Source organism: Lathamus discolor, chromosome Z (assembly GCF_037157495.1).
Source record: "Lathamus discolor isolate bLatDis1 chromosome Z, bLatDis1.hap1, whole genome shotgun sequence".
Taxonomy (NCBI): domain Eukaryota; kingdom Metazoa; phylum Chordata; class Aves; order Psittaciformes; family Psittacidae; genus Lathamus; species Lathamus discolor.
This window is the reverse complement of record NC_088909.1, coordinates 101104724-101174621: the sequence shown is the minus strand read 5'-3', so window position 1 is coordinate 101174621 and position 69898 is coordinate 101104724. Positions and strand designations below refer to the sequence as shown.

Genomic DNA, 69898 nt, shown 5'->3' with positions numbered 1-69898 from the left:
TGACTGAGCCACTGTCAAGATCAATCACGTCAATTCCTCTCCTGTAAGCACAACCCAGATACCCCTGCTGTCCATCAGTATGCCCAGTCTCAGCAGTTCATCAGCCAAAATAACCTGTACTTACAAACACCAGGGAATCACAAACAGGGTAATGGAGGTGATGTGCCCTTGTGCACACGTACATCAGCATACCACTGCTGACACCATCCGGGTCTGGTGTCAGCCCTTCAGGAAAGTAAATCATGGATTAAGCTTTGAAAAAGGACGAGGAGGGATATGGCTCATATCCAAGCCAGAACCTCCCTTCCTGACACTGGGGAGGTTTAAACAGATGTCTGGGGGCAGAGACTGTTGTGCAGCCTCCACAGGCACCCAAACGTGTGGCCTCACACCAGATCTGCCCCACAACAGTGCTCACTGAGCACATTCAATGTCTCATAGTCACAGAGCCAGACCAGAGAGCAGTAAGCAGTTCTCCATCACTCTGTCTGGCCATTGCCAATATTTTGTTCCCCACAGTAACTGCGATGGTGAGCTCTCATGGCTACAACACTGTTTCCATGAGGAAAGCTCCTCAAAACAACAGTCATCAGATACACCCCCCCCACCTAATATATCACTGTAGGGAATCCTACAATGAGCAAGAGGGACCCACAGCCTACCAGGGATGGAGAACTGGTGGCACTCGCGGCAATCAGAGGGCATTTCCAAAGTCCCAGACAATCCTTGTCTGCACTGGAGATGCCATTGGGTCAGAGCTCAGGATAAGCCTGATCCAAATGCCCGTGATCCCCTCCACTTCCAAATCCTGAGCTGCTTCTCACTCCACCAGATGAAGATGCCCTGGAAAAGGATCTTGGCTGGAAAACAGTGAGGAAGCTGGCACCTCTCCTGGAGATGACCTGGAGAGTTGAGCAAGCAATCTGCCTTGGCCCATCTGGTTCTTCCCATAGCACAACCCCAATGGGCTGGTGTGTCCCGTCTCCATCCCTGCGATGTGTCTCCAGGGCTTTGGCAGGCAGATGCTGCCGGGAGGTCTCCAGATTCTGGCCCTGCAACTCTTCCCTTGCTGTAAACAGCCTGATCCCCATCCCCAAAGGGAATTTCCAGTCCCTCGCACTGCTCCAAGCCCCTCACACGCTCCTGCAGCCACCCTCTGAACCAAGGGGCTCAGATGCTTGCCAGCCAGCTGCAGCATCTCAAGCCTGGATCCAAACACTGTTTTCCCCATACTCTGGTGGGTGCCTCTTCTCTTCTGCCTCTCCTTAGGGACCATGTTAACATGACCCATGAGGTCCTTTCCCCTTTGCAGAGGCTGATGGAGACAGCAAGATGGTCTTAACACAGCCAGGGCTGTTGCGACAGGTAGACCCTGGATGGAAGGACATCCCTGTGCGCTCAAACCAGATCTGCCTCCGGAGGCTCCGCACACACCCATGGGACCCCACACTGTGTGTGCTCAGAAGGTCCAACACCCCACCTGAGGACTATCCCTGCCTCCCCTTGTGGGTCCTGTCCCAACACCTCATCAGCAGGGCAGACCCTTCATGCTTTAGAGGTCTGGAGGAGCTCAAGGCTGCCAAGATGAGGCTCAGACCAGATCATGCCCCATGCATCCCAACAGTGATTGACTGTAGTTGCAATCAGGAAGGGGATTTTGCACCCCCAGGAAGACCACAAGGGCCATGGCCCGAATTCCCATCTGCGCAGGGCTCTGCTCCAGTACCGAAGGTCTCAGTGAGAGTTGCCAGCATTGCAAAACAACAGCCTCACTGGAGGGAGAGGGACAGTATGTGCAGACCAGCAGAGAACTGTGTGCCGTTTCAGTGCTGAAAGCTCTGGGAATGTTCCTGTTCTCTTTGTATTCGCCTTGTGCTCCCACCTCTGGGAGCAGGACCACTGAGCCCAGCTCCACCATGAGCTATGTGCCAGCTTCCCAGTGAAAGCACCTTTGCTCTAAGCCCAGAAAACCAAAGGCTAAAACATCTCTCCTCCTCGCCGTGCATCCCTTCATGATCCAGCAGCCAAAGCTGTATGGACAGAGATGGAAACTCAGTGTTGGAGCTAAAATCCAGAGCAGGAAAGGCAGGGAGCAGAGTTCAGAGCATCTCCTGCTGTCTCTCTGGTGGAGATGCACAGAGGGCATGGTTACCCATGACGCTGTCAGTGCTGCACATGAGGTGCTTCAGACCCTACACAGACACCCCGTCTATTTGCCTGATGCCTCTGGTATCATGCAAAGGGGCACCATGTGCTTTTTTGACAAAGCAGGATCATCTCTGAAGCACCATCTCTATTTTCTGATCCAAACAGTAAGACCCCCCACAGCCACTCAGCTCCTGCTGCCAGAGGTGTGACAGCGCCCAGGGGCAGGGAACGAGGGCACAAGCCTCAGCACAGCCCCACCACAGTCTATCAGGATGCCCTGAACACTGGTGGGGTGCAGGACCCCCTGTATTTCTGTGCTCCCATCTGCAATGGCCCTGCCACTCCGCAGAGGTTGTGTCCCTGTCTGACTGGCTTCCCCTGTGCCACAGCGGCACTAAGCCCACACAAAGGTTGGTGTGAGCAGGGTTGGGGAAAGGGTCTGAGCATAAACACCAAGGCCAGGTATCACGTTTACAACCGAAAGCACACAAAACACCCCAAGCTACAAAAGAAGAGGCTGGAACAGCCAGGGTCGATGGCCAGCCATGTACCTACGCACGCCTCCAGCTCCTCATGGAAATAGCCCATAACTCCGGGGACCCCAACATCCTACCACCAGGCCCATCACATTAATCACATCTCCCTGTCTCTCCTTGAATGCCTGTCTAACATCATCTCCTGTCCTTATGATATTAGTCTCTTTGTCCTGGAACCTGTTAAAATCTGCAATTGCTTATGTACCCCAGGGAATTAAAAGATCAAGCGCATCTCCAGATGCCGAGCCTGAGCTGAGCATCCAGCTGAGCTCGCACACAGCCGCTTTGGCTGGAGCACTGCAAAGATAAGGGTAATGCTCCAAACATCCAAGCAGCCCTTGGAGGTCAAGCCGCTCTCCCTTCCCACTTGACATTATCTGCCTTGGGATCTCCTGGTTGACATACAGATTTCAGGGAAGGAGTACATCTTATTATTAAAAGCTTTTGATTGCCAGATGCATGCTCCAGATTGGGCATGTGTTATGCGTCTCTCCAGACACATGCGCCATCTTTCAGGTCACCTCTGTGCCCCTGTCAAATACTGGCATAAGATCTTCTTCTAAATCTTCTGGAAATCCCCACTGTCCCAACACTTGGCCGCTGCCTGTGCTCGGCACGCTTTGTTGGAATAGGCATTTGATATATGCTGACGTGAGTGACGCATGACATTAGAAGAACTATTCTGGGATGGGCGCAGCCCATCTGGCATTGTACTCCCAAAATTCCCTTTGAGAACCTCCCTGAAACAACATGTGCTGCATCCATCCACCTCCACCTCAGTCCCTTCACCATGAGATACCATCTTCCTGACCCCAGGCTGGCCCCAAGAAAAGCTGGGAGCAGAAAGTTACAGAGGGGGGAACCTGCAGCCAGGGACCCCATCAAACCCACTGGGGGATCAGCAGCATCCCTATGGGCTCCATGCAGGCAAAAATGCCTCCCTGACCCACAGCAGTCTCTAGGTTGTCTGTGGTTTGCACTAAGGCTGGGCAACCTGGTGGTGCCATAGAATCACAGAATGGTTTGGATTGGAAAGGACCTTAAGATCATCCAGTTCCAACCCCCCTGCCATGGGCAGGGACACCTCACACTAAACCATGTCACCCAAGGCTCTGCCCAGCCTGGCCTTGAACACCGACAGGAATGGAGCATTCACAACTTCCCTGGGCAACCCATTCCAGTGCCTCACCACCCTCACAGTAAAGAACTTCTTCCTCATATCTAACCTGAACTTCCCCTGTTTAAGTTTTAACCCGTTACCCCTTGTCCTGTCCTACAGTCCATGATGAAGAGTCCCTCCCCAGCATCCCTATAGGCCCCCTTCAGATACTGGAAGGCTGCTATGGGGTCTCCACGCAGCCTTCTCTTCTCCAGGCTGAACAGCCCTCACTTCCTCAGCCTGTCTTCATACGGGAGGTGCTCCAGTCCCCTGATCATCCTCGTGGCCTCCTCTGGACTTGTTCCAGCAGCTCCATGTCCTTTTTATGTTGAGGACACCAGAATGACCAAACCATGTAAGCAAAAGCCCAGAGGAACAAGAAACAAGGGGAGCTGTGGCACCCACATCTTCCTTTGTCCTCAGCACACAAAGCTCCCCTGGGTACCAGGCCAAAGCCACTAGCACACTACAACTGCCCCTTGTGCCTACGGGGTTGAAGGATGCCCCCCTACAAATTGCTGTCCTCTGTTGCCTCACCACTAAACTCAACACAGAGCAATTTCTGGGAAGCTTTGGATCTCACTGTGTCTGTCCCACTTCCCAGGCTCCCCAGCTGCCCAGCTGTTCCTTTCCATTTGAGCTAATCACAGAGATTAAGGCAAAGACCCAGCCTGGAAGGTTTGCAAACAGCTCTGGCCTGTTTCTGCAAACAGCTTTTACAATCATGCTCCTGAATAGAAGCGCACAGGGTAATAAACACCATGGCATCTGCGCAGGGAATTCCCAACAAGGGCTCAGTATTAGCCCAGCCCATGCAGGAACCAGCCACCATGTCAGGGACATTGTAAACCATGGGGTCACCAGGCACAAGTCCTTCAAAGAAGCAAAGGGAGGCAGCAAGAGATGCCCAGAGAGCTCATGTCAGAAAGGACTCATGTCTATATCGTATCTCACCGTATCATATAACACATCTCACCACACAACGTGGGTCCCAGTGTCCCCTGTGACCCCAAGATGTCTGTCACCTCTATCCTCCCAAGCACACTGGCACACTCACCCCCTTACAAAGCAGGATCCCATCATCCCAGCAGGGCACAGTGGAGCTGAGCATCCATCCCAATGCAAAAAAGGAGCCTCCATCGCAGCCCTTCACCTCCATAGTCCCCTGTCCTCATGCTGCCCCAGGCCTGCAGGCAGTAGCTGCTGGCTGGAGCTGTTCATCACTAGATTGACTCCAGATTTTGCAGCCTTCGAACACTTGCAGCCATGAGACTCCAAGCCAACATGACAAGAGGAGCCACCCCACATCTGTCCAGCTGTGTGCTGAGGCTCCTGCAGCCACACACCGAGCAGGCTGCTGTCCCTGTCAAAGTAAACAGGTTGTCCTCCCTCTACTAACAAGCAAGAGGCATCGCTTTGAACTCCACAGCCCATATGTAGCTCCATGTTTGCCACTGTATGAAGCAAGCAGCATGCAGCTGGCCTAGGAAAGAAGGTGGTGTGGCCATCTGGGGGTCCTGGTGGACTGCAGTGTATGATGGACGGTTGACAAACATGCCCCTTCCCAGCCATTCAGCACTGAGTCCGGAAGGATGGACGTGAGGGTGAGCTGGGGACGAGAGAGAAGCTAGATGCTCCCATAAGAGGGGCTTATGGTTGGAATGTGCTCTTTCCACCCAGCATGGTGGAGAAGGTCCCTTAGTATTGCTGCTTTTGAGGTGAGGAATATATGCCGTAGAATCATAGAATCATACAATCACAGAATGGTTTGGGCTGGAAGGGACCTTAAAGCTCACCCAGTTCCAATCCCCTGCTACGGGCAGGGACACCTTCCACTAGAGCAGGTTGATCCAAGCCCTGTCCAACCCGGCCTGGGGCTAACACGCACTGCCCTGGTGCCCATGTGCTTTGGGGACACGGGGAGGGTGATGTGCCAGCTGCAGGGCAGGAGCAGAGCAGACAGCCCACTTGTCTAACAATACAGGGTCCCGAGCCAGCCTGTCCAGCTTGATGCATGTCAAACTGAGAGGTCTGTCCTCTCCTTCCCCCTCTACCAGCCCCCTCATCCTCCCCCAGGCCAGCACAACACAGGGCAGGGGGATGTACAGCAGGCTCAAACGGCTGCACAGATTTGGCCTCTCTTGCTGCCATGCCACGATCTTCTCTACCCGGCAGCGAGTGGCTTACAGGCAGGCAACAGGCAATGCTCCAATGCAGAGCACAAAGCTTGGGCTAAGCATGGCTCTGTCTCAGCAGGGCACAAAGTGAGCAGGGATAGGGGTGATCCAGGTGCATGGGCCCCACCGAGTGTCCCATCTGTGGCATCTCAGTTGAAGATCCCCTCCCTCTCTCTGCATGGCCTGCCATTCCCTGTGTGATGTCTTCCAGGCATGACAGCCCAAAGTTTTCGCCGATAACACAAACAGGATAACTTGGACCCGAAACCTGGTCACTTCAACCAGAAACATTGCTCTGATTTACAGAGGGGAGGTTTCGAGACAAACAGTGTAATTAATTTAACTGAGGAGGACAATTGGAGGAAGAAACAGGAAAAAGCATTCTCAATTCTCCTCTGGTTTGTTTCTTGTTTTAATAAACATGTTCCTGAAAGGCACGTGGGTGAAAGGCAAGGGTTTTCCAGCCAAGGGAGCTGCCAGAGGAGCACTGGGGACCCCACACTGACCAGGGGACCCTGGGAGCCCACAGCACTGACGAATGTCCTTGCCGTGAACCGTGGTGAGAGGCACAACTGTTTCCCATTAGTCAGGAGGACAAAAGCGTCCCAGCAAATCACAGGGACATGACAGATAGAGAAGCTTTTCGGGTGACTAACTGCCCGTGGATGAGGGGCGAGGGAGGATGCAGGGAGTGAGAGAAGATCACATAGACTCGATTTCTCAACTTCGTGACATAGCAGCTCTTGGGCAGAGATAAATGGGGTGGCCATAGAGTTTCTGCCTTTTCCTTCTGGTATATCCATAGCTGCAGCCCCACACCTCAACCATGGAACCAGAGGTTGCCTGTAGCTTCAGAAAAGCCTCTTCCATTGGTATTGCTTTACTGATTTATTGCTGCAGCAGCCCTGAAGCAATGTTGTCCTCCTCAAGCAATGCTCAGGCTGTGCTGGCACCAGTGGAGCATCCCTGCGTGTGCTGGTAAATTGCGTGCACGCTCCCTCGCATGCTCTCGAGTCAACCAAGTGAAGTGTACGGGAGTGAGCGGGGCCAGGGACCATCCTCGAAGGACAGGGGATGCGGCTGCTCGGTTTGGAGATGCGGGATCTTGGTCCTGGTCTGCTCGCTGCCAGCTGGCTGCAGCGAGTGGTGGCCTTCCCGCGCACCCTTTGTCAGCTCATCCGGACCCAGCAGCTCTCTCATCAATCACTGACGGACAAGGGTCCCACCAGGGGCTGGGACGGGCCAGCTTCTACCCACTGTGCACCCCGCACATTCCCTGAGTCACACTCTCCCACCGCTGGAACACAGACGTAACCTCATGCCCTGCGCTATTCCCGACGCAGACATCAGTATCTCTTTGCTTGGCAGCTCTGTTTCTCTGTCACCCCAGCAGCTCAGCCCCCAGCCCCAGGACATGGCCTGCATGGGACCCCCTTGCCCCACACCGCCCTCAGCCCCTTGCCCTGCAGCCCTCTGCATGAGGCCAAAGTATTTACAAACATGTTCCAAGCAGCTCCATTAGATCCCCTCTCCCATCTCCTTTGGAGCTGGCAGAAGAGCACGTTGGGACGAGTCCGAATCCAGAAGGAAATGCTAGAAATCGGCTTTGTTTCTTGTCCAGACTCATCCGACTCCTCAGGCTGCTTGGTCCCGCTCCTCTCCACAACCTCCAAAGAGCCTTGTGCTCCAAGCAGGTCCTGGCCAAAACCAACCCGCTTCCAGGCTCAGACCGAGCACAGGAGACTCTGGGTAGAGCAAGCATCAAGGCCGCCATTTCTCCAGCATTCCCCCATCCCTCCTTCAGGATACCTCTGCCCAAGACCATTTTCAGCTGTTTATCTCCTCCCACCACCTTCATGGACTCACAAATCCATCCCATGGACTCGCAAACCGAACCAGGTCTCAAGTCCAACTTCCCATCCACAGCAGGGGCAGCAGTGGGATAACAGAATCATTTAGGTTGAGTTGGGTTGCACAGGACTTTGCCTGTCTGCATTGTAGAAGCCTCCAAGGCTGGAGATCCAGCAATCCAGGCCCCTCTTCAAACACCTTACTGTCCCCATGGGGATACACAGGGATCTCTCTCTCATGTCCCCATTATGCACATGCAATAAAAGCCTGGCTCCATCTTCTCAGTAATCTCCCCATAGGTGTTGGAAGGCTGCTTTTAGGACTTCCCAAAGCCATCCATTCTCAGGGCTGGACAAACCGAGCTCCTCCAGCCCCTTCTCACAGGCAGAAGCTCCAGCCCCTATTATTTTAGTGGCCCCCTCTGAACTCACTCTTACTTATCAATGTCTCTCTTGTACTGGGGCAGCCAAAACCTGAACACAGTGCCCAGGTGTGGTGTAATGAGTGCTCAGCAGAGGAGGACAGTCACTTCCCAAGTCAGCAGGAAAGACCCAAGCCATTTCAAATGCATTTGCCAAAACAAATGCATTGCCAAAACTATTGGTTTGGCTGCCTTGAAATGACAATCAGCTCCCGTGTGCTCAAAGAACCTGTGGGCCATGCCCAGCACCGCACCAGCCATGTTTCTGCATTGCCCAAAACCTCACAGAAGGTCTCTTGCAGACAACAGGTCCAGAAAAGGAACAGGTTCCCAGCTCTTTGGGTGTCTTTGGGAATGGAGCAGCGCAGGATGCGTTTCCCACAGACTCACAGAGCCTGAGGCCAAAGGGAGCCACCAGATCAACTTCACAGCCCTGAGCCTCATTGGTGGTGTGTATTGTGTCCAGTCCTTGCAATGTTTTATCCCCTTACTTGTCTCCTTGAGCCTGCAGATTTAATCTACAACCATTTAATATTCATTTCCCATCATGCTGAATGTCATCAGCTCCAGAACTGGTCCTGGAGGAATGAATAGGTTGGCAGGTTCCACTGCCCTGCAGATGGTCAAAAGTGCCCTGGGTCACACAGGCTGCTCTGAATCATCTCCTGCTCCTCCTCATCTCAGGGCAACCTGGAGCCCCCAGACAGTCACAGGGACATCCACCTCCTCTGCACTTCCTGGGGTATCCACAATATCCGTCACAGCACAGGGGATGACAAGGAAAGGCAGCGCAGCTTGCAACCAAGGTTATACAATACCTCCGAGTTCAAACCGTGCAGATGTCACAGGCTCTGCAGAAAGATGCAGATGGACAAAGCAAGCTGGAAGCTATTCTGGAGGGTTTGCTTTGTGAGGTAGGTTGGCAAGAAACGGTGACTAAGCTGTGTGAGGATGTTTTATTTGTGGAGGGCAGATTGGTGATCAAACCTCTGCAGGGCCACAGACAAAAGGAGAGCTGTTGACATTGATTCCATGCACACACCACAAAGAGATGATCTCTTCAGCAGCAAGCTCGCAGGGTGCCCCCATGTCCAGGGAGAAGTAACCTTTCCCCACAAACTGCTTATCTTTATTCACCATCCTGGGGTGGAGGAGGCAGAGGTGGAGAGCTGGGCAAAAGGGTCCCTTCCCATGGGGTGTGCTCCCATTCCCCTTTAAAACCTTATGTGGGAGTTGCACTGGCTTTGCTTTAGGCTGCTTGGGCTTTTCCCAGTAAAACAGCCTTTCTTCTTTCAATATACTTGTAATAACAGCCGTGCCATCCCTGTGCGCCTGACTCACATGAAGGATGCTCTGTGCCAGGGAACATGGATGGCTGAGCAGGGAGATACCCGGCAGATGCCTGCCTGTCCTGGGAGCACCAGGGAAATTCCAGCTGTAGAAGAACCAAAAACCATTGCAGCGAAGATCCCTCAGCTCATTCTTCCAGGGCTCTTGGGTGCAATTTGTCTGGACAGCTACTTTTGAGATATTTGCCCCCAGTGTATGTCTTCCAGCATCCCCTCTAGTGCCCAATAAACTGGAAAGCATTTCACACCCTTCCTTGCTCCCTCCCAGACACTGAATGCAGATAGTGCCTTCATTGCTCCGTCTTGTGTAATAGCATTTTTATTCTTTCTGGAAGCAGATTTAAGAGTCGAGGACGTGTTTTGGTAGTAAAGCTGTCCTCCTCCTCCTCATCGCTGTGGTCAGCCATGCGTATCTCCCAGGAGCATTGACAGCTTTATACACTTCCTGACTTCCCGTTTGCATCTGCTCACGCTGACCCTGCTCGTTTCGGATAGCGGCTCCCACTTCTCTGCTGAGACCACCAGTGAAATCCCCTCTCTCCCTGCACAGCTCGGGCTGCAGCCTCAGATAACGCCTTTCTAAAGCACATGCCTTTCACTTTTGTGTTTTCAGCCTGCACTGTTTTGCCTGCTGCAAAACGTACTCAGGGAACACTCAATCCCACTGATGTAGAGATATTAAACAGTACTGGTGCCAGTACATACCCTTGAGGAACACCACTCATTACTGGTTTCCACTTGGACACTGAGCCACTGACTGCAACTCTTGGGACGCAGCCATCCAGCCAATTCCTTATCCATCGCTTTTCCCAGGCGGAGCAGAGACGGCGGCTGGTCAGCACCGCAGCACCTCGAGTGCTGTCAATTTGGCACAGGGAGCACAAGCACATGTGCCTGGTGGCAGGGGCCCTGCAGTTTGCTCCTGCAGTTTGCTTGCATTGCTCCTGCCAAGGTGAGCTGTAGTGCCTGGGGTCTGTTCTGGGCTGGAGGACCACAGAATCACAGAATGGTTTGGGTTGGAAGGGCCCTTAAAGATCATCCTGTTCCAGCACCCCTGCCATGGGGGGCTGCTTCTCTGGGCACCCTGCCCTGCCTGGGCACCCTGGGCACCCAAGCCTTGTCCTGTCCCTACATCTCTTGCCCAAAGCCCCTCTCCAGGTTTCCTGTCGCCCCTTTAGGCACTGGAGCTGCTCTCAGGTCTCCCCTTCAGGAGCCTTCTCTTCTCCAGGCTGACCCAGCCCAGCTCTCTCAGCCTGGCTCCAGGGCAGAGCTGCTCCAGCCCTCGCAGCATCTCCATAGCCTCCTCCGGACTCCCTCAAGCAGGTCCACATCCTTCTTGCACTGGGGGCCTCAGAGCTGAGTGCACGACTGCAGGTGGGGTCTCACAAGAGTGGAGCAGAGGGGTCAGGATGGCATAGCCACCAAGGGTGCCCTTGCCTGTGGGAGGCCCCCTTCTGCCCTTCTCCCTTGCAAGTCCCTGTTCCTAAGGGTGCCCCTGGGGTAGGTCCTCCAAAGCATCCATGGTGCACCCGCCACAATGTGCTCCTTGCCATGGCTCCAGCCTCCAATTCATAGCAAGGCAAGGGCCAAGGAGAGACACAACGAGGGGCACAGACTGTGCCATGGCTAGGGCTGGGTCTTGCCTGTCTGTATGAGCTTTGGCAGCACGGGGCAGCCTTGTCACAGCGCTGCTCACTGCTGGACCTTGCACCAGCACAGGTACGGCCCCCAGACACAGCTCTGGGTTTCACAGCCATGCAGAGGTCCAAGGGAGCAGGGAGACCCAGCTCTGCAGTCTTCTCTCGGGGTCAGGGCCATATTTCCCAGGGGAACCGAGGTTTGGTTCTGCCCCACAGGGTTGGCTAGGCTGCGGGGAGGAAGAGGAGAGAGTGTGGAGCAATAGGGGCAGAAGAAGGTTCCCTGGGCTGAGGCAGCGGCCTATGGAAGAACAGCTGCCTTGACAATCAATGGGCACTGGAGAGGCAAGGGATGCAGCACAGGACCATGTGTTGCCATTCAGGGATGCCCTGAGTCGCCGATACGTGTTCTGCTCTGCTTTGGCTTTAGCAAGGGTGACACAGGTGCAGCATGGTCACAGGAGACCAATGACCACGTGCAGGGATTCGGGCAGTGGCTGATGCAGCCTCTCCATGGACCACGGCACCACCCCAGGAAGCTCCATAGCTTTATCTCCATTCATTTCTTGTTGTGTGCAATCAGAACCTGCTGAGCACCTCCTGCCTCAGCTCGAGATCTGCAATGCCAACATGCACTGCAGTGTGGGGCTGGCTCCCATCCTCAACCATGCACGAGCATGGGGTGGCAAAGTCGGTCTTTGCCATCATCTTGCTTCGGCAGCATCAAAGCTCATCCTTCTTCAGGTGCTGCTGTGTTGGTAAGGCTGGGGCAACCATGGACAAAGGCCACAGCAGTTTCTCCTCAGTCCAAGAGAAGAGGTGTCTTGCATAGAGTGTTCCCCAGCGATGGTATCTGGATGGACTCCTGTGAGCAGCTCTTCAGCTCCATCGTCTGGTTTGCAGCCCCAGATCTCCCAGTCTGAGGGGGCTCCGTGTTAATCAGGACCTGCAGGTTGTGCCTGGGGACCCCAGCTGGTGTCCCTGTGCCACTGTCGGCAGGCTGGGAGGACGGAGGCCAGGTAGTGGTGACATCTTCCTCTGGCAGGATCAAAGCTCATCGCGCTGCCAGTTCCAGTACAGGTCCTGCTGCCTTGGGAAGGGCCGAGGGGGTCCATGGACAAAACAAGAGTGCACAGGGAACCCTTCTCCCTCTGAGGCAGCCCCCATCTGGGTGAAGGAGGCTCTTACACACAAAGCTCCCCAGCACTGGCTCCTGTCTGTCACAGGCAAAGCAGCATGGACCACCCCAGGCACCAGTCTCTCCTCCCCACATCCCCGCAGAGGCAGCCCCCCCTCAGTTGGCAGTAGGGAACCTGCCAGCCATGGCAGATGGCACCTCTTCCCATGCTAATGAGCCACCAGGATTTAATTCCTGCCTCCCATTAGCACTCATTACAGTGTCACTTGGCCGTTCTTCTGTGTCTATCACATCTCTGCCACTTCTGCTCCAAGGTGTTAATTTAGGGCTGCTCTGCGGTGGCCACCATCCTCCACCATCACTTCCCTCTAGAAGGCTGCCACCTCACTGTCCCCAAAACCCTGCATTAAATGGGTCTTAAGAGGAGGCAGGCACAGAGCAGGATGCCCAGCATCCATGGGAGGGATGTATGGAGGGATGGAGGGATGCATGGATGGATGGATGGATGGGCCAACCAGGTCTAGACTCCATGTTTTCCCACAACATCTCCACCTTGCACAAGATCCCACAGCCCCACCACGGGCACAGAGCTGCAGGAAGATGCAGCCAGACCTATTGCAGCTTGCTGGGGGCCAGAAGTAGGTTACTTTCCGCTGTGCATAGAAATGATGTGATGCATATTCATCAGTTACAGTTGTGCGGAGATTATAACAGTCACATAAATTGCAGGTTTAGGGATCGTCAGCTGCATTCCCATGACTTTCCCAGGGCTTCCTCTCCTGAAAAAGACATGGAAATTAGAGTCATCTCATGAAACATACAGGTCAGCACTTTCAGTGTTGTCTTGGAAAAACAGTTTTCTTTACTGTACATCTTTGCATCCCTCAGGTGAACAATTCAGTGATCATAAGCGTCGTCTTAGTATTTAAAATTGTATTTATCGTCTGTAATCACTCTCAATACATTTTCCTTCTTGAAAATCAATTTACCAGCTCTTCACAGGTACAATGGAAACAAATTGTATTTGAAGCCCAGCTTCGCTGGATTGATGCTGACTGTTTACAAAGGGAAAACATTCTTTCATGCAGCTGCCTTTGAGCATAATATAGCCCAGGGAGCCTAAAAGCTTTTAATGGGGAGCAATTTGAAGACTGATGCTCTGCAATCACCCATGAAGGCACAAGCTGGGGGTAAACGTGCCCTGGGCATGCAGTCCTGCCCTGGTTCTCCTGTTGAATGAGGGTCTCTACAAATACTTGCCACCAGCCTGGCCATGGTACCGGCTCTCCAGTGTGTGCCTCCTTGCTGGCCTGGCTGCATGGTACCAGGTCCCTCCCCAGAGACAACACCATGGTCATCACTTCACCCAGCAGTGAGACAGCTCCCAAGTGTCACCAGCCTTAGAGACCTCTCAAGACACATCCCAGTGGTTCTCACCCAGCGCACAGGGAGCTCTGAGAGCCACCAAAACGATGCGAGCTCCTCTCAGCCAAAGGGGATGAAGTTAATGCTGCAGGAGGAAACCTGCTGCAGTGCTTCTACCCGTCTGCAACAGACAGGACCCCAAACTGGCCATAGATGGAAGGAAATCAGGACTGAACAAACACTGCTGTGAGCAGGGTCTGTGCAACACAGAGACTGGGCAGTCGGACCCAGGCAAATACTCATGTGTGCTGCCCATCCCTTGCAGAGCCCGGCAGTGTCAGCTGCACATAGCAATGGTTGGCCAAGCTACTGACCACTTGCTTTTTCACATTCCCCACTAGTGCTGAAGCAGGTTTCCAGTGTGCAAGCAGTCCAGCAGACTCCGTGTTACTGTTTTTCGGTGCTGGAGCGACTGTGCAACAGCCAAAGTGACTGGAATGGTTTTGATATTCTAATATTTTGGGGTATCTGTGACCACAGAAATAAACAGGCTCTTTTCAGCCAAGCCTTTCATTAATTTTTCATCCAAAAGAGGTGGTTATACCTAAGTGTAAAGCTCCCTGCTTCCCAATACGTCTCATTTGAACTCTCTGGGCTCTCAAGAAAGACCATCTATTTCCCAAACAAGTGCTCCAAGTGCCTTGGGATAACACTACCATTCCCTTTTATTCTTCCTGCAGCAACCTCTGTATCACCATCCGTATTTTCACATCTTTTTATTAACAAAGGAAGCTGGGAGAGCTGCTGATAGGAGCTGTTAGAGGATGGCTTCCGCAATCTGTGCATCCTCACCACCACCAAGGAGAGGGGATAATAAATTCCCTCAATCCTCTGGCCACGCTCCTCCTAATGTGCCCTGGGATGTGGTTTGCCTTTCTTCATGATGAGAGTGCTCTCTTGGCTCATATTCAGCCCAGTGCCCATGATAACACTGGGGTCCTTCTCTTCAGCACTACCTAGGCTTGTTGCACCTCAGTGATGCACTTGGCATCCCCCTTGATGGGTTTCAGTGGGGTCAGTCCTCACATCTATCTAATCCCTCATGGACTGAGGCTGTGTCAAGTGTCAGCCACCCTTATGTAGTGGCACCTGAGGCTTTGTTGAAGGTTCATCCTGTGTCAGTGACCCCCTTGCTGATGGGAAGCCCTTGTGTCAGCCCCTGGGTGCTTCAGTCAGCACTGGACAGCCACCAGCTGTCGAGCTGTTGGTGGCCACACTTGGAGTCCAGCACAGTTTTCCCTTGGGAAATCCCTGCTTGCCCTTTCCATGCTCAGAAATGGCTTCCGAGATGCTCTGCTCCATATTGGGTCTTACAGCAATTACAGCTCCCTTTACTGATCCTCGCCAAGTCACGTCTCCCCTTCCCCAGAGAGCACAGAGCCCTTTGACTCCCAAATGGGTAACCCCCACCACCAGTCAGTCCTCCTCCTGCAACCATATATCCACAAAGAACACAGAAATCAGGGGTCAGGGAACATCAGATGTCTCTTTCCCCTCTGTTCTGCTCTCCAGCCCAGGCGCTGGGTGCCAGCCAGCCAGCGATGCCCTAAAATCTCCTTCAGGATGAACCATTTCCAGCACAGAGGACAGCTTTGGGTGATCCCAGCTGCAACGCTTCCGCGCAGGCTGGATCTTTGCATCCCAGCAGCAGCCTCAGCTAGTTTTATACAAAGACGTTAACGAAATTCAGGATATCTTGGGTTTGAAAGCAAGGCGTAATTGCAAGCTGTTATTGTCTGAAACCGCATTTGCAAGATGCAGCCTCAACAACCAGGCAGTTTGGGGAAAAGAAGCACTTGCTCGGTGTGGGAGAAGCTCCTGCAGAGGATACAGCCTCACAATACCCTTGCCAAGCATTCGCAGGTCATCTTCTCAGCTGCCCAAACACCATGGGTTTCAAGCAGGAAGCTTAGGCAACATCCTACCCGAAGACCCCCCAGCCCTTTATATAAACTGAGGGGTTTTCTATCCCATTCCTCTGTATGCCCGGTAGGACACTTCATCACACCAGCATCATTAGGTAGCAAAGCCAACAGTTGTTCGCAATGGGGCAGGCCTGAAAGCTCTCCCCACCCCAAACTGCTGCATCCAGAAAGCTCTGGCAATGCTTCCATGTACATGTTTCTACCCTGCTCACAGCACTCCAGAGGCTTTGCAGACTGTGCCCTTTCATGCAAGTGCTTGTGATCCCTTCTAGAATCTTCTTTCTCATCTGCCTTGAACAGCTGAGACCTGGGAAATGCTAGATCTGATCAGCATTGACAAAGCCACAGGCATGAGTGTTATTTCAGGCATGTGATTCATCAAGGGACCAGAGCACCACAGTACAACAGCTGGATTTTGTCTAGAGCTTTGTGGTTGTATTTTACCCAAAAAACTCAGCTATTTTGGGCTGGATCCTGCACCTTGCACAGGGTCTGGTCAATGGCTCCATGATGCCCACCAAAGGTTTGAATGGCAACGCCAGCCTTTCCCTGCAGGACATCACTGAATTGTCACAAATAGAAAAATCCATGCATATCCCATCCCTCATTTATGTCTTCACTTATCTAAACCCTCCTGCACCCAAACTTTGGACCACTTGTGTTGTACAAAGCTTGGATTGTACAACAAGTATGTACAGTTGTTATATATAACATATAGCTTATAACATATAACATATGACACTGATACCCTTCTTGGTATCACTGCGAGCTGGATTTTGCAGCATGTTGTATTTTGTGACACATGGCACAGCCCTGTACGAAGTCTGGTTACAGAGATTCCACCCATCCTTGGGGACAAAGAACAGGGACCATCCGCAGACTGACTCCAGCCTGGGACATACCTCCATGTGGCCTGTGCATGAGACAGGCTCTGAAGTGAGTGTCCCAGGTACTTTTGGGTACCCGAGGGCTGAGGATGGCGAAGGGACGGAGTGATGCTCCAGTGGATGCTGCAAGTCTACTTGGGTTCAACAGGAGACCAAGCTCAAGGGAGAGAGGCCACTGAGGACAGCTCAATATTCACATGGTGCCAGCACCCTGTGCCCCTGACCTCCACTATAGCACAGCTCTGCATGGACCGGCAGCATCAGTGTTAACCGGGCTCTGCCCCGGCCCTGCCGGGAGCACACACTGCCTGCAGAGCTGTGTTTCCAGAACACTCCTTGCAATTACATGCCCTGCCACCATGCAGGCGAGTTATTAATATTTATTAGGCTCAATTATTCATGGCCTCTTTAGGATCCTGTTGTTTAAGTCCAGCTTGAGATCTCCAGGCTAGCAATCACAAAAGTTGCTTTCCAAAGAAATTACAGTAAATCAATCCTTTGGAGATGTTCAAGGCAGCCACAAACATTAACAGATGGAGCTGCCTGGAAAGGAGCCTTATGCCCAGCCCTCTGAAGTCTAAGAGTGCTTGAAGGGAGCTCAGGCTTTGCTGGTGTGTGATGCAGGGTCCTGGGACACCACATTCCCCCTCACCACGAAGGTCACACTGGCCATGTCCGTCTGCAGCTGCAGGGGAGAAAGCCCGTGGATAATGGCAGGGAGGTTTCTCCTAGTCAAAAGGGAACCTGGTGAGGATGGAGAACAAGCCATGATGTTCCCAGCACAGCAAGGCAAAGCAGGACAACCTGTCCTGGCAGCTGTGACAGGGGATGCCCTTGCTTGCCCCAGCTGGTGCTTGGCCCATAGCTTCCGGGGAAGCCACAGGGAGGACGAGGTATCCAGGAGGGATACCCTAGGGTGCTCCCAGCAAGCACACCCCGTGGCACAGGGCACCCCACTGAGACCTGCCAAAGCAGGGCCGGGAGCATCTCGGAGCACACACACACAGCCTGGCGAGGGGGGATTTGCCTTCCTGCCCTGCTGGGGCCCTGCTGTGCCCTGCGTCAAGCTCTGGGTTAGTCCCAGCACCAGGCACCGAGAGCACCAGCCCTCGGGGGTGCACGGGAGGAGGCAGGAGGCTGCCCGCACGCCGTCCCCAGCAGACACAAGCTGCCAGGGCTGCGCTGTGCCAGCACAAAGCCATCTGGACCACTCGGAGATGCTCAGCAGGGCTGATAAGCCGAGGGCTGGCACCACGTTAACTGCGCCCGCCGCGCTGTCTCACGGCTGCTTGCAAAGCCCCGGGCAGCACAGGCAATCCCAAAGCTTCCCCGGCAAAGCCTGAGCTGTGTCCTCACTGCTGACCTCTGCATCTGCTCGGAGCAGCCACACTGCAGCCAGTGGCTGCTTCCAGTGGCTCCCAGCACCATGGGAATAACGGGTGGGATAGGGGAGTCCCAGGGGATCCGCATGCTGATGGAAGGAGATGTGGGGTACGCAGGGTCCCCCCCATCCTTGGGCATGGTACATGATTCTGCAACCCTCTTCTCCTTGGAGAAGAGAAGGCTCGAGGGGACCTTATCACTTTCTACAACTGCCTGAAAGGAGGTTGTAGTGAAGTGAGGTCAGTCTCTTATCCCAGGTAATGAGTGATGGGACAAAAGAAAACAGCCTGAAGCAGCGCCAGGAGAGGTCTATGCTGGATATTGGGAACAATTTGTTCACAGGGAGGGTGCTCAGGCATCGGAACAGGCTGCCCAGGGCAGTGGTGGAGTCACCATCCCTGGAAGCACGCACAAGCCGTGTAGATGAGGCCCTCGGTGACATGGTTTAGTGGTGGACTTGGCAGAGCTGGGGTAACGGTTGGAGTTGGTGATCTTAAAGGTCTTTTCTAACTGGTTGATTCCATGATTCAGACCACCCGTGGAGCAGCTTTACCCACTGAGATGGCTGAGCCACATCAACAGCATCCAGGGGATGGAGCAGGGGTCTGAAGGGAAGCAGCACTGCACGTTGAAGCCTCAGCCACAGGCAGGCTAAAAGGACTGGCCCTGTGCCCCATCACATCCTGCTTGGGTGGATGTCAGAGCCCAGTCAGGGGATGCTGGGACGGAGAGGAGCTGGGCAGAGGCACTCAGATGCTACAGCAAGGGCCATCCCATGAGACAGGATGCCAAAAGGCCGCATGTCACCATCGCAAACTGCCTTTCCTTGTACGTCATCCCTCCTCCAGCCTGCCCTCCCTGTGTCCCTTGTGGCCCTTTTGTGCCTGCAGCAGCCAATGCCTCCTGCCTGTGACGTGGCTCTGCTTTGACTAATACCCACGCTCTGGGCTGATGGGGACACCAGAAGCAGCCCAGATCCCACCCAGCTGGGCAGGAGGTGCTGGAGAGGCCTGATCCAGCTCACAGAAAGGCCAATGGTTGCAAAGAGATGGATTCAGAAGGAGGGAGAAAGGACCAGACCCCCGTGATGCTGGCTGGGGTCCTGGGACAACACCAGGTTGAGGACCAAATAGCACCAGACCCTCTGAGCTGTACAGTCTGCCCACATCTCCCCCCAGCCACCCTTACCCCATTGCACTGGCGGCTGCACCACCAGCCCAGCCGGCTTTGGAGATGGTGGGTTCCCATTGCCCATCCATTTCTGGACGGTGGGTGCCTTGGGCCAGGATGCATTGCCCATCCCCACACTGCCTGCCCGGAGACACGGGCGCCTTTGCCACACAGCCCTGCAGAAGAAACAGAGATGATCCCACCACCAGCAGTGCCTCAGACAGCCTCCAGCAGGCAGGGGCATTTTCTTTATCCCCAAAAAGCCTCCGAATCCCAGCAAGAGCCGTTTTAATCAGAGCTTTCTGCCCTGCAGGACTCAGCGCGCTGTAATTGAAAGAGCCCTTCTTACTCTACCCCCACCACCACCATCAAACCCGGTTTGGCCTCCTCTCCCTCTTTAATCCCCGTATCCCCGCGTTTCAAGCCTGCTCGGTAAGTGTTTCGAGAGCGATGCTGATGCCGTTGGTATGGCAACGCCAGGCTGGGGCCCTCGCCTCAAACCCCAAACACACAATTAGCTGATTAAGAGGCAGAGCAGCAGCCGCATGCCGGGGCTCTGCCGCTCACCACATGGGGCTGTCCCCAGCCACCCCACCTGAGGGGTGCTCAGAGGTCTCCAATAGCAGAGAGCGGCATCGGGGGCAGGATGGGGCGCAGGCAGCGTGCGCAGGCACTCACGTGGGGGAAGGACCTTGGAGAGGTGGAGAGAGCCGGGCTTGTTCAGGCTGCAGAGGACAAGGAACAGGGTGACCTCGGAGCAGCTTCGAGTGCCTGAAAGGGGAGCTACAAGGGATGTGGAGGGGGCTTTGGACAAGGGCGGGCAGGGACAGGACAAAGGGAATGGCTTTAACCTGAATTGAGGTGAGCTCTTAGGCAGAAGCTCTTCCCTGTGAGGGTGCTGAGGCGCTGGCACAGGGTGCCCAGAGAAGCTGTGGCTGCCCCATCCCTGGCAGTGCTCAAGGCCAGGTTGGACACAGGGGCTTGGAGCAACCTGCTCTAGTGGGAGGTGTCCCTGCCCATGGCAGGGAGTTGGAGCTGGATGAGCTTTAGGGTCCCTTCACACCCAAACTGTCCTATGATGACAAACCTCTACATCAAGCCAGTCCATAGGATGCTGTGGCTTGGGAATGGGGTTGATGAAGACACCAACACCAATGATGAGGCTGCTGTTGTTATCGTGGTGAGTGCAAGTACCACATCCCTATCCAAACAGCAGCACCCAAGGGCCTTGCATAGCCCCTGGACTGGGTTCAAGCCACACCACGTACCACAGGACAGCACCCAGCCCTGCCCCAGGGGTTTGCAGCGGTCGCATCCAGCACTCCCAGCTCCACCAGCCATGCTCCCTTGGTGCCAACAGGGCTCTGCGCCTGCCTCCAGCCCCGGGGGCTGCCGGCTTGCCCCCAGCCCCAAAACAGGCCATGGTGCTCTGCACAGCACAGCAGAGGTATTTGGGCAGGCTCTGCCTCCCCTCTCCTCTCTTCCTCTTTCCCCTCCTTCTCCCTCACCCTGCCCCTCTTCCCTGCCCTCCTCCCCTCTCGCAGGGCTCTGTTGCTCACAAAGCGGCTCAGGAAGGCAGCAATCATCCCCATGACAGCCCCGGTTAATGAAGTCGCCTTCATTAGGCGTTTCCGTTCCACTTGAAAAGCTCCTCTGTGAGGATGCTCCGCCAGCCTGCAGCAGAGATGGCTGCTCCAAGGAGCACATGGAGACGGGTGATGCTGCAGAGGGTCAGCCAGGGGAGCAGGGAGGGATGGCATCCCCATCCATGCCTCCCTATGGGGATGAGTGTGTCCCTTGCAAGGTGCTGTGGGGCTGGCACTGTGACATATAACCTGCATGCACAGACCTGGTGCTCTCCCTTTCACCCCAGGCTCAACCCTTCTCCCCATCCCCAGGGCCCATCCTGCTCTCCAGAGCCCTGCAGTGTCCTGGGGGACAAGCCCTTGCACCAGGCTCTGCTTTTTTGGGTATATCCACATCCATCAAAAGCCATGAGGTCCATCCTTGACCCTTTTTTGGGACTTGCAGATAAAGGGAACAGGACAGGCTGTAGGGAACAGCCTCTTGCCATGAGCCAGAGTTGGCCTGTGAGAGAGCCTTGGGGTGACATGATCTTTGTGCAGCATCCCTGCCCATGGCAGGGGGTTGGAACTGGATGATTTTAAGGTCCTTTTCAACCCAAACCATTCTATGATTGTATGATTTAGCTAATGTCTACAAGAGTGCTCCTGGATTAGAGAGCTCTAAAGTGCTCAGCTATTATCTGTCCAGAGGGAGCATCCTCATCTCATCAGGGCCAGGCTTGGTGAGCTGCCAGCTGCAGCGACAGGGTCAAAAGACCCATGGCTCCTTGCCCTGGCTGCTCTGCAGGGATGTGCCATCCCCAGGAAGGGCAGCCCAGGGTAAGGTCAGGCAGTGCCTTGGGGAACCCCTTCCTGCAGACCCCAGACCATGGGGCAAGCCCCCTGGGGCAGGATGGGCTGTCAGCTTCCTGCTGCCTGCTCCACTTCCTGCTTCCCTCACCCCCGTGCCTTCCCCCAGCATCCCTTGGGGCATTTGGGTACCCATCTGGCCCATCAGACCACATCTTTTCTCCGTAGTCCGTCCCCAGGTCCTAACACTATTCCCCACCAGCTCTTCCTCCTTATCACAGGGGTGAAGGCAGCTCACAGAGGAGCAATGGCTGCATGAGGTAGCATGGTGCTGAGCACCTCACGCTCTCTCCGAAGCTCCCCAAAGCTCAGTCTTGTACAGGGAAAAGCAGCCACTGCAGGACAGGAGGAAGGAGGACACAGCAGGGGCTCATCCAAGAGGATGGATGGGGATGGCTGCAGGCTGGACCTCCTGCTTCCAGCAGCTTCTGGAGTGCATTGTCCACTCAGGGCTGCACATCCAGGGGCACCGAGGCTCATCCCAGCAAGTGTGGGGAGGGACAGGGTGATGAGGGCTGCGCCAGACACAGGCGAGGATGCTCAGCGCTCAGCTCTGTGCCAGGCCAGGGCTCTGCATGGAGCTCAAATCACCCTGGGGACCACAATGTGCTCATGGCCAGGAAGGGATGCTGAACTGGGTTGGAGTGGGAGCTCAGCCCAAAATTGCTACAAGGCAAAGGACAGATGCCTCCTACCCATGCAAACCAGTGCCCGGCCCTGCCACGGCAGGGATTTCAGCTACCATGTGCATCCATACAGCCTGCAGCTGTGGAGCTGTGGGGCTGAAGACAGCTCCATCAGAGGAATCCTGCTATGGGCTTTTGTTCTGGGGGAGCTCTGGGTCCCACAGAAGCTGCTGAGGAGGGGGCAAAGCCAGCCCTGTGCACCCTGGCAGTGCACACAAAGCTGCTCTGCAAGAGCTGTGCACTCCAGTGCTGGGATGGGAGGGGAAAGCTGAGATCAAACACGGTGCCTCAGACACAAGGCACACAGCATCTGCAGCATCTTAACCTACTTTGGGTTGCTGCCACGCTGCTGCTGACAGCGGCCAAAGGAGAGGCTGTGCCCATGCTGGCACCAACTGACAGCTCCTGCTCGGGGCACCCGAGCATTTGTCCCTAATCCCATCATCATTCCTGATGCCGTGGCAGGGTGAATGCAGGGAGTAGGAGCCACAGAGCAGCCATCACCTCATCATAGTCTGCAATGGAATCAGCACTGCAGCCCCACAGCTGAGTTGATGACCAGGGATGTGATAGACAGACACCAACAACCCAGTGTGGATGTCCATGGGCAGTGATGGAGAGACGTCAGTGGGCATGAGGCACCGGCACAGGCTGCCCAAAGAAGTGGTAAATGCTCCATCCCTGGTGGTGTTGAAGGGCAGGTTGGACAGAGCTTTAGGTGACAGGGTCTAGGGTGAGGCGTCCCTGCCCATGGCAGGGGGTTGGAACTAGGTGATCCTAAGATCCTTTCCAACCCAAACCATTCTGTGATTCCATGATTCTAGGATGGACAGCAGTCAGCAGGCATGAAGAGCAGCCATCAGCGGGTGGCCTTGGGAGGTGCTGCCTACAGCCAGCATCAGGAGATGTCCCCACCGGGTACTGGTGGAGAGCAGGATGCTCGGTGGATTAGGTCTATGGGTGGAATCCTGATCCCCTTCCACTGTGTGGACCCCACATTAGGATAAAAAGCATGGGCTGGGACAGCTGGAGAGGACCACGCATGATCCCCCTTGCTGACCACCTTGCCCCTGCACCTCTTGTTGCCAGCAATGGGCAATGCTCTGCCATCCCTCTCCCGCAGCCCTACACAGCAGCCCATCAGGCAGCTGGGTTTTATCCCATCTCATGCTGACACTGGCATCATCCTCCCCTCCTGAACCAGCTGCACACCGCGCGGTGCGCCGATGCCTCTCCGCACCCTCCCCGCGGCACATCAACACCATTATCTCCATCAGCCAAACTTGTAATCTCCCAAAGGAAGATATCTCGTTATTTTGACAAGTTCCCTCTTCCATCACCCCCCGCTGACTGGCAGGAACGCCGGCTCGCGCAGGCGCTGATGCCGCTGACAGCGACAATGATCCTGCTTCCCGGCAGGAGCCAAAACTTTGGGTGCCCTCATCCACCCAAACACAAACCCTTCACCCCTTCCCCACAGGGCCCCCTCCCCGAGGTGATGACTCCCCACGGCCGGGGTAGCCGGGATGAAGCCGCGGCGGCACGAGGCAGCATTCCCAGGCTCCAGAAGCATCCGCAGATGGTGAGCCCACACTCCACGTCGCTGCAGCAGCCAGTGACCTACACGCGGGCGTCATGTGAGATTTCGGAGCTGGGGGGGGAGCTGACAAAAATGCACATTCCCGCTGCGGCTCAGCTCTCACCTCCGCCCCTGCAGCCCTCCTCGCTGCCGGCGCTGCCAAGAGCTCTCCCAGCCTGTTGCCATCGCTGACAGGCACCCGCAGCCATGCTCTGGCTGTGCAGGCAGGGCAAGGGTGGGGGGACCGCGTGCTCCTGCTCCCCCAGCATCCTGCATCTCGCGTGGGGCGAAGGGTGATGGGTGCGCTTTGAAGGAGGGGATTGGGGATGTAGCTCTCTATGGTGCACACAACGGATAGCAAGGAGCTGCCATACATCACCCAGGCCCAGCCAGCCCCATACATGGAGCCTAGCTATGCCACAGCTGTGTTTCCCAGGGCAAACAGCAGCAGGACTCCCAACCCCAATGCAGCACAAGCAGGAGCAGGGCTGGGGCTCCTCCTTGCCTTTGCTTTTCCAGGAACTCGGCCCTGGGTCCGCTGGGTCCGGGCTCTCCCTGCAGAGGCACTTAAAGCTTCCATATAGCGCTGGCACACTCTTCCTTTCTGCTTCCCCTTTCCCCAGTCCTTCGGGGCCAGGGTTCACTTGCAAACATGTTTTCCTCTGTCCTCATTCACAGATGGGCTCCATGTTCCCCACCCCACGTGCATCACAGTGCTTTTCCAGGTCAAATAATGCAGAATGTGATTCACCCTAAAGGGAAGCATCCCCGGGGAAGGATGAAGAATGGGACAGGTCAGAGTGACCGGAGGATCCTTGTAAGGCTCCCGCTGCTGATGGAGTGAAGCCAGACAAGACCTCACAGCCACAAGGAGATAAATCTTGTCTGCATCCTGGCTTTGAACGTCTCCACGCAGTGGGGAAGGAAGCTCATGTCCCATCAGAGCACACAGGCACGGCCTTTCCCAGTCCCTGGTCTGCTTGCGGATGACATGAGCTGCAGATGGTCTCAGCTCACTCCTGCCTGAGCAGGAAGGGGCTGTGACGGGAGATATTGGTATTGTGGGACCAGTGCTGGTGCCCACAGGTCCAGGGAGGGCTGGCAGAGAGTGAGGAGCACAGTCAGGGGTCAGGGACCAGCCTGGCACCAGTGACGCTGGAGCAAAACCTGCCCCATATACACTGCTGGGAGCACCCATCAAGGCTGCCCTGCCCCAGACACTTGCTCCTGCAGCGGTGTTGGATGCTCGGTCCAGCACAGGCCTTTTCAGACATGGAGAAGACCTCAGGGGTGATGCTCCCCATCCCCTGGGAGCCAGCAAGCTTCAGCCATCATTAGCCCTTCATCCCATGGCTCTTACACCATGTTCCATGCTCTCCATAGGAAAGATGACGTTCCCCCCCTCCACTGCAGCTGACTGCTCTACCACAGCCTCCTGAACCCATGTGTAGACACACATCACCGCACACACGCACACAGGTCCACTCGTCCGTGGGGCTGGCATGTATGCCCTGCCCCATGGAGGGCACAGAGGTTGGCATGGTTGGGATGTCAGGCTGGGATGTGGGATTCCCCCCTCATCAAGGACAGGAACAATGCAGTGGGGCTGAGCAGAGCATTCCTCTGCTTTAGCCAGGAGAGGACCCACTGGGCACTGCCCAGGCCCCTCTGCTGTAACCTTCAGTGCTAATCCCAGGCCTGGCTGGACACTGTTCCTAGAGGGACTGACAGGTTTTTGCACCCTAAATCATCCCCAGGTACAGCAGGCAGCTCTTGAAGGGAAAGCACAGCCCCCCAGCCAGGGGTACCCCATCACAGGAGGGTGTCGGGGGTCCAAGTGACCATCTCCACCAGGTCAGTGTGGGGCAGCTGGCGGTGTGCACGGAGCAGGTATCCCACCTTCAGAAGCACTGCGGTAGTGCCTTCTCCAGCCCAGCATCCTCCCTCTGCCCCATCACCTCCCTTGCACGCAGCAAGCGCCCAGCCCTGTGGTGTGCACATACAGGTGATACCCGGTCCTGGGGACCAGTAGAACTGAACCCCCCGATGCTGCATTGCACTGGGAACACAGGGCTGCACGTAGCCAGGAGTCCCCATGTCCCTGCTGCACCATGGCATGGCGAGGACAGCCCGCCTGCAGCACTGACCAGCGGCCATCAGGTTAAAGCAGCAGCTTTAGATAGCCCATTGGGTCCAGGGAGGACCCCATGGATGTGCAGGGGGGACCTTTGCTCCTCCGCTGATGCATCCCCATCTCTGTAGCCCTTCAGGTTGCCTCGAGGAAAGGCGGTTCATCCCCCCGGGGCCAGAAGGGATGCGGGGAAAGCTTTTATTGGTATCTCCCAGCCAACGTCAGCCCGGGTGAAAAAAAAAAACATGCTTCGTGTCTCATAGAGCTGTTTAACACAGCTCAGGCAGCAATTGGTACAGGGACAGCAAACCAGGCTGCATCTGCTCAGCCCCAGTCACAAGCTCCCTGCTTCCTCCGTGTGCGTGTGAGTGTGTGTGTGTGTGAGTGTGCGCTAGACACAGGCATCCGCTCACAGCATCTCACTGTCTCCTGCATCCTCCAGCAGCAAGTGCAGGGCTCTGGCTCTCCGGGTACCAGCCATCCCCGCTCCATCCCCCGGCAGGGAGCTGCACGCCGGGCGCGGGATGCGGTGAGCATCTGCAGGTGAAGACAGGGTGGTTGCGGCCAGAGGCAGCGGTGATGGACATGGTGCGGACCGCTCTCTAGGGCTCGTGCTCCCCAGACAGACCCTGACCCTGGTAAGTGGCTTTTTTTGCTGCCGTTGGCGCTTTGCCCAGGGCATGGCATGGGCTGACTACACATCATGATACCCATAGGTGGGTCCCCTTGCTGCCCCCCGGGATGCTGGCTCCCTGGGATGGAGAGAGTAGGAGCGGGGATGGGGCGGGAGGGTCCTGCCCAAGCATCGGGGTCCTCATGTGGGTGTTTGGGAGAGGGGCTGGGGAGGGAGAGGAGGAGAAGGGGGACCCGGTCAGGAGCCGTGTCTGCGGCAGGGGAAGGGACTCTGCTGTCACGGCATTTCCACCCCGCTCTGGGAGATGGAAACGTGTGACACACCTATAAAATCTGCCATGGCGCGGCAGGGAGAGCAGCACCGGCTCCGTGTCCCCAGGGTGGGGACACAGCACAGACAGGGCTCCAGCCACCCCCCAGACCTCGGCCCCGGCCCCCCCATCCCTGCAGAGGGAGGGGAGGGCACCACCATCCAGGGAGTCCCTGCCCCATGGCAACCGGGTCACCTCGCAGCAGCATCCCCAGCAGTGCCACAGCACCAAGCAAGTGCCATCTGCCACGGACAGGGGGACAAGGGGATGCTGCCCGACCCCTCTGGGCATCCCCAGCCAGCTCAGGGAGGTGGGATACGGACCGCCCCCCCCCCCCCCCCCCGAAGCAGAGCCTGCTGCTGGTGCTGCCCGGCCCCAGTGCTGCCAGTGTGTGCAGGGCTGTGCCAGAGACACAGCAGCTCCTCCCAGCCCCAACCGGTGCCCTTCAGACCCTGGGTCCTCAGGGTATGCTCCGCATCTGGACCCCATCCCTCTGCCCCCAGGTCCCTCCTGCAGGCACAACACTGGAATGGGATGTAAACAGCAGGAGCCTGCTGAGGGCAGGGAAGAGGCCTGGGCTACAGGGAGCCATGGGGACCAGGAGCATCCTCCCCTGCTAGCGGGGAGCCACAGAGGGGGTCCTGCTCCTGGTGGGAGCAGGGTGCCATGGACCCTGCTCATGGTGTGCACCAGCACAAGCACCCACTGGCCTTTGGTTTGCTGGTGGGGCAGGCAGGGAGGCAGCAGCCTGGACACTACGGCTTCAGCGTCCCAGCTCCCCATAGCACCACCAGACACCACAACAGCGCAGCCTGCACTCATGGAGCACACCCCACGCACAGCCTCAGCCACCACCTCACACCCACTGCTCTGCAACACCCCTGCACCCAAAGCCAGCACCCACGGTGTCTGCCCACAGCCACTGCGACACCCCCAGCCCGCACCCCCCCAACGACCGTAACACCCGCCCCATGCTGCCAGCCACACCGTAGCAAATACACCCCGCAACACGTCCACCCCGCAGCACATACAACCCCAACACACACACCCCAACACACACGCCAACGCACACACCCCTAACACACACACCCTAACATACACACCCCTAACACACACCCCAACACACAACACACACACCCCGAACACACACACCCTAACATACACACCCCTAATACACACACCCCTAACACACACACCCTTAACACACACACCCCAACACGCACACCCCTAACACACACAACCCAACACTCACACCCCTAACACACACCCCTAACACACGCACCCCTTACGCACACACCCCAACACACACACCCCAACACACTCATCCCTAACACACGCACCCCAACACACACAACCCAACACTCACACCCCTAACACACGCACCCCTAACACACGCACCCCAACACACTCATCCCTAACACATGCACCCAACACACACACCCCTAACACACACACCCTTAACACACACACCCCAACACACACAACCCAACACTCACACCCCTAACACACGCACCCCTAACACACGCACCCCAACACACTCATCCCTAACACACGCACCCCAACACACACAACCCAACACTCACACCCCTAACACACACACCCCTAACACACACACCCCAACACACACACCCCTAACACACGCACCCCTAACACACGCACCCCAACACACGCACCCCAACACACTCATCCCTAACACACGCACCCCAACACACGCACCCCAACACACACCCCCCCAACACACACACCAGAAACGCATACACCACTAGCACACACCCCTCAAACACACACTCCAAACACACACACCTAATGCATCCAACCCTAGCGCACACATCCACTCCTAATATATCCACCCCATAACAGATCCATCCCTCACACATACACCCCTAATGCATCCACAATGTAAAGCAGCCACCCCTAACAAGTCCACCCCTAACATATCCACTCCTAATACATCCACCCCTAATGTATCCTTCCCTGACACATACATCCACCCGATCCACATCCACTCCTAAAAGACCCACCCCACAACACATCCATCCCTAACACATACACCCTTAATGCATCCACACCATAATGCATCTGTCAACACACACATCCACCCCTAACACATAGAATCATAGAATAACAGAATGGTCAGATTAGGGCTGGAAAGGACCTTAAGATCACCTAGTTCCAAACCCCCTGCCACAGGCAGGGACGCCTCACACTAGACCACGTCGCCCCTAACACACACATCCACCCCTAACAAACCTACCCCTAACACATCCACTCCTAGTGCATCCACCCCTAACACGCATACCCACCCCTAATACATCGACCCCTAAAAATACATGCACCCTTAACACATCCACCCCATACACACACATCCACCCCTAATGCATTCACCCCTAGAAACAAATCCACCACTAAGACATCCACACCATAACACATCTATCCCTAACACACACATCCACCCCATACACACAAATTCATCCCTAAAAATATCCAACCTTAAAAAGACATCCACTCTATACACATCCACTCATAACACATCCACCCCTAACATATCCATCCCAGATACCACCACCCCACAGCAAATCCACCCCTAATACACCATTCCTAATACATCCATCCCTAACACACACATCCACCCCTAACACATCCATCCCAGATACCACCACCCCATAGCACATCCACCCCTAAAGCATCCACCCCTAAAAACACATTGAACCCATAGCACATCCACTCCTAACACATCCAACCCTAAAAACACATCTACCTATACATATCCACCCCTAATATACCCACTCCTACCACATCCATCTCTAACACATCCATCCCTAATACATCCATCTCTAATACATCCATCCCTAATACATCCACCCCATAGCACATCTGCCACTAATGCATCCACCCCACACACAGACATGCACTCTCGCCGCATCCATCCTGCGCTCCCAGCCACCACAACACCCGGCTGCGCTGCAATACACCCACCCGCCTGTCACCCACCCGTCACCCACCCGTCACCCGCCACCCTGCACCCACCACCACCCCCGCAGCCAAGACGGGCACCCCATAACCTCAGCACCAGCCTTAAGTGCTCCCCACTCCTGTTGTTAGAGAGGAGGCTTTGCAAGCACCGCTGGCTCTGCATCCGGATGCTTTGCCCTGCTGCTTCCTCCTGCAGTGCCGCCAGCCCTGTCCCACCAGTGCACCCCATCCCCACCTAAACCAGGCTGATCCTCACCCCAGCTGCACCAGCCTTGCCTCCGAGCCTCAGTTTCCCCATGCATGGGGCTGGGAAAGATGAGTCAATGGGTGCTAGGGGAATAAAGTGCCTTCTGATTCAGTGTTTTGCTTGCAGGGAGGAAGTACCAAGGAGCAAATCCCCACCAGAAGAGTGTGGGGAATGGGTTCTGCCCAGGGGATGGGGCAAGGATGCAGGGAGCAGGGAGTAAGGGATGGGAAGGGGGTGGGAAGGTGCCCACCATCCGCTGCGACAGGCCCTGGTGCTGGCAGAGCTCTTTGCAGGCAGCTCCAGCCTATGCACAGATTTAGCTCCTCCAGGGGGAGGACCTAAAAATAGCCCCCATGCTGGCACCCAGCACCAAGGGCAATGCCCTGGCACCTCAGGACAAGGTGAGCAGGGTCCCCAACCAGGGGACAGAACAGCAGTAGAGACGTCCCCTAGGAACACGTGGGGATACAGACATGTAACTGGGATGCTATGGGGTGCCACAGTACACCCTCCGCACATCCAGAGACCCCGGGAAAAGGGGGACCACCCAAGCCCGGCAGGACCTTGAGCCTGGCCAGGATCTGTGCGGGGGTCAGATAGGACACAGGGAATAGGGGGGCCTGGGGAGCGCAGACCAGTTTTGGGGTATCTGTGGAGCATTGGAGCCTGTGGAGAAGCAGCAGGGTCTGGAGACAGAAGCCATTCAGCCCCCAGATGTGCAGGCAGGGCCCAGCTGTGCAGCACTAGCTGCAGGGAGGACTGTGGGGCTGAGAACAGACACAAGCTGTGACAGGAGTGATGCCCTCCAGACTCCAGGCACACAACACCCGGTGACACCACACTTGGGAGTGCACAGGAAGCAGGGAGGTGGCCCGGGATCTTCCAGCAGTGACAGGGCTTGGGTGACCATGCCATGAACACCAGGGAAACCTGATTACGGGGGGATTACAGCAGGCCCATACTCCAGCCACTCCGTGGCTGCCCTGCCATGCTGCAGGGTGCCACCTTGAGCCCCACAGCGCTGTGGGGAGATGCTACCAGCATGCTGGGGACCAGGATCACCAGTTTAGCTACTTAGGGGACTGGTGTGCCAAGAGCTGGGACACACATCCCTCTTCTTGCTCTTCTCCATGAGCACAGCCCCTACCTAGGGCAGGATGGGGCCAATGCTCAGTGCTGCAAACGCAGCCCTTTGGTAAGGAACCCCCTGCAGTGCCCCCAGCCCGATGACTCGAAGGCAGAGCCAAAACGCTGCCCAGCATCAGCGCTGATGCTGCCCATGGCTGATGAATCCTGAGCCATCCAGGCATGAGGTGGTGGCACGGTGAGGAGGCAGAGACGCTCCGGTGTCTTCCCTCCCGCTGGCACAGCCGCAGGGATGCTGTTGCTGTGGCTCGAACACGTGCCTGCAGCTCTTCCCCTCTCCCAACCTTTACTAAGGCCCTGGCACCATCAGGGCACCCATGGGTGCCAATACCCCGCGTCCCACGGGTGTGCCGGGACCAGCGCGCCAGGACGGGGCCCTCATGTGTCACACGCCCGGCTCCGCGTGGGAATGAGCACGCAGATGGTCCCGCGGCGGAGGGGGCAGGCTGGGAATCGCACACATCACATGTTGGAGCCGCCTGCCAGCGCCGCTCAGCACCGCGGGTGTGGGGCAGCAGCAATTATCCCCGCACAGGCCCCCCAGCACCGCAGCGGCAGGAGATCCCGGCGCAGTGTGAGCACTGCTGCTCATTATCCCGCTACCTGGGGACTCCCCTGCTGCAGCTGGCAGCGCAGGACACGGCTGCGCTGATGGGCCCCCAGCGAGTGATGCCTCCTGGTCCCTGGGCACCAGCTGGGAATGTCTCTCTTTGGCTGCAGCATCTTCCATAGCGCAACCCCAGTGCTGGACCCATGCAGGGAGATGTTGTGCCCCACACCGCTGGAGAGCAAATCCTGCTTCTCCACAGCTTTAGCTCACCTCAGTCTGCTGTTGCTGCTGCTGTTGCCCTCCCTATTTCACCCTAAGAAGGTCTTCCCCCCGTCCTGTGGCCAAACCCCCTTCTCGGGACGCGTGTGCCCCAAATCCATGCACTGTTCCACTCCCTCCTGTGCCCTCACAGCCCTCCTATGTGGCCCGGCTTCTCCACACGGCTGTTGGAAGGATGCAGGATGCGCAGCAATCAAGGCAGCAGCACACACACGTACACATGGGCATGTGAACCCGAGAGAGGCTGGGGGGTAAAGAGAGATTTAAGGAAGGTGAGACCCAGCACCAGCTCTGCTATGCCCTGAACCCAGGCAGAGCTGTGGGGAGGACACCTCTCACCCTCAGCTGGACAAAGCTTTCTCCAAGGCAGAAAGGAAATGCACACAAAAGGCAGGGTTACAGCTGGTCCAAATCCCTCCAGGATTCCTGCTCTGGTGTGGAAAGGGCCTGGATGTGTTTGTTGTTAACGGGGAACCTACAGAACTAGGATGTGGAGTCAGGATGTGGGTGCCCCGGACTAGCTCCCTGCTTGCTGCCCCAATTCCACCATCAGCACGCAGACCCTCCATAGCCAGAGCCCCACATTACTTCAGGTCCACCTCCCCACAGCCACCACGGATGACTCCAGCAGCCCCTTACCAAGCGGCCCCCCATTTCTCCCTACCCTGAGCTAGGGAAAAGCTGGGGGACACCCTTTTGGGGCCAGGGGCACAGTGCAGGGATGGGGTGCAGCAGCACAGCACCCTCGTCTCTGAGCACCTTCCTTCCCCCGTGCAGAGCCATGGGGGTGCTGATGTCCAGGCGGCAGACGGTGGAGAAGGTGCAGAAGGTCAGCTTGGCCGTGTCAGCCTTTAAGGACGGGCTGCGGGAGCAGCCCTCGACGCGGCGGCGCGCAGGGGCAGGGGACGCCCGTCGGGGGACGCTGGAGCAGTCGGTGCAGGAGGGAGAGGACGAGGCGACGGCGGGGCCCTCCCAGCCCGAGGAGACCAGCGCGGGGAAGGCGGCCTGGGAACGGCTGCGGGACGGCCGCGGCGTGGAGCCGGAGGAGTTCGACAGGGCCAACAGGTTCACGCCTCCCGCCTTCATCCGGCCCAAGCGGGAGCTGCGCGATGATGAACCCCCCGACATCAGCCTGCAGAGGGAGCAGGTGAGCAAAGCGCGGCGATGGGGCAGCGCCGGGGCGCACGGAGCAGGGCAGGGACCCCGGGCACGGCGGAGCGCCATGGAGGGGACCGGTGGGGCGGCTGCAGATGTCATGCGGGGCAGTGTGAAACTGCGCGCTGGAGGGACCCTGTCGTGGGGAGGAGAGGTCACCGCTGCGCACAGACAGCTCCAGCTCTGAGGCCCCCAGCGCAAGAAGGATGTGGACCTGCTTGAGGGAGTCCGGAAGAGGCCACGGAGATGCTGCGAGGGCTGGAGCAGCTCTGCCCTGGAGCCAGGCTGAGAGAGCTGGGCTGGGGCAGCCTGGAGAAGAGAAGGCTCCTGAAGGGGAGACCTGAGAGCAGCTCCAGTGCCTAAAGGGGCCACAGGAAACCTGGAGAGGGTCTTTGGGAAAGGGCCTGTAGGGACAGGACAAGGGGAATGGCTTTGAACTAGCAGAGGGGAGATTTAGATCAGATATAAGGCAGAAGTTTTCCCCTGTGAGGGTGCTGAGGCGCTGGCACAGGGTGCCCAGAGAAGCTGTGGCTGCCCCATCCCTGGCAGTGTTCAAGGCCAGGTTGGACACAGGGGCTCAGAGCAACCTGCTCTAGTGGAAGGTGTCCCTGCCTCTGGCAAGGGTTGGAACTGGGTGAGCTTTAAGGTCCCTCCCAGCCCAGTCTATTCTGTGATTCTATGTTTGCCCGCCCACAACTCAAGCCATCCATCCACACTGAGACCTCTACAGCTCAACCCACTACAACCCAACAGCTTATCTGCCCATGCCTGCAGTCCTACAGCCCACCCATCCTCACCCGTGACCCTACCCATGCATCCACCCACCCCAACAAGCCTACACCCCAGCCCATCCTACTTACAGCTAACCCACCCACAACCACAACCAGCCAACCCACAGATCAGCACTTCCACCCATCCGCACTACGGCCAACCTACAACCCACAGCCCACCCATCCACACCTACCACGCTGCACCCCAAAGAACCAACAACCCCACAGTCCCTCCAACCATCCACCCTCCATTCATCATCCACATTCACCCTCCTCTAGCCCAACCAGCCATGCCCCCTACGACCCCACCACCCACTTACTCCCTACACCAGCCCTGTAGAATTCCACCCTCCCATCCAACACCCATCTCCACCTTGACCCCCACCTGGAGAAGCCACCCCCTGTGCCCGTTGCCCCTCTGAGCACCGGCCCATGTCCCCCAGGTCCAGAACGATGAGATGTGTGAGATCTGCGAGGTGTGGACGGCCGAGAGCCTCTTTCCGTGCCGCGTCTGCAGCCGGGTGTACCACGACGGCTGCCTGCGCCGCATGGGCTACCTGCAGAACAACAGCGCCGTGGAGGTGACCGAGACGGCGCACACCGAGACGGGCTGGAGCTGCTACTACTGCGTGAGTGCATGGGGTGGGGGGCACCGCGGGCTTCTGCTGCGGAGTGGGTGCTCCACAGGGTGAGGAGCAGGGTCCCACATCTCAGCCTGGCGCAGGGCGACGGGGAACCTGCTGCTCCCCAGCTCCTGCCACCGCTTTGGTCTGATGGGGAGGCATCAGGGGAGCGCGGACCTTTGCCACGTCCCCTCTGCTGCAGCCAGCCCCACAGCACCTTGGTGGGGATACGGCACCACAAACGTGCTGCTGGGCACACGAAGGCCAGGGGTGCAGAGCCACCCCACTGCAGCACCCCTGGGTGACACAGCACTCCAGGCCTGTGTGCCTGCATCCACGCGCCCTCAAGGGATCCCTGTGCCACAGCACAGCCGGGTGCTCCCCCCATCCTGTGCCTTTGCCCCACCCCAGGACAACCTCAACCTGCTGCTGACGGATGAAGAGATGTACAGCCTGATGGAGACCATGAAGCAGTGCAAGATCATTCCCGGTGTGTATTCCATCAACAGCAGGTCTCAGGCGGTTGGGGAGGTGCATCCCTCCCCTCCTGAGCACTGCACAGCCCATGCGTCCCCCACAGAGACCTCCCTGTCCCTGGATGACTTCCTGCACTACAAGCACCTGGTGCACAAGCAGCAGTTCGAGCAGCCCATGGCCGAGGCACAGGAGGAGCAGGCCACCCTGCAGTTCTCTGCCCTGGACCCTGACAAGAAGGGGCACATCGAGTGGCACGACTTCCTCTCCCATGAGTCCATCCAGCTGCTGCAGAAACTACGGCCACAGGTACGGCTGTGGGGCCAGGGACCAGCTCCAGCGGGCTGCACCACCACCATGACACCCTAGGCCAGCTCCCTCATGCACATGGCACCCAAGGTCAGTTCCTATGGCCAGCACCCACGGCCACAGAACCTGGGACTGGCTCCCATGGCCATGACATCCATGGCCGTAACACCCAAGTCCAGTTTCCACAGCCAGCACCTGTGGCCCCAGTACCTGGGACTGGCTCCTATGGCCAGCACCCATGCCCATGGCACACAAGGTCAGCTCCTATGGCCAGCACCCATGCCCATGGCATGCAAGGTCAGCTCCTATGGCCAGCACCCATGCCCATGGCATGCAAGGTCAGCTCCTATGGCCAGCACCCATGCCCATGGCACACAAGGTCAGTTCCTATGGCCAGCACCCATGCCCATGGCACACAAGGTCAGCTCCTATGGCCAACACCCACTGCCATGGTACCCATGGCAAGCACCCCGTAACACCCAAGGCCAGCTCCCACAGCCAGCACCCATGGCCAGGTCCCATTGCCATGACACCCAGGGCTAACTCCCATGGCCATCACACCCAAGGCCAGCTCCTATGACCATGATACCCAAGTCCAGCTTCCACAGCCAGCGCCTGTGCCATGACACCCAAGTCCAGCACCCTTGGCCATGCTCCCCATTCCCTTCTGTGGCCCCCAGAATGCACTACTGCGGCTGCTGACGGCCAAGGAGCGGGAGCGCGTGCGGGCAGCCTTCCTGGCCCTGGACCAGGACAACGACGGCTTCATCGGGGAGGCCGAGTGCCGCCGTGCCCGGCACTCCTGGTTCCGCAAGCACCACAAGGAGACACCATCCTGCAACGTCAGGTATGGGGATACCCCCTTGGAGTGAGCCAAGGTTCCACCACAACCCACCACCCATTGGAGGTGCTGGGCACACAAACGGGTGCCCCCTTCCCATAGCCCCCCCCCCCTCCCCACAGCATCAGCCATGTGGGACCCATATCAGAGAGCAGCCCCGCCAGCAGCAGCAGCAGCAGGAGCCTGGAGAAGACCCCGCGTGCGCTGGAGCAGGAGGACCCCAGGTGAGATGGGGATGGGGATGGTGGCGATGGGGGGGACACCCCCACCGTGGGGCAGCCGCAGTGACCCCGTGTGTGCCCGCAGGCCCGTGGACTGGCCCGGCTTCCTGCGGGACAACGTCGCCTTCGTGCTGGCCGCCCGCCCCAACAGCGCCGCTCTGCACCTCCTGCCCCCCGTGTAAACCCCCCCCCCCCGGAGCCACCTTGGCCTCTCCCGCCACCACCGCCCCGCCCTGCCCTCCCCTGAGGGCGGAGCTGGGCGCTGATTGGCTGGCGAGGATGCGGCCGAGCTGCGTTCTCCACCTGCCTCCGCTTTCAATTGGCTGTGAAGAGGATGGGTGCCAGGCTCTGATTGGCTGAGGGAGAGGGGCGCGGTTTTGAGGATCTCTGATTGGTGGGGAAGGGTAGGGTGTGGTCCCATGGTCTCCCCGCAGCCCACCTTGGGGATGCCATGGGGCACAGGGAGCTGTTGTCCCCATGATCCCCAGCCCCACAGCACCCGGTCACCCACCAGCCCTGCATCTAACAGGTCCCCATGAAGAAGTGGAGTTTGCTTTGTTCCTGGGGCCAAGTCTGGGTAGGTTTGGGGAGACAGCAGAGCCTCCACGCGTCCTCAGCGCCGCAGGGCAGTGCGGGTGAACCTCTGCATGCCGCCGGCATCAGCACCAGTGGGTCTGCGGCAAGCACTGGCTCAGCTCATGGCCATGGTGAATCCCTGGTGCTGACCCTCACTTGGCTTCTCCCTGCGTGGCTCCAGTGCGTGCTGGAGCACAGTAAGTCCATCCTTGCACCCACAGCTCATGGCTGAGTCTCGAGTCTGGAGACCAACCATTTGATGCCAACATGAAGGGTATGGGAACTGTCACCGGGAACAGAAAGCACCAGCGGGTGGGAGAGCAAGGATGTGCAGGAATGCTCACCTGCATCACTCATTCTCTCCTGTCTCCCTGGTCCTAAGGGATGCTCTCCCCTCTGCTCAGCATTCCGGTCCCACAGTTGCTCCCGCTCCCTTCCAGCATGGCAAGCAGCATCCCCACCTCACTGGGGCATTAGTGCTTGGAGTGAGGAGGAAGAGACAGAGCCCAGGGCTGCTGGGAGTGAGAAGCACTCACCATGCAGAGTTGATACCCAGTGTTCCAGGGAGGTGGGTGGATGCTCTCAGCCCACAGGTGAAGGAGTAGGGACCCTGCAAACCTCACCCCACGCATGCCCAGGCCCCACAGCAGCCCCAGACGCTGTCTCCTGGCCCCTCAGACCCCTTCCCTGCAGTGCCCTCAGCCTGTTCCCCAACCCAGGGTGCCCCAAGGCATGCACAGACCAGGGGTGCACCTTCAGCAGCCTACTCACCCCCTCCTCACCTCCACCCCGATGCAATGGGGTCTCTGTCCCACTCGGCCCCCCCTTCCCTTGCCAGGGCACAGGTCCCCTTCTCCCAGGGACTCTCTCCGCTACAAGACCGGGAGGCACGCCAGTGCCGTGACATCTTCCTTTACCGCAGTGGCGTGCCAGGTCAATGGGGATATTTCGGATGTTAGGTCCAAGATGGGGATAAGAGCCATGGCCATGGCGAAGAGGCGGCTGTGGCTGCGTGTGTTGCAACCCCAGCTCTGTACTTGAGAAGCATCCATTAAACAGCTGTGTCCAACCAGCCTCCGCACCATACACTTACAGGCACTCCTCAGGGATCTCTGGGGACCCCACATGTTGTGTTTAACACCCTGACTCAGCCTCGGGCCCCTGTCCCATCTGCACCTTGTGTCCCCTAAGTGTCGCATGGAAGTGACGGAGGGAAGCGAGGGTGCACCCTCATTGTGAACTCGGGGTGCCCCATGTCGCACCTGGACAGCAGACAGTAGGGAGAGTGCCTGGCTGGCCCCCACAAGGGCCCCAGCCCCTGCAGTACCCATCCACTGGGATGAGGGTGCTCCTTGCCCACAGAGGCACTGGAGCACTGGGCAATGGTTGGATGCTGGTAATAGACTGTTTGAAGTGGTGCTGGGAACCCCAAAACAACCCCATGGAGACACCAAGGGTCTCAGGAGGAGGTGTTTGCAGTGCAGTCCCCATGGCTGGAGGTTCCTCCAGTGCTAGACGCATCCATGGAGCTCTCAGGCAGGGAAAGCTGTGGCTGCTGCTGGCGGCTTGTCGGAACCAGGCTGCTGCAAAGGCGGCTTGCCTGCCATGCGGGATGTTTCGCTGCACAGTGTCCATGCTGAAGGTTGGAAGGACAGGTCTTGAGAATTGGATCCAGGGAGACCCTGGCAGCATCCACAGGGCCAGTGGGGACACAGAGCTTGCCGTAAAAGCTGGACTTGTATATTTCATCCCATCCCCATGGCTGCAGTGGGCTGCCATTGCATCCAGGCCACAGCAGTGGTGCCCAGCTGGCCCCCAGACAAAATCCATTGAGCGCTGCAGGCCCTGGATTAGCTGTGAAAGCTCCTTGGAGGAGCACCCATCTCCTTGAGGAAGATGATGGGCACATGGAGGAAGGAGGAGCTGGTGGTGGTTTGTGTGCCTGAGGCCAGGATGCTCCAGGTGGCAATGCCATGGGCTCTGCCCATGGAGGGTACCCTTGCCTGGGGAGATGGTGATAAGTGCTGTGCTACTGCTTCTGTGCTGGAGCTAGAGCACAGGTCTTGGGGACCATGGGGACGAGGTGCCCACTGCCAGCACCCCAAAACCACCCTCTGATCACCACACAGGATCCAAGCTGGGAGGGCAGAACCCCCCTGAACCCTCATCCAGCCACACTCTGCACACTGGGGATAAGGCACCAGCAGCTTTACCATTCCCAGCTGACCTGGGCAGGCACAGGAGGACATGGAGAGGAAATGGGCAAGGTGGTGCCCCCAGCATCTCTTAGCTGTCACCTGCTCCACTGGAGGTGATCTCAACGACCCTGCCCCTAAAAAGCCCCCATGGCCTGCACACCACCCTCCCGAATGCTGGTGGAATGCAGTGCAAACCTACTGAATGCTGCTGCAATTCTGTCCCTGAATCCTCACGCAATCCTCTCACTAAACACTGGTGCAAACCTCTCCATGAATCCCCACAAATGCTGGAGCAAACCTCTCCATGAACCACCCACACAAATGCCAGTGCAAACCCCTGACAAGGTGCTGATGCAGACCTTCTCTGAGCAGCAGTGCAAACCCTCCCCTCCAAAAGCTGCAGAGGTCGCACTCCAAAGGATCAGGATACTCCTATAGGGATCTAAGGCAGGGGCAGGAACCGGCTGCCCAGCACACAGTCTCCCCACTGACCCCACATGGAAGGCAATCCCAGAGCAGCACATTCATGCTGTAGCGATGGAGCCTGTGCAGCCCACCCGTCTGCTGTCCCACCAACCATCACCATGCAGTGGGTGCTGTGCTCTCGTGGGGCTACTCCGCGGGGAAAAGGGGGTCCCCAGACCCAGGGCTGCATCCCAGCATCCCTCCTCCCGGCGCTGTGGTCCGCGGATAGTGCTGTCCCGCATTACGGGGAGGCTGCACCCTCTGCTGGGGTGCGCGGTCATTGCGCAGGGCTGGCATCCAGCCCGAACACCGCGGCGGTGGGGAAGACGGGTGCTTGGACCGCACCACAGAGCGCAGGGGATCGCCCTCCTCCGAGCACGGGCACCTCGGGCTGTCCCCGGGGCTCCCCAGCGCTTGGTCACTAGGTCTGGTGTGTCCCAGAGGGGAGGTGACCAAAGAGTGCCCCACACCAGAACCGGTGCTCTCCAGATCTGGAGTGCCGTATTCAGCTTTGGGGCCCCCAACACAAGAGGGATCTGGAGCTGTTTGAGCCAGTCCAGAGGAGGCCACGGAGATGCTCTGAGGGCTGAAGCAGCTCTGCACTGGAGCCAGGCTGAGAGTCGCCTGGAAGATCCTAGAGCAGCTGTGGTGCCTAAACAGTTTCACACGAGATCTGGAGAGGAACTTCTTACAAGGGCACGTAGTGACAGGACAAGGGGAATGACTTGAAGCAACCTGCTCTAGTGGACATGTCCCTGCCCGTGGCAGGGGGTTGGAGCGGGGTGAGCTCTAAGGTGCCTTGTAACCCAAACCCAAATCATGATTCTATGAATGCTGGGGACACGTGTGAGCAGCTGTACCGACAGAGGGGGGGCAGGGGATCCCCTGGGCTGAGACAGTGTCACCATGAGCCGTGGCACCTGGCCATCGCTGGGACATGCCAGAGCCCCATCCCACCACTGCCACAGGGATCACAAACAGGAGACGAGGGTTCTCTGGTCCGTGTGTGACAAAGACAGTAGCAGACACAGCCCATGGAGGCACTGCCACCCTGGTGGCACCAACCATGCTTCCCCTCCCCGGCCACAGCAGGAATGACCACGCAGAGGAATAAGTGTCCCCCCAGCATAGCAACATCCCCCAGACGCGAGCAGGGCAAGGAGGGGAGGGAATTTGGGGCACACAACTGGGACGAGGAGGTCGGGCACCCAGTAAGGACCCCAACCCCAAGCCAAGGTCTATAGACGGACCAAAGCCCTTCGGGGAGGCTCCACGCGGGCTGTGGGGCTGGGGAGGGGTGCGAGGGGCAGTAGCATGACCCCGCCTTCCCCAGCAGAGACGTGGCCACCGGAGGTCGCCACTGCACCGCGAGAGGAGCCGGCGGTGGCACTGCGGAACCGGCACGGGCAGAGAGGCACAGGAGCCTGACACCGGGAAGTCCTGCACCGTCCCGGCATCACCATATTGGGCAGTGCCGCCATCCTCACGTACGGGCCATCGGAGGACGCAACGAGGTGGGATGCAGAGACTCATTTAAGTCCCAATAAATCGTGCTGCAGGGTGGTTCGTGACCCCGTTCTCCTCCTGCCCCACCAACCCAGCTCTGACTCCAGTCTCTGCCCCATAGAACCCTCCTGCTCCGTTATTAATGTGCCCGTGGCAGGGGGCTGAATCTGGATGAGCTTTAAAGGTCCCTTCCAACCCCAAACCATCCTATGGTTCTATGAAATGCAGCCAGGCACTGGGCATGGTGACAGGGACAGGGACAGCGATGCCCACCACCTTCTGGAACCAGCCCCATGCTGCCTGGCTCCACGGTGCAGCCCGGGGGGAAACACAAGGAACCAGAGCAGCGAAACGGTGACCCCCCCCCCCCCCCCACCACCCCATCACCTCCCCTCGCACACTGCCTGGAGCTGCAGGACGGTCTGCCCCCGCAGGACACAGCCCCACGGGCACCCCGCCATGGACACGGTGTGCTCCTGTCCCGGGAGGATGCTGCTGGCCGGGGCCACCCACAGGAACCCACGCAGGGGCTGTGCACGGTACACGCTGTGCGACACCGCGCGGGGCTGCCAGACACCGCCTCCTGTTCTCTGCTCCCGCTTCCCTCCCGCGGCACAGCTGGGGCCGCGGGGAGGCTGCGTGGTGCCAGGGCTGCAGAGGCGGGGGACACGGCGTGGTGGTGCCGGGCACGGTGAGCATCCTGCTCCCCGCGGCAGCTTGGCTGTGACTCACGCTGGGAGCCCACGCAGGATCCACGTCCGGGTCCTCTCCTGTCTCCGTGGAAGGGCATGCGGGAGCAACGCGTTAACACGGCAAGACGCGGGTGCCTCCCTCCGCACTTCCCTGTGGCTATTGTCACAGCCTTGCGGAGGGACCGGGACGTGGCACATGGGGATGGCGGCGCCACCGCTGAACTCCCGTGTCCCGCTGTTCCCGTCTCCGCAGCGCCCCGGTGGCTCCTAAGCAGCTAGTACCTAGTGCCAGGGCTGGTGTGGCTGTCACATAAGGCAGTGAGCAAAATGGTTTGGGGTGCAGCAAAAGGCAGAACCTGCCTTCCCAATCTGGCTGTGCGGATCCAAGCCCCACGGCTGGTGTGGGAGCAGATGCCGATGGTCTCTGGGTGACTGTACAGTGTCATGCATGTCCCTGCATGCCCCAGCATCCCTTCCTGCCTTATTTCGCCTGGGATGCACTCTCTCCATCTGGGATGCGCCCCTAGACCTCAAAGCCAGCACATGCAGTCCCCTCTACCCTAAATGCCCCATGTCGGCACACTGGTGACATGGCATCAGTCTAGAACTAAAGTGGGAGCCCAGCGCGGACAAGGCGTACCCTGGCTGGCCAGGGAATGAAGAAAGCAGCCATGATACCTGGAAAGCAGGGATTTGGATCCGAGCCACCCTAGAAAGCCAGTGCTGTGCTGGCACGCATTCCACAGCCAGCCAGGGACGTGGAGCCCCGTCTGTGTCACCTGCCAACTCATGCAGCATCACAGGGGCCACTCGCTCCCCACGCAGGTGCTCTGGCAGCGAGGATGTGGGTAGTGAAGGGGGAGGCACCTCATTTTCGGCACCGTGCACCCTGCGACCCGCAGTGAAGCGATCCGGGGGCTGCAATGACTGATCCACGGAGAGCCGCACGCAACAGTATCTGTCTCGCTCGACTGAGCGATGACTAAGGGAAGGACAGGAGAGCAGTCTGCACACCGACAGGCAGAGGAGGAATTATTTAGGCTGGAGCACGGGGGCGGAGGGAGAGGGGGACTGGAAAGAGATGCGAGGAGGGAAGGTGGAGGATGGTGGGATGCTCTGGCAGCGCTCCCCCTCTCGGCTGGAGGGACACCGGGTACCCGGGCTAGGCTGGGAACAAACAGTGCAAGAGCTGGGGGGCTGGGAACTGCTGGCCGGCTTTTGGGGATAAAATGCTTCCAGATAAGGGGGTATCCTGCTCTGACCGCAACCCCACAGCCAGGAGCTGGCTCGGAGACCAGCCATGGGCGCCGCAGGACAGCCAGCAGCTCCCACATGGTAAAGGTAGGGGGAGAGGATGCTGCAAAACAGGGGCTCAGCATCCTCTGGGACCAATCTCTTCTCCCAGGAAGAAAGGGATGCTGCTATACCAAGCTGTCCCCATGGCTAACAGGTACCAATTTCCAGGGTTACCCTGCACTTTAGGGGCTTGCAGCAGGATGGAGAAGAGCAAGTATTTTTACAAGGCCATGCAGTGACAGGACAAGGTCAATCGATTTCAGCTGAAAGAGGCGAGATTTACGTTAGACATTAAGAAGAAAATCTTTACCATGAGAGTGGTGCGCCCCTGGCACAGGTTGCCCAGAGAAGCTATGGCTGCCCCATCCCTGGCAGTGTTCAAGGCCAGGCTGGACAGGGCTTGGAGTAACCTGGTCTAGTGGAAGGTGTCCCTGCCCGTGGCAGGGGATTGAAACTGACTGATCTTAAGGTCCCTTCCAACCCAAACCATTCTGCAACCCAGTGGCTCTATGAAGTCAAGCACATGGAACCACAACTCCTGCTGATACTTCAGCTGGGCCACCTTGCCTCATGGCCCTCAGGTTGCAACTCCTCTCCCCACTCTGCAAAGGTATTTGCAGCATAACTGGGGAACAAACATCCCAATCCAGCAGAGGCTGGCTTGGGCATGGGGAGTGGAGCTGAGGAACCTGCATGCCCTCCAGACCTCCCAGCCCAGGAGGATGTTTGCAAGGGGAGCATTATCTCTAACCCAGAAGGCCCCCAAAACTTGCAGCCAGGAGTGTCTCAAGGGTCTCTCTCTCGCTTTAACAGTGCAGAATTGAAACGTTAGGGTCAGGGAGTGGGAATGAGGTTGGGAATGAGCCCCATCAGTTGAACATCTACAGGCTATGAGAGTAGGACTATAACCCAGCATGGGGCTCGAACTAGATGATCTTAAGGTCTTTTCCAACCCAAACCATTCTATGATTCTGTGATTCTACGATTTCATGCCCATGTGTTCAACAGGGCCTGACAAATAATCCTGCCTTCTTTATCAGATGACTTTATAAATCCTGATGATAAAACACCACCAGGCTGCTGAGAGGTCATCCGGAACACCAAACAGTGCCTCTGGAGCACTGAGTAATGCCAGGGCAGCACTGGAAGGCCAGTGACCTCCGAGCACCCAGCCTTGTGGACCTCCACCCATCACACCAGCTCCCCTGGGCAGTGACACCTCTGCCACCACTCAGTCCCCTCCGAGCTGGCCTGTGGCCAGCAGCTCCCTGGGCTGGTAGTGAGGTGGGATGCAGAGCACATCCCAGCTTCATCTCCCTCCTTCTCATCCTCAAAGCAACCTAACATCCTTTTCCAACACCCTCAGTGTAGCCTGGCAACAGCAGCACCAGCATGGAAACAGCCATACTGACATAGAAACAGCATTACCAGCATAGCAACGCGGCTGCTAGTGCAGAGACAAAAATGTCAGGCACATCCCCCCTTGCCGTGGCCATCGCCTCCTGGAGCAGCAAAACTGCCCCGTGTTCCCTGGGTACTTCCAATGGGCTGTGTGTACTGGGCATGATGCACCCTGCAGCCTCACCTCCTCCTCTCCCCACTGTGTGAGACAAGTTGCTGGGTCCTAGCCCAGGTCTCGCAGCTCCTGTCATCCAGGGAGAGCCACAGCACCACACAGATGTCCCCTGTGGGTTGAGACCCATAAACTCCTCACCTCTTCCAAAGCAAACACCTGGTTTGAGGGGCATAAATTTGTGAAACCCAGGAAAATGCTTCCTCTGGGGTTTGGTTAAAGGTTTTTTCCTCCAGCCAGTCCCTCTGCCTGCCTGCCATACTCAGGTAGGGTGACATTAGGGCTGCCCTCACACTCAGTTTAGCTGCGGGGGATGTGTCTTCAGCAGCAAGCACGGGAGGGCAGCGGAGCATCCCCTTCTGCCGGGGAAGGAGATCCGGTGAGGGCATCGGAAGTTACACAACGCTGCGCCAAGCCGCCGAGGTATGGAGTGCGGCGGGGGCTGCAGTGAATTCCCTGACGTGGCAAATATCTCCCGAAGCCCCCTTGACACCCACCTGCACACGCAGGCAGGAGCCCACGCTCATACGCAGGCAGGAGCCCACGCTGCTCCGGCACACACACGACACGCCTGCCTGCCTGCCTCTAAAGGAAAAGCCTCTCCAGAGCCAGCGCTGAAAAATAGTGAATTGCCTCATTCATTCACCCTCTCCTCCGGAAGCTTTGCCCGTACATGCAAACATACGAGCCGGGGAGACATGTGCGGCAGACACGTGCGCGCATCCCTACGCCCTCCAAGGAATCCCGCCCCCCCCCCCCCCCCCCCCGACACATTCTTCAACACCGGCTCCACAATCCAAGCGCAATCTGCTGTCCCTCCATTGTAAACCCCGGCTCTGCCGGCAGGGAACCCTGGATGGAACAATGGACCTTCATGGTGTGGTGGGGTGACCCATGCTCCCTGCGGGATGAAGCCACTTTTTGGTCCCAAATCCAGAGAATCCCACATGGGATATGCCCCCTTAGCACACACATAAGCCCTCCCAGTCATGTTTGCCCCATGGCCCAGATGACACCCTTCTACAGGGAATGATGTTGCAGCAAAAACCACTCAGCATGGCCAGACGCTTCACTCAATCCTCTAAACCTTGAGCAAGATGTGGCAGAGGCTGTGTAGGGCATGGCACACACACGGCATGGGGGACATGTATGTGCATAGCATGTAATATATGAAAGGCCAGTAACACATTCACATGGGATGTACATGGACAGAATCTCCCATTTCCAAGCTGGAAGGTCCAGCCTGGTGGTGTCACCCAGCAAACACCCTTGGGGCACAGTGGTTCGAAGCACGCGCCCGCATGCAACCCCAGCTACATGCAACATGTGCCCACAAGCATGTGCATACCTCTGGCATGCTCTGTGACACAGCTCCACAGACCCCATTCTGGGGTTCAGCACAGGGCTAGGGAGCAGCAGGGCAGAGTAATGCCTCTGCCTGCTCTGCCAGCATGTCCTTACCTAACCGTGTGGCACAAGCCACCGCACAAAGCAGAGAGATGGAGCAGGTTCAGCTCATTTCTTTTCCTAGAATAACTTCTTTCTTTTTTAAGTCCCGTGAGGTGCTGGAGAAAAACATCCCATCTCCACCCCCTGCCTCCTCACCCGGCAGCCTCACAGCAGCATCAAGCTCTGGTGCAGTGACGACAGCCAACACATGTGTGCAGCACTGAGTGTGGCATCACGCCCTGGCTAGGGCCCCATTCCAAATCTGGAGGACAGGTCCTGGCCTCCAGGATGGTCAGCTGTCACGTCATGTCCCTGGTCCTATTCTGCCTCTCCTACTATAGGAGAGAAGTGCGGATGAACCTGCAGGTATTCCAGGACTTGCAGTGGTACCTGACCTGCTGGAAACCCAGGACCTGCAGGACAGGCACCAAGCTCAGTTCACCCTCTAATCACTGGCACAAACACGTCAACATCTGTGTTGGACAGGGAGAGTTCCTTGCAGCAAGACTGCTGTACACATTGGCACAATCCAAGGATACAGGCACTAGACCTCAAGGTGCACACGCCGCCTCAAGGAAGCAAAAGCAACTGCATCCAAATCCCAAAGCCTGTGCCACATCCTCACCTACCCCCCAAATGGCTGCTCTTCCATTTTGACTTTGAATATCCTTATTTTTACCCAACCTTCTCTAGATTTTGAGATCAGACACAGGGACTTGGATCTGCCCAGACTCCTTTTTCCTCCTTCATGAACACAGGTCATTCAACACCACTCCAGCCTGACCCATGCTTTATAAAGCCAGCGGTTTGCCAAAGGGAACATGCCCTACATGCAAAAGCAACCCCAGGCCCATAGTGCAGCTTACCCCCTCTCCATACCCCAGAACATTGACTGCTCTGTGGTTTTGTTCCCCTACAGCAGCAGTAATTCCTCCTTCCCGCCTCCCTCCCACTTTCCACCCCGCTTGGGGCTGCACGTTCAGTGCTGCTGCCCCCAGTGAAGGTTTAAGAAGAACAGCGAATTAGTTGAGGGCTGTATTTTCTCAAGCGTTAATTCTTTCAACCCCTTTTCATGCTGCTCTCCTCATTTGCTCCCTAATTATGCAGCACTGTGACTTTTCCCTCTTTGCTTGCTGTCTTCCAGCAAATTGGAGCGTGGGGGTTGCAAAGTCTCATTTTCACCTTAATCCACCCCATCCCCGTACAGGATATATTTGCTTTGCGCTTGTCCTGTCAGAGACAACCACAACCAGCTTTATCTTGGTGCCTTGCAGCAGCTCTAGGCACTGTGTGCCAGGCTGAACCTGAACTGCAAACCTCACCATGGGTAACAGGGAATTAGAACCCCAAATGCTCCAAATGTAGCCCCACAAGTGGCCAGCTGTGCAGGGCTTCCTTCACGTCCCCAGGGATCTGCCCTCTCTGGAGCCCCAGCTCACAGGAATGGTGGAAAGGTTGGTGGGTGCTGGGAACAGCCAAAGCCCCTGCCCTGTCCATTGGTCTGGGTGGAGAGGAGAGCATGAGCTCTCCCTGCTTCCCAGGGTGTCCTCCCAAGCCTGTGTTACAGAAGTGGACAAACACAGCCCTGAGCAATGCAGGTGATGAGCAGAAACCCCATTCCATCCTGAGCAAGCATGGGAGGAGCAGAAGAGATGCTTTCAAGGTCACCTGGGCAAGACCAATATCCCCTTCTGAAGGAATATGGCAGTACATCCCAAAAAAACTCACCCATGCACAGAGGAGCCACTACCAACATCTCTCACCACACAGGAGCAGATTAATGTGCCCAAATACCACAGTGGAGCACCAATGGAGACCAGATTTAACAGAAACCTCCACTGGCTTCCCTTTGGGTCAGAGACACATGAGAAAGCTGCTTGACTTGCAGATAGTAATTCAGCTCTGGGGTCCCCAGCACAAGAGGAAAGTGGACCTGCTCCAGCAAGTCCAGAGGAGGCCATGAAGATGCTCTGAGAGCTGGAGCACCTGTGCTCTGGAGACAGGCTGAGAGAGCTGGGCTGGTTCAGCCTGGAAAAGAGAAGGTTCTGGGGTGATTGTATAGCTGCCTTTCAATACCTAAAAGGGGCTACAAGAAAGCTGGAGGGGGATACTTTACAAGGGCAGGTAGTGACAGGACAAGAGGGAATGGCTGTAAACTGACAGAGGGGAGATTTAGATATTAGGAAACAACACTTACGAGGGTGCTGAGGCGCTGGCACAGGGTGCCCAGAGAAGCTGTGGCTGCCCCATCCCTGGCAATGCTCAAGGCCAGGTTGGACAGGGCTTGGAGCAAACTGTTCTAGTGGAAAGTGTCTCTGCCTATGGCAGGGGGTTGAAACTGGGTGAGCTTTAAGGTCCCTTCCAATACAAACCATTCTGTGACTCTATGGTGACACATAATACACTGTTATGCCTTGGCCACTTCATCCATCACCTCATACACCCCCACCTCTCCATAATCTGCCTCTGAGTAAGAACTGGGCAGAGAAGAAAACCACCCTTGCTCCAGCCTCCAGCCAGGAGCTCCTCAGGCTCACCCACCCTCTGCCAAAACCCCCAGCTCACTCACTGCTACATTCCCTCCCACCTCAACCTCAACACTGGCCAGAATCTCAGGGTCCTGATGAAAAGCTCCAGGCAAAGTTGTTCCCTGCACTGACCTGGAGATCCACAAATCCACCACAGGACTGTCGCAGTGCCATGCAGCAGAGCCAAGAGCTGGCAGGCACAAAGCCCCATGAGACTGAGCTGAGATGCTCAGGGCCAGGCAGCCCCACATGTCTCCATGGACTTACAAAGGCGAGATGGGGTGCTTGGAAATCTTCCTCCTTTCCCTTCTCCTCCTGCACAGGAATCTTAACGGCTTTACCCACTCACCATCCATAAGCCCACTGGTCCAAGGAGATGGGATACTCAGGAAGCCACAAAACCAGAGGGGTTGTAGTTATAGGCTATGGATAGGGAGGGAAGCAACCTGCACTGCTGCTTCTACTCCCAGCATAACATCACCTGCATCCCTCCAAGCACCACCAACCATCGGGTCAGAGCAGCCACAGAGAATAAGGTTTGGGAAGTACTGGAGAAGAGGCAAGACCAGAATAAAGGCTGGGTACCACTTTGTGTCCCGATCGACCCATCACATCTTGCTACTGTCAGCTTATTTGGCAAATTAAGGATTAGATGCTAGGCAGACCTGAAAAAGGAAGAGCATCAGGGTACACTCACAACAGAATCAGCAGGGTTTGTCTGCAGCCTGGACATGACGCATCTCAAGCCCTGACATTCAGGTCCATCATTCCTGCTGGATGCCCCTTCCCTGGGAAACAGGGACTTAGGATGTGTTTCAAGGCCAAAATTCCCCAAATGATGGTATGGCTTGAGAGACTGGAAAAGCAAAATGTGCTTGGCACCCAAACACAGACTAGAAATAACATGGTTAAAGTGTTAAGTTAGAGAGAGCCATCCCCAGGACAGACCATCAAGTGTTACAGGATGCCTTTGTTGAGGAAAGAGAAGCAAAGGCTGGAAGCTGAAATGGAGCCAAGCCAAACTCTGGCGCATGTCCTCCACGTGCAGACAGGTCCCCAGGGGTGACTGATGCTATTTGGGCATCCCACCAGGGCCAGCCTCCCTTGCAGGGGGATGCATGAGGTCATGGGTGGGTAGCAAGAAAATGCCAGGGGCTGCAGGAGAGCTGCCAGCTCCCATAGCCCTGCCTTGGCATGGAGCACCTCAACCAGAGTCCAGATGCTTCATATTAAAGTCCCATGCCTGCTGCTGTTTCCCACAGCAACCCAGGACAGCTTGCCAAGCTGCAGCATCCACAAGTCAGGGTGGGGACACTGCCTTTCTTCCTTAACCTGCTCAGACACGGTGGGTTGCAGAGGCTTTCCCAGCTCACTCTGCACGCAGTTTAGACCTGCACCTCGGTGTTTCAGAGTAAGACCCAGTGGGGTAAGTCAGACCAAACCAAGGTGTCCAGAAGTAGGATTTCCCCCGGAAAAGACACTGCAGCATCCTCCACACTGCCCTTTCCTCCTGCTCATTCCTGCCCTCAGGTTTTGGCCACTCCAGCAGAACCAGAGCAGCAGGAGACCAGAGGACTGAGTCTTCCAACACACTGCTACCCACCACCATGTCGAGCCACTTGCATCTCCCCCATATGCCCGGTGTGGGTGGCATAAGAGCCCCGACGCACTCATCCAATGGGGTTTGCAAAGGTCACCCTGAGAGGAGGTCTCCAGCGAGGGCTCTGTGCCAGCACCGCCTGGGAACCACTTGAGAATTGAGGCAGGAAGAGAGGAGAAAAAAAAAGGAATAAAAAGGAAAAAATAACCCAGCTGGCAGCACAGACGCTGACGGGAGAGAGAGGAAGCAGCAGGTTGAGGCAAGGACACGGCTCATTATGCCACCCCCGCTGGTACAGAGCTGGGAGCGGAGAGGCCAGATCAGCAACGCTGACGGGGGGAGGCAGCGGGTCCTTGGCCCCAGCTGGGCAGGACAAAGCAAACACCATCATTATGGCCCAGAACAGCTTCCACCCCGTTCCCCCTGCACGGCTTTGGGGGCTGGCAGCAGGCTCTGGTGAGATGCAGCACCACAAAGACACAGGAGATGCTGCTGGAAACAGCCTCTCCCAGTACCAATTGTGTTTTTTAAGGTCAGCTTGGATAAAGCCCTGAACTGCCCATTCTGCCCTCGTGGCTGACCCTGCCTGGAGCATGAGACTGACCTGGGACCATTCCCATCTGGATTATCCCATGCTCAGAGCCAGGTGGGCTCAAGCCCAGCACACGCATGCTGGGTCTACAAAGCCAGGGTTGTCTGGGAGCTGGTGAGAGCCACCCAGGTTTGGTGTTTTCCTTGGGGGACCTACCAGGGGCTAGATTTGTCCTGAGGAAGGAAGTCCCCATGGCCTCAGGACAGAGCTTGCCTTCATAGACACCAGTTTCAGCAGGTGCTAAGACCAAGGCCTGACCTGGAAGCTGACCCACCAGCATCTCCTTCGAGATGCATCATCCTAAGACCACAGCCAGGACAGCAGCAGATGGGGAAGAAGGCATTAATCCAACAAAAAAAAAAAAAAAAAAAAAAGAGTGCCAGGCATGGATTTGTTCTCGCAGCCCTTTCCTCATCCTGAAGCTCAGGGTGCTAGAAAAGGCGGGCAGCATCTCCAAGGATGGGAACAGGCAGGAAGGAGAAGGTGTGGGCGCTGCTCTCGCCGCGGAGAACAGAGTACAAACCCCACTGCTGCCAAGCCCAGTGTCCTCAGATGCATCTCCCCTGCTCATCCAGCCAGAGCTGCTGGAGACTTCCCTGCATCCAGCCAGGCGGGGGAGACTGAGGGGGACTGGGGGAGCATGGCAGCTCCTGCCCTGTCTGCTCAGCACGGGGAGGTCTGGATCCAGTGCATAGAAGGTGTCAGTGACAGAGAAAAGGAAGGCTGTCTCCTTTGCAGTGGTAAGGCACCCACTGGTGCTTGGGTTGGAAGTTGCTGAACTTGGTGGCCTTGCCCACTGCTTGACCTTCACACACTGGGTAATGACGTCTGAACAGAAGAACAGCCCAGGATGTGGTTCCCTACCCTGGCATCCTCTCTGGGACAGAGACCCACAGCCAGGGCCTCGGGAAGAGCTGAAGCTCCAGGGGAACACCCGGTGTTGCTCACTCATGGGCACTGCCCACAGAAGAACCACCAGCCCTGGGCTCACCAGCGCACAGTGGGTTTCTCTTCCCAGCAATTCACTTAATTGCCTTTTGAGCCCAGACAAGTTTCTCACTTCTTCCCTCCATCCCTCCTCACAAGGCTGCCACTTCCATGGGTCAACCCCAACTGTTTCACAAAACACACTCTCTGTGAGGGGCCACTGCCTCTTAGAATCATAGAATCACAGAACAGTTTGGGCTGGAAGGGACCTTAAAGCTCATCCAGTTCCAACCCCCTGCCACGTGCAAGAACACCTTATACTAGACCAGGTTGCTCCAAGCCCCCTCCAACCTGGCCTTGGACACTGCCAGGGATGGAGCAACACGTCTCTTCCGGCATGAGACTCCCCATTCCTGGAAGCAACCCTTCCCCGCTCGCTTTCCCCCTGCCGCACAGCATTTTATCATTCGCTGTCATGCCTCCCTCAGTCATCTCTTCCCCCAGACGGAAGACAGCCCGTTTATGTAATTGTTCCTTCTATGGAAACGGCTTCGTACCTTTAATTATTCCTGCCACTTTCCCGGCGTGCCTTTACAAGGGTGCGGAAGCGCCGGCGGGCAGACGGACTGTGAAGGAAGAACAGTTCTGGTTAAGGCAGGCTGTGGTCTGCCCTGACCCCGCTGTGCCCCAGTGCTGGGGCTGCATCCACCCGCTGGACCAAAGCCCTTGTTTGTGCCCAGGCAGCTGCACACGAAGCAGATCATTTGTGAACACACCACCAGCTCCCCTGCCCCGGGGCCTCCATAACCCTGTGATAAAAGGCTGGAACAAAAAGCATTTGCAAGGCAAGGAATTGGCATGACTGCGCACGCCAGGCACACAGACAGTGAAACAGACGGGTAACAGGGAGTGCTGGTCTGGTGTCAGCGTGACTCAACTGCTGCGAGGGGAGACACTGTGAGACCCACAACCCTCCCAGCACAGAAGGGCTCCACGGAGTTCAATGGGGGGAAAAGAGGGGCCCGCATAGCTCTGGACAGTCAGAGATAGGCAGGGGCGTTGGCACTGGATGATCTCTGGGTCCTTTCAACCTAAACCATTCCATGATGCTGTGCCTCCATCCCCGGAGAGGACAAGGAGCCCAACACTGTGGCCAACCCACGGGGGAAGGCCTGTCCATGACTCAGAACCCACCCAAACACCTCCCCAGTGAGGGAATGATGACAGCGGTGGCAGGAGCACCTTGTGATGATGACAAATATGGCTCCAAGAGCCTCCACCGCTCACCACCTGCTGCAGCACACACAGCACCTCGCCCTGCGACTGGTACAGGCCTGCAAGCAGCAGAGGGACCACTGCTCTGCACCAGCGCAGTACCTCAATGGCGGCAAGAGACCGGCTCATGCGCTGCTCACAGGAGAAAACCCAGCACAGAGTCTCTGCACACCTCCTCCAACAGGACCCCTCACCACGCCCAGGACACTGGGAAGACCCAAGGAGGAAATATTTAGAGGGCGAGATCCAAACCGCACGCCCCTTGTGCTGGGGCTCGACTGAGAAGCAGCGCCAGGCCCACATCGCCTCAGCCCTGCTCCGCCATGTTGGGTGCCTGGCCCGGGAGCTGCCCGAGGGGCAAGAGTCGCTCTTCTCGCCCCTCCGCCATTGTGTCCTCCCCTTGGGACTCCCCCCGCTCCCGTTCGGGTCCCGTTCCCGGCTTCCCGGTCCGATCCCGTCCCGATCCCGTCCCTCACCCGCGGGCGGGAGCGACCCCTGACAATCACCGCCCCGCTGACGTCACACCCTTCCAGAACATTCCCCCCGAGACCCCGCCGCTCCTGAACGGAGCGTCTGACCAATGAGAGAGCGCCAAAGAGGAGGTGCCGGCTTGAATGGACCAATAGAAGCGGGCGTTAAGGAGGCGGGGTGGAAAGGGCGGGTAAAGGGTTAGGTCTTGGCTGAAAACCCTCCCGCTTGGCCCCGCCCCTCCTCAGGGATAGCCAATGAAAAGCGGAAGTGCGCGGTGACGGACAACCCGCCGGCCCAACGGGGCGTGGCGAGCGTGGGCGGGACTCCCCTGACGTGGCGGGCGGAGGCGGGAGAGGGGAGGGCGGGGATTGGCGGAGAAGGGGAGGGGGGGGGCAGATAGCGGGGGTTGGGATGGGGCGGGGGGGGCGGCTCAGCGAGCGCACGGCGCCCCGGGACAGCGCGAGCGGTGAGTGCCGGGGGCGGCCCTGCCCCACACCGCCCCACAGCGCCGCCCCCCCTGCCCCACAGCGCTGCCCCCCCAGCCCCACACCGTGGTGCGGGCCCTCGGCCCCCTGCGGTGACAGTGTGGGGCCGGGGGTGTGGGGATCAGTGCCCCCGCCCCTTTGGGTGACAGGGAGTCGGTGTGGGGTTAAAGGGGGTCAGTGCTCCTGCCCCATAGGGTGACAGGCTGTCGCTATGGAGCTGGGGGTCAGTGTCTCCGCGCCGAGGGGTGATAGGGTGTTGCTGTGGGGGTACAGGGGGTGAGTCCCCGTGCCCTGTAGGGCTGAGTCCGTCTGGCCCGTGGAGTGACAGGGTGTCTCTATGGGGATGGGGGTCAGCCTTCCTGCGCCATGGGGTGACTGGATGTCACTGTGGTGTCAGGACCCCTGCCCTGTGGGGTGAGCAGGGTGCTGCTGTGGGGCTGGGGGTCAGCCTCGCTGTGCCATGGGGTGATAGGTTGTTGGTGTGGGTCAGTCACTCTGCCCCGTGCAGTGAAAGGATGTCATAGAGGGGTCAGACCCCTTTCGCCGTGGGGTGACAAAGTGTTGCTGTGGGGCTCACTCCATTTCTGCCCCATGGGGTGTCAGGGTGTTGCTATAGGGGCTGGGGGTTAGCCTCTCTGCACCATAAGGTGACACTGTGTCCCTTTGGGGTCGGGGGGACAGTCCCTTTGCCCCACGGAGTAACTGGTGAGGCTGGGGTCAATCCTCCTACCCCATGGGGGTCAATCATCCTACCCCATGGGGTGCCTGGGTTTTGCTGTGGGGCTGGGCAGGGAAGGTGAGCCCCTGTATCCTTTCATGGGTGGAAAACAGAGGCTAGCCATTAGTCCTTTTGCCCCATAGGGTAGCAGGGTGTCCTTGTGGGGCTGAAGACAGGGTAGGAAGCGACTGGTGCCTTTGCCCCCATAGGGTGGCAGGGTTTCCTGGTGGGGCTGTGAGTCAGGGTTAACTGTGGAGCCCTACCTAATGACAGCATGTCTCCGTGGGTCTGAAGGGGATGAGAACAAGGGGTTCATCCCTTTGCCCCCTAACAGAGCATTCAAGTTTGGCAGAAAGGGGTTAATCCCTCCCCTCCATGGGTCTACAGAACAGCCCTGGGGGGCTGGAGAGGACCCTGAGGTGAGGGCTGACCCCCCTGTCCCATCCCACTTTGGAGGGGGTAATGTGTCCAGCTGGGGCTGTGTGGTGTGGCCAGGAAGGGGTTAACATCACCACCACCCCTTCCCTTCACATCAGGGGTACCAGTGTGTCCCAGTGGGGCTGAGCTGGCAGGTGAAATGGATAAACACCCCCTGCTCCCCCCAAGTGACAGTGACAGAGTCAGCAGGCAAGGGGTTAACCCCTGTCCCCAGTGGAGGTGACAGCATCCCTCAGGAGAGCCGCAGGAAAGGGTTAACCAGTGGGGCTGGGGGCCATGGGGCTGGGGCACAGCAGAGGGGTGAACTCCTTCCCATATAGGTAACAACTCCTCCCCATGCCCCTATATGGGGCACCCCTAAATGGGGCACTGCCTGGGGGGCTGTAGTGGGGCTTATCCCCATCCACACACAGGTCTTAGCCCTCCCACTGGGGCTGGGCAGGGGGCTCACTGTGAGCAATGAGGGGGTTTAACCCCATCCTCACATACTGTGGTGGGACTAGAAAGAGGCACCCCATATTGGGAGGCGGCACGTGGGGCTTGACCTTGTCCCCACACCACTGTGGGGCTGGGATCCTACACTGAGGGGCTGGAAATGGGGGACATGAATACGGAGAGACGTCGTGGGGGGCTTAACCCCATCCCCACACCAGTGTGAGCACCCCAATGGGGCTGGGGTCCTACATGGGAGACACTGGGGAGGGGGACTTGACCCCATCCCCACCCAGGACCCAGCACCATAGGGCTGGAAAGGGGGAATCCTGTATGGAGAGATGTTGAAGGGTGCTTGACCCCAGTGGGGGCTGAAAAGGGGGAGCCCCACATGGGGAAGCAGCAAAGGGGGGCTTGACCCCATCACCACCCAGCACCGTGTAGGGCTGGGAATGGGAGAGCATGCCTGGGGTGGGGGGGAAGGACAGCACGTGTGTCTTGTCCCCATCCCCACACAGGAGTGGGCATGGGAATGTGGGACCCTCTATGGGGAGACATCATGGGGGGGTCTTGCCCCATTCTCCCCACGCCGGGGGCTGCCAGTGGCGGCTGTGAGGCAGAGCAGAGGCAGCGAGGGGAGGGTTAACCCCATCCCCACGCAGGTGCCCGCACCCCAGTGGGGCTGTGGTGGGGCGGGGGGGGGGGGGGCGGGCACTGTGTGTGGGGGCCCGGGGAGGGGATGATTCATTGCGGGTAGTCATGACATTGCTGCCTGCGGCTGCCAGCCAGCACGGGCACGGGTGGCTCTGCCTGCCCCGAGACTCTGCATCCCGTCCCGCATCCCGTCCCGCATCCCCTCCAGCGTCCCCTCCGGCATCCCCGACTGAACCCGGGATACGCTGCCATGCCGGCCATCCTGCTCTTCTGGAGCCGCGCCGAGAGGTATGCACTCATCCCGGCTCATCCATCCCGGCTCATCTATCCCGGCTCCCACCACCAGACCCCCCTAATCCCTTGGGATGCGGTGTTGCGCTTGCCGAGGGTAGGATACAGGAGCTGCCTGGCACGGCTGCCTGATTCCATTGTGGGGCATCCGGAGGGGATGCTTTTACTGGCTCGTGAGTGATCAGGGGGATGCGGTGCCATTGGATTTCCTTGGCACGCCTGAAGGTGACTTCTCAGAAGTAGGTTTTGTGCCGCCGCGCTCGGTTCCGTGCTAGGAGCCGGCTCCATCCCGGTGCCACGCTGCACCGGGAGCCCCATTCACCAGGTGGTGGGACCCCTTCTGTGGGGCACCGGTGTCGCGGGGACCCATAAGGGGAAAGCTGGGGAGGTTCAACCCGGTCAATGTGACTTTCTAACACATCGCATCGCCTTGCCGCCGCTGCCGTCCTACTTTCGGGTGCAGAGCAGAGTCCTTTCTGGGGACACCGAGGAGGGGGGAGCTCCTGTGTGCGCTCCCTCCCTGCTCCTTGGTGGGGGACGTGATGGTAACGGGGACGTGACAGTACCGGGGGACGTGTGTGACAGGAGCGGGGCGGCCGGGAGGCAGTGGGGAGGGAGGATGCTGGAGCTGAGGAAGCGTCAAGAAGCCAATTGAAAGGAAGATTACGGCGAGAGACTCCATTGAAGGGTGTCCCCCTGTGTGTGTGACAAAGGACGGCAGCTCCCAGCAGCATCCCCCCTGGCACCCGCTCACCCATCACCACTTAAAGCCCTTTTGGAGCCATTCCGGGTGCCGACCGCTGCCTTTCTGCTGTGCCGGAGGGATCCGGCCACCAGAGCATCCTTCTGTGTGGCATTCCTGGCAACTCCTCATTGTCTCCCGGGGCACCTGTGGACAACGGCGATGTTTAAAATCAAACTAGAGCCTTTGAAAAGGTCGGCTTGGAGTATGAATGTGTTCGTCAAGTTTCGGTAAGTGGGTTCCTGCCTCTGCACCGCGCGTCCTGCCGTGACCTTGCTCCCCGAGATGGACAAGCGGACACAAAGCACAGCTCCCCTTCCTGGTGCTGCTGCCCAGGGTGAGCCTCATCGCTCCAGCGGGGACTGCCGGGCACAGGGATTATGTCAAGGGATCGCTATTCAGCTGATGTCATGTGCCGGGATGGAACAAAGCCGCCGTTTCTGACTTAATTATTTCATTTCGGGTCCATGTGTGTGGTTACAGGAGGGGGATGAAGGCCAGGCTGGTTCCCCAGGGCAGGGCGGGGGATGCTTGTGTTCTCCTACCAAGTGTGGCTTTGTTGGGTGAGTGATGCGGGAATGGCTTTTTTACCTGCCTTCCTTCCTTCACCACCCCCCCATCTCCCCACCACCAACCCCGCTCCTGAGGGGGTTAAATGGGAAGGCAGATGACTGAGCAGAAGGGGGAGAGGAGCCGTGGCAAGGCGCAGCTGATCCCCGGGAGGTGGGAGGGAAGCTGTGCGGGGACAGAGTCGTGTTTTATCATCATCATCATCGCACATGTGAGCGTCGCCTCCGGAGCGTTGTCTTAACCCACCGGGTCACCTGCCGCCGGCTCCTCACGGTAAAACATGCGTGGGGGGATGTTTCGGGACAGCAAATCCCACCCTCTGTGAGCAGAGCCACACAAAGGGATCCCTGGCCAGGAGAGCATCCCTGGCTGCCTCCCCACCCCAGCCAAAGATCCCTTGGTGGGCAGGACGGGGCATTCTGGAGGGGGCAACAGCATTGTGCTGGGATAGGAGGTGTTTTCTTGGGAAGCACTGTGGGGTTTTGGCTGGGCAAGGGGGGTGCTGGTGGGGTGGTGCTGTTGGGTTGGGCTGTGTGGGGTTGGATCCGGAGCTGGGTGCTGTAGTGTGCGTCTCTCAAGCCGGTGTGCGATGCGGTTGTCCTCAGTGCATCATCCAGACAGGGGCAAGTCCTGGTGCTGGTGCTGGCCATGGGGAGCCCCTGCCCAGCACGAAGGGCTGCATTGGAGTGACCTTTGGTGGGGGCAATGGCGGGTTACCCTCAGCCCTCCTCCTGTTGCTCATCCCTGCGTGCTGCACAGGCTGTTCCCATGGGAAAGGCAGAAGAGAGGCGAGGTGGACCGAGGGCAGAGCATCCCCCAGCGCCTGCGTGGGATGGAGCCGCCGGCGGCTCTGCGCAGGAGCTGGCACCAGGAGTTGCCGTGGGAGATGCTGTCGGATGCTCTTTACACCCACAGGGACCTTCTCCCACTTCTTCTGTGCCACACAAATCTGTGGGTGCCCTTATCTCACCTCACTGTGTCCTTCAGAGGTCTGTGCCTCACCTGCCTTTGCTCTCTTCCCATCTACAGCAAAGCACCTGCTCCATGCAGGGAGCAGTTGCTTGCTCCAGAGGCTGGTAGTTTGGCCAAGTGTGGGGCCAATTTCCAACCCCTCTACGGACACCCATCTGTAAAGGGGTGTTTGCCCATGGCATGACCCCAGGCCACCCGTGGGTGAATGCCAGGGGCTCAGTGCAGTGCTGTGGTGGCCCTGGCCACCCACATCTGAGCTGCTGTGATTGGAGGATCCCTCTGTGACCTCCATGGGTGGTTAAGGATGGAGGAGAAAATCTGGCAGCTTGTATGGTGGTGAAGGACAGGATCAAGGCTCACACCCCCTGCAGAGATCCGTCTGCTGGGGGGTAGTTGTGATGGGTTGAGGCTGCCCAGGGGTTTTTGGAGCAAGGATGGGGTGAAACCTGGGTGGTAGCAAGGAGCTAGATGTGAGCAGGAAGGCTTTAGCAGGGAGCAGGAGGTCTGATGGGAGAGGAGCAGGGCACACAGCAATCACTGTGCTGTGAGGGGGATGAGGCCATGCTCAGGGTGTCCGGAGTTTGATCAGATAACTGACGGTTGAGAAGCAGCAGGAATTGTCCTTGTAGGAGCGTGGGATTTGCTCAGTCTCTGCCCTCCCCGCTGCTCGCTGGGTCTCTGCAACTCCAGCAGCATGACTGGGGAATGAATTACAGCCACTGGATTTTCCATGCCTTAGTATAGGCATGGCCCCAGCCTCAGCCCCCGCGTGATGGAGCGAGTGAGCCCTGTGTCTCTGGCTCACTGTGAGATGCAGTTGGAGGCTCTTGGGGAGTGCAAGTCAGGAGAGAAACTGGTGGGGAATTATTTTCTTTTTCTTTCTTCTCAAAAAAAAAAAAAAAATTAAAAAAAAGCCCTCCCACCACCACAAGATGTTTCTGTCTAACGGCTCCGTTCCCTCTTCGCTAAATACAAATTACGGCTCTGACAGCCGGAGGCATTTATCTCCAGCTGAATGCCAATTGCTTTCAGGAACAAAATGTTTGAAGTTCCTTTAAGGTGAAGGCGGCAGCATGGTCTCTGCCACTGCTTTCAGGCTCCAAAACCCTGCTGTCACCACCCCAACTCCCATCCCAGGTCCCTGGCTGGGAGAGGAGGGGACACACACGGGCTGCTGGCTACATATAGGCATAGCTCAGCCCTCTGGGCCCACCCAGGGGCAGGGGGAGGACACGATCCCGGCCTGACGTGAGCAGTGGCGTGGCCTTTATAATGCCATGCCCTGTTTCAGGCTCTCCCTACTCCCTTCAGCCTCAGAGATGAGTGTCCCTGTCCCTGCCTTAGGGCTCAGAGGGTTACAGCTGGAGCTGGTACACGTCTTGACACCAGGGCTCTGACCTCCATTGGGAAGCGTGGACTTGAGCCGGCTGTGGTGCTGCTGGCCGGTGGGGCGCAGGGAGCACCGGCTCCGCGATAAGTGCGTGTGGGTCCCGTCCCCAGCCGAGCCTAGTGCAGTGCTTGCCTTACCCAGGGCTGTCTTTCTGCTTTCAGGAATAAGTACTCGGCTCCCGGCAGCGTCGCCGTCATGGGGAAGGACTATTACAAGATCCTGGGCATCCAGACTGGTGCCAACGAGGATGAAATCAAGAAAGCCTATCGGAAAATGGCTCTCAAGTATCACCCTGATAAGAATAAAGACCCCAACGCCGAGGAGAAGTTCAAGGAGATCGCGGAGGCTTATGATGTCCTGAGTGACCCAAAGAAGCGAGCTGTCTATGACCAGTATGGGGAGGAAGGTAAGTGGACAAGCACTGCTTGCTTTGGAGGCGGGGGTGGTGGTGGTCCAGACTGGGTTTTGTAGGCAAGGGAGGCTTTTCACACAGAGGTTTCATGCCTGCACCCAGAATGGAGCTGGTAGCTTGGAACTGGGGACAGCGAAGGCTCTACAGGTGTGTCAGGTGTTCCTTTCCGAGTCACCCTGCTTTTCCACCCTGCTTCATGGGATGGCAGGGCTCTCCCTGCCTTCTGCCCCAAAACCCAGCTGAGACAAGGGAGGTGGAAGGAGTTCACCTGACCTCCTGGATTGTACCTGGGGTAATTCGTTAACATCCCTTTAATTGACCTAAATATCCCAGCAGAGAAGTATTGCTTTTGTCCACATTCTCCCCGCATTTGGGCACCGGTCCCGCTGTCCTCCCTGGTACAGGCTGACCTACAGTATTCAAAGCTTTTCCCAATTTAAGTAATAGGTCCTTGTTTTGAAACCAAGTGGCTGCTGTTGTCTGGTGGTTGGCACAGAGGAGGAGGAGGAGGAGAAGAGCCGCTCAACCACAGGCGGCCTTATTAGTCGAAGATGGAAGAGCGCAACCCCATTCGAGGAGAGCACCGAATAGCATCTGCATTAATCAGCCCAGGACTTGGGTGCTTAAAAGAGCAGGAGGTCTGGCAGGAACAGGCTGCTGGGTGGAAGAGGCAGCCCTGTCAACGGGCAGGTGCATCCTCTTAATGAGCTACCAGCAGAATTAACCAGCAGTGGGTTAATTTTGACCCATCAGTTATGTCAGGGCTGTGATGGATGCACCGGGCGCAGTGATCTGCCACCCTGTAAAGTGAGAAGAGGCTGCCTCAAGTGGGAAACCAGCCTTTCCCCAGAGGCAATGCCGAGGAAATCGGACCCAGCTCTGGCTGGCGTCACGGGATTAAAGGTGAAACCTCCTGGCTGTACAGTCTGTTAGGGGACAGGGGCTCCCTGGGGATTCGGCGAAATCCCCATCACCTGAAGACACCTAAAATAAAGAATGAGTTAAGGGGGGAGGGAAGAGCAGCCCCCTTCTTGCTCCATCAGTGTTGTGGCCCATGGAAACCTTCTCGTTTCTCATCAGGTGATGTTTTTTGGAGCAACATGTCCTGAGGATCAGCATTTTGAAGGGCTTCTGGGTCCATGTGGTGGGCAAGGTGAAGCGAAACCCCCCTAACCCACCCACAATATTAATTTCATCAATCAGACCCCCAAAGTTGCCCCATTGCAGTGATGGGGGGGTCTGACACAAGGAACAGCCTGTCAGAAATAGTCCATCACTGTCACTGTTGTGCCCTGAAAATAGTCCTAGAGCTAGGCTTGGCTTAACCCTTCCCAACCCTCCTGGTCAAAAATAGCCTCGCAGAGTGTGTATGACCTCTTTGGAGGGGCACTTACCATGTGCCTTGGCTGCTTGGGACCCTGGGGGGGTTGCAGTGACGTAAGGCTTGGTCTGGGACCTGGCAGGGGAATTTCCCGTGGGAATGGTTGCAAAAGGATCCAAACCTTGAGCTTACCTGGTGTTTTGTACAGTCTGTACGCAGGCAGCTGTGTGCTGGCCTGGAGGTCTGCTGACCTTCATCTGCATGGTCACTCATGAGCTCAAAGCCTGTTCTCAGCTACAGGATATGGTGCTCCTGGACTGTGGCTGCCAGTGCAGCCCAAAAAGCAGAGAAGTTTGGGCAGAAGAGAGCCTGCCCATGGGGAAAAATGGAGAGGGGGTGGTCAGGAAATGCTTAAAGGTCATGAATTGGGTGGAGGTGACCAAAGAACTTCTTCAGTAGGGATAGCAGGGACAAAACCTGATCAGATTTTGAGCTTGGTGAGCTTGCTTTGAGCTTGTTTGTCATGGGTTAAGCTGGTACCTTCCTGTCCCATGTTCTTTGCAGGTGGCTGGCTGGAGTGGGTGACCTGCAGCCTTAGGAAACACTGCCCGGAGCCAGCAGAGACCATGATCCTGCCTGGAAAGTGCAGTCCTGGCACAGCATCAGCTGGCAGAGAGCGTTCATGTCTTGTCTTCCCCTTTCTCTTCCAGGTCTCAAAACTGGAGGTGGCTCTTCAGGTGGCTCAGGGAACACTTTCCACTACACCTTCCATGGAGACCCCCATGCCACCTTTGCCTCGTTCTTCGGAGGCTCCAACCCTTTTGACATCTTCTTCGCCAGCAGTCGCTCCCGAATATTCAATGGCTTTGACCAGGAAGACATGGACATCGATGAAGACGATGACCCTTTCAGTGCCTTCGGCCGGTTTGGCTTCAACGGCATCAATGGGGTTCACCGGCGGCACCAAGAGTCCCTGCACACACGCAGGAAGGTCCAAGACCCACCCGTCATCCACGAGCTCAAGGTGTCCCTGGAAGAGATCTACCATGGCTCCACTAAGAGGATGAAGATCACGCGCAGAAGGCTCAATGCTGATGGCCGGACCATGCGGACTGAGGACAAGATCCTAAACATTGTCATCAAACGGGGTTGGAAGGAGGGAACCAAAATCACATTCCCCAAAGAAGGGGATGCCACCCCAGACAACATCCCTGCTGACATCGTCTTCATCCTCAAGGACAAGCCTCACTCGCACTTCAAGAGAGATGGGACGAACGTGGTCTACACGGCAAACATCAGTCTTAAAGAGGTGGGTATGAGTGGGAAATCCCAAGGGGTGGGAGGTGGTTCTGGGTCATGGCACTTGGCACCAAGGCAGCAGTTGTTTCTTCTCCTGCAGCGATAAGGAAGGGCCAGGTAGGTTGGGAAAGACACAAGCAAAGACATCTGGAGAGAGGAGCTGGGTGTAGGACGCAGGTGCTGTGGCCCCTGCTGAATGCACCTTGAGCCTGTACAAGGTGGTATTTGTTTGTTGTTTCCCTTCCCATATGTCTTGTCTTTCTATTTTAGTGGAGGGTGTTCACATGTGGAAGAGAGCCCAGATAATCTGTAGCAAAAGGGGAAACCTGGGTTGGCATGAGTCTGGTCCCTGCTTGTTCTCACAGCTGAGCCTGCTTGTGGCTTAGCTACTGTCCAGGATAACACTCTCTCCCCACGGACAGAGAGCAGGAGCTGTTCTCATGTGGAGAACAGCTACCTTGCCCTCCCTGAGCAATCCTTTAGCTGTTTTTCTTGATTCTGCCTCCCCTACATAAAGAACCAAATGAACGAAGCCTTAGGCAGTTAGCAAAACTCAGCACATATCAGTCCTGCAGGTAACGGTGGGACTGGATCCATCAGAGCCAGCAAACTGCTGCGAGGTGGGAGAGAAAGGGCAGGTTAACCCAGCACAAGACGTGCTATTCACCACTGCTGCTTTATAACTACCTTTCAATAAATCCCAGCTGGCAGCTGCACTTAACACTGACGTTTTGTGCAGCTGCCATTTGCTGTTCCTTTCAGACTGTAGACGCTGTCTGTCTTCTTAATGAGCTGATTTCTTTTCTTCCCGGAGACAGATTTATGTTCTCAAATGCATTTCATAGAAATAAGCTCAATGGGCCAGACCTGAGGTAGGGAAACGTGAGCTTGTGAAACACTGCCAGCGAGTCAGAGGAGCTTTGTCATGGCTCTGCGTCCCTGCTTGGGCTGTGACCTGGTGCTCTGGGGGAAAGGAGCAGCCACGCAGGTCAAGTAGAGCTCAGTGCTCCTGGGGAAAACTCAAGCTGAAGTTTAATCTTGACTCAGGAGCTAACTGTTTTTTGCAGTGCAGAGTGCAGAGGTTTATTCCTGTGGTGGCTGGCTTCCCTGGCTGCTCCAGAAATACTCAGGAGAGATTGCCTTATTTATGGCGCCAGCATGCCATATCTCAGATGTTTCCTTCTGTGCATTCCCCTATCTATCTGTAGACTTAACCCCAAGCTGGTTGTGCTGATGTTAGCCCAGGTTCATGCACTGCTGAGGCTGGAGGGACTCTTGCCTGGAGTTGTCCCTTGAGCAGCAAGTGGAGAAACCTGCTCTGGCTCCACGTGTTGCTGCACCAGGAGTGATGGTGCTCATCCCTGTGATGAGCAGGGTGTGTTGTGCTGGCCTTTGGTTTGCACAATGCAGTTACAATGTGGAAAATTGCTGGTCTGGGCAAATTCCTCACCTCTTTGAGCTAGAACTTGTGGTCTCTGTCCTCCCCCACTGCAAACCCAACATCCTCAGGGAGCTGCCAGCCTGGCTGCTATCCCCATCCTGTGCTTGCCAGGGTAGGGTGATAACTCTGCTGCTTTTATCTTCCATAAGGAGAAGAACCTTAAGTGCTCTGGAGCACAAGCAGGTGCCAGGAGCTTCGTAGCTCCGTATGCCACCACCTCAGAATGTGATGGAGTGCAGCCTCTTCATCACCAAGCCATAGCCTTGGCTACTATCCTTCCATCCTTCCTTCTTGTAAGCCTCTTCCACTGCCACAGGAGGAGCGCAGCACAGTGCCAGCTTGCAGGCAGTGCGTGCTGTGACCCCACTCATGGCTGTTCTGGAGACCCTTCACCAGGGAGACACAGGGAGCAAACTACCTGGTGCTTAGGCACTCAGGAGAGCATCTTCCTCATCCTCCTCCTTCTTCAGACCCCTCTGGAGAGTAACCCAGGGATGCAGTGCCCTCCCAGCCCCCAAGCCTGGCCCTATTGGACTGTGACAGTGCAGGCTGGTTACCAGAGGTGTATGAGGGACTGCAAGGAAGTGTCTCTTCCTAAAACTCCAGGCTTGTGTCGCAGTGGGAAGCCGGGGGAGGGAGGAATCGCACTGCTCCTGGCAGGCAGACCTCAGGGGCTTTGCTGCCTAACGCCTGCATCCTTTACCTGGCGTCACCTTCCTCAGAGCATCCGGATGGCTAGGGCACAGCCGGTGCTGACGTTCCCCCCAGTAGCTCCGCTGGGAGCGGAGGAGGACCCAACGCTGACCTAGATAAAGCTCTGCTCTCACAGCTACCAAACCCAGGGTGATTTCATCCCCAGGGATAAACCCAGCCTCTTGCTAGGATGCGGGGCAGCTCCCGCGGTTACTTCAGCAACCGGTTTCCCAAATGCCAGAGGAGTTGAGCAAGAAGGAACTAAAAACAGGGACATACGGTGGAGGAGTGATTGCCTGGGATTCTTGCATCTTGGCTCTAGGAAGGAAACATTAAGATCCTGTCTGCCTTCGCTGTTACCGCCCGCTCCTGCTCACATCCCTCTCTTTGCCCCATCCACGTGCTCCACAGGGAGCGAGTTCCTGTTCTCCTTCCCACTTTGTGGCTGGAGATGTCCTTTCCCTGGCACACAGAGACACATGCAGCCCTCCGCGGTGGGTGGTGGTGTGCACCAGGGAGCAGGAGGGCTCCAGCATCCCTGTGTGATGCATTGATGGAGCAGAGCATCCTTTCTTCCCCTCCTTCTACTTGCTGGAGATTAGCCAAGCTGCCACTGCTTGCATGGAGCTGGAAACAGCCATCCTCCCACAGCCAGAAAAGCTCATTCCTGCAGGACACCCTTCCCAGGAGGAGACCAAATGCAGATGAGCTGTGCAAGGAGACAGCCCCATCTCTCTTGCTCTCTGCTTGCCATGCAGGCTCTGGCATGGATCCCTCTGTGATAGCTGCTACAGATCCCTGGCTCAGCTGCAGAGCCCGCATCCGTCATCCCTCAGCCCATGGCCAGCATGGGAAGAAATGTTTGTCCTGGTGCCTGTTGCTGCTTTGCCACTGGAGGCTTTTCCTGGCGAGGGGAATTCAGAGCATTCCCCCATCTACCCCAGAAATAGCCACTGCGTCCTCCTCCCCTCCGTTTGCAGGGTGTTCTGGGAGGGTGGGACCCCCAGGGCCAGCCCCCCACCTGGAATCTCAAGGATGCACTCCTGGTACCCCCCTCCTTTCCTCTTCCAGAAGCATCTCTCCCTCAGCCCTTGCTGAGAGCCTGGAGACGATCCTGCCTACGTGTATGCCAGAGCTGTCTGAGTTATTTAAGGACATGAGGGTTTTCTTGCTGCATTCTTGCATCACGTGTGTCGCTGGTGCAGGTTGGCTGCTGCTGGGGTACAACAGGCTGGTGCCCACCAAACAGGGCTCAGAGCAACCTGCTCTAGTGGAAGGTGTCCCTGCCTGTGGCAGGGGGGTGGAACTGGATGAGCTTTGAGGTCCCATTCTATGAAACCATGTGGGACTGGTGGCAGGGACCATCCCCTCTGGCTTCTAGGAGAGCTGCAGCGCTGCCCCACACCGGTGAAACCTTTGGGGGCTGTTGTTGCGGGGAGAACAGGCTGCACAGGCTGTGCTATAGATAACCCAGCACGGGGCAGAGCTGCCGGGCTGCTCTGCAGGGTGACAGCTGATGGACCGCGGCGGCATCTGATGATCTCAGCTGGATTTTTGGCTGCCCGAGGCTGGGAAAGGGGCTAAATTTAGCCTGTCCTGTTGCTGCGAGTGGTGGGGTGCTCGCTGGTGGTTCCTCCTGGGAGCGCAGGAGGTGGGGATGGAGCGTGCTTCATCTCCTGCAGCCCCGTCCATGCTGGGGGGGCACCAGGAGAGAGCCAGGCTCACGATGCGCTTGAGCATCACCCATAGGGATGGCATCGGCCAGTGGGGGGCCCACGGGGATGCTTTGGGGTGTCAGCCCCATCTGATGGCGTTGTCTGCTCTTCTCCCCACAGGCCTTGTGCGGCTGCACCGTGAACATTCCCACCATCGACGGGCGGGTGATCCCACTGCCCTGCAACGATATCATCAAGCCGGGGACAGTGAAGAGACTGCGTGGGGAGGGGCTGCCCTTCCCCAAGGCCCCCAGCCAGCGAGGAGACTTGATCGTGGAGTTCAAAATCCGCTTCCCGGACAGAATAGCTCCTCAGACGAGACAGATCCTCAAGCAGCACCTCCCGTGCTCCTAAAGCCCGGGGACTCCTCTCCAAGCAGCAATACTCCTATCGCTCGTGCCGCAGCACCGCGGAGCAGAGGTGCCACAGCACTTTCAGATGCAAAAAGAAAACAACAAAAAACCACCCTCACAACACTTTTCCTTTACCCCCTAAAACCTGCCCCATCCACCCACCCATCCACTCACCCATCCACCCACCCACTCACCCACCCACCCACTCACCCACCCACCCACCCATCCACCCACCCACCCTTCCTGGCCTGTTTTCTACTCCAGCAGCAGGGAAGCTCCTGCCCATCCCAGCTGCCAAAGCTTTTCTATTCCTACCCCGAGCTCCAGCTTTCCCACCTCGCGCAGGCCAGCGGCACGGGGGGTGCGTCACGTGCTGGGTGTTTTAATGTCACCTGCTTTTTCAGGCCACTTGTCCCCACCAGAGGCTGGACTGGCCGGGGCCCGGCACACTGTAAATAGGACTCTGCAGGATCTGCCGTGCCCGCTGCTGGTTTTTCTCCTCCCCTCTTTGATACTTGCTGCTGTTGGCGGTCCTGCTGTGCCCATCATGGGTGGCCTCCCGCCCCGTAGCCGGACTGTTTCTCACTTGGGACCGCGGTGCCGAGTCCGACCGTGGTCCGCTCTCCTGTGCCAAGCCTACGACCGAGCCTCGGCTGTGCCAAGTGACGTGGGGACGGTCCCATCCATCCTCCTGCCCGGCTCTGTCCCTGGTGCCCGATGGGCAGCAGGAGGAGGAGGGGGGGAATCCCAGCGTGGAGCTTTCTTGTTCAGATGTGTTGAGTTTGCATTGCTGCTTTTCCTCCTCTTTCTAAGTACATATATATAGAGCTTGCTCGATAGACTCCGCAGCGGTTCTCTGCCCGCTCCGCGGTTCCCGACGTGGTGCACCCTGACTTCCTTTCTTTTTTCTTTCCTATTTTTTCCAAGGGGGGGGCGATGGTTCAGCCAAACAGCGCGTCGACCCCCCCCTCTAAAAGGGGATGTGTGTGTGTGTAGCACAAGTCTGGGTGCAAAACCGGAGCCACGCGTGAGCAGAGCCGCAGGGTTCGCTAGCATTTAAGGTCAAACATGGGGATTTTAGTCATAGAGAGGTGCGTGTGTATATATCCTTTTTCTACAGGGACGGATCATCCAGGAGGCCGGGATGGGAGGCGCGTGAGGCAGAGCCCGTTTGGTGGCTTCACCTTCAAATACTGTATTTTTTTAAAACAAACACAAAACAAAAAAACCCCAAAACTTTGGATTTTCACCGGGAGAACTTTTGTATTTCCCACCCTCTCCCGGCACGCTCTGCCTCGCGCCCGTTCTTTTTCCACCCCCTTTTTCCCTCCTCCCAGGATACAAACCAGGCTCCCCACGGAGCGGGAGGCGCGTTCGACACGGGGTGCTTTTTGTACAGCTCCTCTTCCGCCAACAGGAGAACCCCCCCAGCAAAGCATCCCCCCCCCCCGCCAGGAAACACGGGTTGTGTATTGACAGGGTTGAACCCAATGACTTCAAGCAGGGTCCCATGGGGCAGGGGGGGCAAGCGTAGTGCTGGGAACAGCCCCACAAGTGCATATGGGGCCGGGTTGAGGACACCCCTTCACCCACCACCACCGGTTCCCTCCGCTGGTCCCTATGGAGTTTGAGGTAGAGAAGCCTGGTGGACACCGTAAGCGAGAAGACAGGACAGCGCCCACGCTGCCTTGGTTTTCTCGGTTTCAATGAGACCTGAATGTTTTCTAGTGCTTCTTTCTTTTTGTAATTTTCTTCTTTCTTTTTTTTTTTTTTTCCTCCCTTTTTTTTTTTTTTTTTTTTTTTGTAATGTCAGTATTGAGAGAAAAAGAGAAATAAAGTATTTTAAAAAATACACTTCCTTTGCGTGTGTGGATTGTAGGATCACGGAATGGTTTGGGTTGGAAGGGACCTTAAAGCTCACCCAGTTCCAACCCCTGCCACGGGCAGGGACACCTTCCACTAGAGCAGGTTGCTCCAAGCCCCTGTGTCCAGCCTGGCCTTGAGCACTGCCAGGGATGGGGCAGCCACAGCTTCTCTGGGCGCCCTGTGCTGGTGCCATCACAAACACCGGCGCCAGGGACCACCCGTGGCTGGGGTCGGGAGCAGGGGCTCGGTGTCCGCTCCGGGCTGATGCGGGCAGTGGGGGCTGCGGCTGGGGCTGGTGAATGGGGCTCTCCCCACGTGCGGGAGGCAGAAGCTGCGGGTGGGAGCGTGCTGCTCGCCCCGGGACGCGTTCGTCCCTGGGCTCCGGTCGG

At 57.3% G+C, this 69898-nt stretch overlaps 2 protein-coding genes and 1 long non-coding RNA gene across 6 annotated transcripts; 2 read left to right on the top strand and 1 right to left on the bottom strand.

Moving 5' to 3' along the window:
* Window positions 1–13100: 13100 nt before the first annotated feature.
* LOC136004898 (uncharacterized) lies at window positions 13101–53772 on the bottom strand. The gene is made up of 3 exons (XR_010608615.1): window positions 53723–53772; window positions 52529–52597; window positions 13101–13195 (listed from the first exon to the last, which is right to left on the bottom strand). It is a non-coding gene; the product is annotated as an uncharacterized LOC136004898 (long non-coding RNA).
* PHF24 (PHD finger protein 24) lies at window positions 26311–38214 on the top strand. Its single transcript, XM_065661881.1, has 8 exons — window positions 26311–26675; window positions 32954–33323; window positions 34545–34730; window positions 35136–35214; window positions 35305–35507; window positions 36188–36354; window positions 36471–36572; window positions 36655–38214. The coding sequence occupies exons 2-8, from the start codon at window positions 32958–32960 to the stop codon at window positions 36749–36751; spliced, it is 1200 nt and encodes a 399-aa protein (XP_065517953.1). The 5' UTR covers window positions 26311–26675; window positions 32954–32957; the 3' UTR covers window positions 36752–38214.
* Window positions 53773–54130: 358 nt separating the features above from the next.
* Window positions 54131–69432, top strand: DNAJB5 (DnaJ heat shock protein family (Hsp40) member B5). Of its 4 annotated transcripts, none has more exons than XM_065662943.1 (4): window positions 54131–54183; window positions 60571–60815; window positions 62853–63451; window positions 67411–69432. In XM_065662943.1, exons 2-4 carry the CDS (start codon window positions 60605–60607, stop codon window positions 67642–67644), a joined length of 1044 nt encoding a protein of 347 aa, XP_065519015.1. In that variant the 5' UTR covers window positions 54131–54183; window positions 60571–60604; the 3' UTR covers window positions 67645–69432. The 4 variants fall into 4 exon arrangements, with proteins under 4 accessions (XP_065519015.1, XP_065519014.1, XP_065519017.1 ...); XM_065662942.1 differs by lacking the exon at window positions 54131–54183 and adding an exon at window positions 56597–56732; XM_065662945.1 differs by lacking the exon at window positions 54131–54183 and adding an exon at window positions 57625–57707.
* Window positions 69433–69898: the final 466 nt, after the last annotated feature.

What these genes read in the sequence shown, in the direction of transcription:
- DNAJB5 (XM_065662945.1), top strand. Translation starts at nt 57,640, where the DNA reads ATGTTTAAAATCAAACTAGAGCCTTTGAAAAGGTCGGCTTGGAGTATG. An exon ending in AATGTGTTCGTCAAGTTTCG is followed by an intron (nt 57,708 to 60,570) that starts GTAAGTGGGTTC and finishes TTCTGCTTTCAG; the next exon opens with GAATAAGTACTCGGCTCCCG. An exon ending in CAAACATCAGTCTTAAAGAG is followed by an intron (nt 63,452 to 67,410) that starts GTGGGTATGAGT and finishes TTCTCCCCACAG; the next exon opens with GCCTTGTGCGGCTGCACCGT.
- PHF24 (XM_065661881.1), top strand. Translation starts at nt 32,958, where the DNA reads ATGGGGGTGCTGATGTCCAGGCGGCAGACGGTGGAGAAGGTGCAGAAG. An exon ending in GCTGGAGCTGCTACTACTGC is followed by an intron (nt 34,731 to 35,135) that starts GTGAGTGCATGG and finishes GCCCCACCCCAG; the next exon opens with GACAACCTCAACCTGCTGCT. An exon ending in GCAGTGCAAGATCATTCCCG is followed by an intron (nt 35,215 to 35,304) that starts GTGTGTATTCCA and finishes CGTCCCCCACAG; the next exon opens with AGACCTCCCTGTCCCTGGAT.